The sequence below is a fragment of the Mus caroli genome, chromosome 7 (genome assembly GCF_900094665.2).
Source record: "Mus caroli chromosome 7, CAROLI_EIJ_v1.1, whole genome shotgun sequence".
Lineage (NCBI taxonomy): Eukaryota > Metazoa > Chordata > Mammalia > Rodentia > Muridae > Mus > Mus caroli.
Genome location: NC_034576.1, coordinates 92,615,047 through 92,668,541, shown reverse-complemented (window position 1 = coordinate 92,668,541; position 53,495 = coordinate 92,615,047). Strand labels below are relative to the sequence as shown.

General features: G+C 42.0%; 1 protein-coding gene across 4 annotated transcripts; it reads left to right on the top strand.

Annotated features, from left to right (window-relative positions):
• The first annotated feature begins 18,081 nt into the window (after positions 1 to 18,081).
• Positions 18,082 to 27,371, top strand: Prss23 (serine protease 23). Of its 4 annotated transcripts, none has more exons than XM_029479083.1 (2): positions 18,082 to 18,223; positions 25,604 to 27,371. In XM_029479083.1, the coding sequence occupies exons 1-2, from the start codon at positions 18,214 to 18,216 to the stop codon at positions 26,758 to 26,760; spliced, it is 1,167 nt and encodes a 388-aa protein (XP_029334943.1). In that variant the 5' UTR covers positions 18,082 to 18,213; the 3' UTR covers positions 26,761 to 27,371. The 4 variants fall into 4 exon arrangements, with proteins under 4 accessions (XP_029334943.1, XP_029334942.1, XP_021023692.1 ...); XM_029479082.1 differs by having other exon boundaries at positions 25,601 to 27,371; XM_021168033.2 differs by lacking the exon at positions 18,082 to 18,223 and adding an exon at positions 18,686 to 18,799 and having other exon boundaries at positions 25,601 to 27,371.
• Positions 27,372 to 53,495: the final 26,124 nt, after the last annotated feature.

The window sequence follows — 53,495 nt, the reverse complement described above, 5'->3', positions numbered from 1 at the left end:
TAGGGAAGTGGGGGGCGCTATGGGGGACTTTTGGGATAGCATTGGAAATGTAATTGAGGAAAATATGTAATAAAAATATTAAAAATTAAAAAAAAAGAACTTCAATGCCTAATGTTTATTACAGGATGTTAAAAATCCTTCCTGAAAATGCAAGTAATGCTTACAAGTACACACTCAACCAACATGTTAAATAAATGGATTCTAAAAATAAATGTTGTTCTTCAAATGCATTATCACAATCACTAGGACTATCTTACAAAGCATTACTATAATTATTTGCTTTTGGAAAATGAAGTTGAGAAGGGATATTTCATCAAGAGACATATAACTGGCATAGATGACATTTATCTTTTCAGGTGTCAATAAAAATGCTGTGGCCTGGGTGTCTGAAAAAATTAATATTTTACTTTTTATAGTGATATTTAGAAGGTCAAGATAAAGTCTAATCCATTTCCAGTACAGACCCTTCTACTGGCTTGAGAAGGCTAACTTCTCACTGTGTTCTCACATGGCCTTGTGTGTGTATGTGTGTGGGCGTGTGTGTGTGTGTGTGTGTGTGTGTGTGTGTGTGTGTGTGTGTGCAAAGGGAGAGACAGGAATAATCTGTCTATTGTCTCTTACTGAAAGAACACTAGGATATGAATCATGTAACTTATTCATGCCCTCATCCTTAACACTTAATTTAACATTAGTTACATCCTTAGAGGAGCCATTTCCAAATATAGCACAACGGAAGTTAGAGTGTCAATCATAAATTATTGAAGATGAGGGACACTTTTATAGTCCATATCACCCACAGAGCCAGGATGCAAATTCAGGTGTGTCTAAATCTATAGCTAGTGCTAACTCACATGGTTTTATGAGATTCCATGTCCCTAGCACTGCCCCCAGCCTCAAGGTCTCAGTAGTGACAGAGTTCCCTATTTGCTTCTCTCCTAGTGCATCTTTCAGTGCAGTGAGGAGTTAAGGTACAAAGCCTGCCTTACTTTTCTGTACCTTTGTGATCCAATAACTTAACTACAAATGTACCTCAGCTTCCCCAGCAATAATATATAAGCAATAGCACAAGGTACTTCTAGAACCCTTTCAGGCTGTGACAGAGCAATGTTGGGTAACTGCACAGAATGCTTTGGAGCGAAATTCCAATTCCATTGCACAATTCCAATTTTTGTTGGCATGAATATTTTCCCATGGAGCATTAGCAGCTGTGTGGAGAGAGGTGAGGAATGCTACCTCAACACCAGCCTGAAAGAAAGGCCCCAACATGGCCATATTCGATGTTATTCTCATCTTGCCCCAGTTGAAGCATTAGGTTTTTTTCTGACTGAATGAAATCTTTTGTTCTTTGTTTTTGATCATTTGTGCTATCTGTGAGCAGGGAGACATCTCCCTAAAAGGATTGTCCCAGCACTACAGCCTAACCCCACAGAGCTGGACACCACTCTGTCTGGACATTCTCAGGAATGGAATTTGTCTACTTCTGATCAATCAATGGACAGCTGAAAATACAAATAGCAACAACTAAACATTGTTGTAACCACCACCTAGATATTGATACCTTCATGTGCTATGGTAACTGTGCTTCTCCTGGATGCAAGACAAATGGCCATCCTTCCATATCTGTACATTCCAAATCCAACCCACCTAAGTGGGCATAGGAAAATTTAAAAACTCACATTTGTCCTGAATAATGTCAAGATGTTTTCTTTATGTTTTTAAAATGTATTTGCGTATTTATTATGTATTTTATTATCAGATGTTCTCAAATAACATTTGAGGAATGTTATTTCCTCAAAACCAGTATAGCAACTATTTACCTAGCATTTTTATTATATTAACTCTCACGAATAGTTGAGTGAGTGAGAGAGAGTTTTAAAGATTCAGGAGGATGTGCATAGACTATAGGGAAATCTGCCATTTTATATAAAGGACTTAAGTGTCTGTGATTTTGGCATCCCCGAGGGAATTGCAGCCAATGCCTCACAGATAATGGAGGATGAGTGTAATCATTCTTGAAGTTAATAAGTAGCCATGCTGGAATTAGAACCATGGAGTTTTGTTATCCAGTCTGTATTCTGAACCATGAATGGCACCATAGCCCTCTCCTGATTCCTGCATCTTTGTCTTGTTTGTCCTACAGTCTCTAGTGTCTTGAGTGCTGAAAGAGGAGGCCATGCTAGAGTTCAGAGAAAGGAAGCTTGGTGCTTGTGAGAGGATGGGGAGTCAGGGAGTACCATTCTGGGAATACAGGCAACAGCAAGAACATGGGATCTCCAATTACCACTGAAGAAGTTTGGGGATAGCTCTGTGGTCAAGGCTCCCCATCAGCCTATGCTTTTCTTCCCTCTTATGATACCCATGGCTGCATGGGAACTATGAATTCAGCAATCTCCTCCAGGCTCAATGAGTTCTTCTAGGGCAGGGCTATTGTCAGGTCAGCTGGCCATCCCAGTGCTAATTCAGCTGTCCATTAGTAAAACAAATACTTGTGAAAGTCAACTTAAAGGAGGAAGGTTCATGGCTTCAGTCACATTCCGCCCATGATTTAACTCTATTGATTGTGGGCTTTATGGTAAGGCAGAACATAAACGAAATGAGTGTGCAGTAAAGCAAGACAGCACCTGCAAGGCAGAGTAGGTGGCATTGTGTTGCGGTGAGGGTATAGAAGTACCACAGGTGACAGGGAAGAAGAGTTTGTTAATTCTCATCACCAATGGGAGAAGGTTTATGGTGGTCTGGACAGGCCTGTGAATATTTAAACTACTAAAGCAAATGAACTGTCAGAGCAAAAATGGGGGACCATGGTCAAAGATGGGAGACCATTGTCTCAGTCATTGAGTCACCTGTCCTCTAAAGGATAAATCTCATCTTACAGTTGCCATCTGACTGAGACTGGATCAAAGCCTTCAGAGACCCTCCTCCTCTTTCCTTCCTTCCCTCTTTCACACACTCCCCTGCAACATTTCCCTTGGAATGTTCTTTCTCACGCTCGGATTAAGGTCAACGGGTCAAACTTGCTTTGATGCTTGAAATACCTTTGTCCTTCCCTCCTGTTTTCTTTTGTAATGAGTCTTGGTATTCAGAGTTAAGGGGGAAAACAAATAGAAATTATGAACTTGAGCCTATATAGAAATTAAACTATTGAATGTTGGGAAAGAAGAAACTGCATTATCCTGATTATCTCTCAGTCAACACAACCACCAACTCAGTAGAGTGTTGGCCTTGGGGTTCCAAGCCACCTCTATCTGTCCCCTTATGCCTCAGTCCTCTAGAACTGAAACTTCAGACAGGCACAGACATGGAACTGGGAAAGGGAGGTGCCGGTTTGGCACTGGACTGTAAGTGGTTTCTTGGATTTTTTAAATGTTAGCCATTATCTATCTATCCAATTTTTAATTTTTTGAGTGGAGCATATTCAACAGAGGATTGGAATTTTTTATTTACTGGGTTTGGCTCCTAAATTCTCTGCCCAGATTTATTTTTCCTGTGAAAGGAGAGTTGGAAATATTTCAAAGTATAGTTTAAAGGAATTCTCTGAGCTCTCTAAAGATCTGGGATGGGTAAAATGGCCATGCATTCTGCTGCATAGGTCCTCATCTCCCATTTTATCAGTAACCAAATGGGCAGTCTCCATCTGTGGTCCTACAGAGAGCTCACAGATAGCCCACTCCCAGGAAAGTCACTTCTGAGAGACTTTCTCATGCTCTACCACTCTCCCCTTCTGTCCCTCACTTCCTTCCTCCCTCCCTCCCTACCTCCCTTCCACTCTCATGTTGTCTTTTGCTCAAAAAATTAACTCGTTTCTGGGCCCATCTACATGTCAGGCATAATAGCGCTGTGGGTCATCAAATTCAATCTCCCTTCCTTGGTCTCTCCTTTTAAATTACTTGACAGAAACACTGTAATAAATGAAAGAAACATAGATCTCAGATCACCTATTTCTTCTGCATGTCCCCAGACTTTCTCAGTGCCTAATTAGGAAGCTCACAATTGAGGGAGAAGTGGTCCCCTCTCTACTGTTTATCAGGATGCTCATTGACATCCATGTTTTAGGACTCTTCTGAAAGCAATGAAGGTCATGATGCTTCTAGGCTTTGCCAACATTGTAATATATTGCAGCTACCTACAGCCTCTTAAGAGATGTGATTATAGGACCTGCTTACTGTATCAAGACACCCAGTCCTGGCTAGACCGGTGCCAATGAATGCACATCCAAGTAATCAAGAGCAAGAGATTCGCCTTACAGAACGATTGTACAACCAGAGAAAATGTCACAGTATTCTCTGCAACAGGTAAGCACCCCTGGTATACTTACATGCTTTGTAGAATGCCAACATAGCATTTAGGTATTGCGGGCACTGTTTGATCCAGCTGATGACTCTTGCTGTGACTTGAACCATTACCCCATTTCAAACAGAATCCATTTCAGAAATAATTTAAAGGGGGAAAGACTTATTTTGGCTCATGACTTCTGGCTTCAAAGGGACAGTCTAGGCAGGCATAGGGGAGTGGCACAGGTCAGGATGGTGGGGAACTGTGGCAGTGCCTATTCATACAGGAAACAAGAGGCAGGAGCAGGAACTCAGGGAGAGGTTAGCAAAACCAAAACAAGAGCAACATAAAACAAAACACCCACAATTCAAAGACCTGCTCCTCATGCAGAATGTGCATGCAGAAGTCGGAAGATAGATTTGGGTGCTTGTCTCCATGTGCCTTCCTACAGTCCTTTTTTGAGAAAGGGTCTCTCATTGGCCTGGAGCAATTCCATATAAGCCAGTCCAGTTGGCCCATTTGAATTACAGGCCTGGGCCTCCCTTTCCACATGGGTTCTGGACTCTGAAATCAGGTTCCCATGCTTTGAGAGTTGAGTGTTTTACCAACTGAACTATGTCCCCAGGTCTAAGAATTCCAAGTCTTTAATATGTTGATTGAATCCTGGCATCTGACAGTTCTGAGGTTATTGTGAAATTATATGAACAAATAAAGTTACCTCTTTTGAGGGGCAAATTTGGATTGAGTTTTTACCAATTCCACAACAAGATCTCTAACTTCCTCTCTCTACCAAAAGCTGTAGTTTCTCCCTCCAAGACATCTCAAACCCAACTTGTCATCTCAATCTAATCAAGGTTCCATAAAGCAGGTTCTAAGAAAGCATAGGTGTAATAATCAAGGTACTTCTACTTCATTACAGTGTCTCACGGACAGAATCAAGTTCAGCATCTTTGGTCTGACCCTCCATGCCCTCTGTAGTCTAACTGTGGCCTCTACCTTTTCCACTTCTGGTTTCTGCTACCTCACATGGCTTATACTCAAGGATTAAGGATTCTTATCAGGCATTCAAATCCTTGGAGCAAGTGTGATGTAAATCTCAAGTAAACTTGCTCTCACCCAACTTGGATCTTCCAGTCTCCAGGTCAAGTGACATCTTGCACGTTTGAAGTTGAAGTCTGCCTTGACACAAGACCAGAAGCAGCATCTGCAGTCTCTGAACACGTCCATTGCTGTGTTGCTTCAGCCAGATGACTTAACACTTCCTCTTCTTTCTACATGTTGTCATAGCTTTAGCTGTATACACATGCCTTCTAGAAATCTTCCCCACTAGATAGTCACTCTTCTGCCACAGCTCTATTTGAGACTCCCATTGTATATATTCCCTCTCTTCCTAGCTAACATTTTATACAAGTTTATCTAATTGGTATAAATGAAAGACTGAGTAGGTTTTTTAATGATTTTTTTTTTAGTCAAGGTCATTTTATAAAACCCGGACTGGTCTTAAGTTTGTCCTTTTATTTTAGACTCCTAAGTGCTGAGATTATAGGCATGTGTCACTGTGCCTAGTTTATTGTTCTTTAAACTTAATTTTTGAAGACCACCAATAAATATATAGCTAAATAAATAAGTAAATAATCAAACCTTCCCTATTCATCTACGCTAACTTGAAATGGACCTACTGAAGTTCATGAGGATGCCAGAAAATTGGCATTCTTAGGTACTACTATAAATGTCATGTTTCCCATATTTTGCACTATAAGCTTCCCTTCATAAGACTAAAAGTTAGGCAACTTTTTTGACAAATCTCTTACAAGCTCTAAATTATTGTGGCTGAGCTCAGGAAGCACATAGAAGTGTAATTTAGAAAGCTGGTTAAGTCCTGCCAACAGGAGGAAGAACATGCACTCATGTAGTGAGCTACATATCACCAACTGTTACCACAGAGATGACTTCACTGCTGGCTCAGACAACCCTGGTAGATCAAGAGTAGGCCTCATCAGTACTGTTCAACCAGTGTGGAAAAGATAACACGTAAGAGGGCCTAAGCAGTTAGCAAGATTCCATATGGAGATGCTGGACAAGACTAGTCCTAAAACTCAGTATTTCTGGCCCTTCCAGCTGTCCCTGACACTTGCTACCTTGGGCTAACACAGGTGACTTCATTCCTCACCAGTTATTGGCCATATAAACACTGGGCTCCAGGCTTTGTGGTGTAAGGAGTGGAATAGAGAATAGTATGATTTTTCTTATTTCCAACTAGCCTTCTTTTCTACTTCTCCTAGATGTAATTGTATAAAGTCTTTGTTTCTCTTTCTTCCCTCAAGACTGTGGGTAGAGACAAGGCAGATGAGAGACCAGTCCAGGTAAGCAAAAACAAAGACTAGAGTTCCCTTCACCTGGACCACCCTGTTCTTAAATTTCTTGATATGAAAGATAATTTATTTCTACATTACTGTTAGGTCTTCAAGTCTCTTTTGTGTAGAGGCATCACAACATGGAACTGTGATCCTTGAGTCCCAGTCTCCTCTCTAACACTCCAAATTGGGGATCCTATTGTTTGGGGTTTGGGATTCTTCACAATAAAAAGAAGCGCATGAGTTTGATTGTGCTTAGTGTATCTGGCAAATGCAGCAAGGAGTAAAGATCTCTTGGTGCATGGTGGGTTATTATAAACACCCTTTATTGGTATTCCAACTATATAGACGCTACACTTTTGCAAAGTACTCTTTAGACCATAACTGGACACAAAACATTTTTTATTGGCTCTCTTACCCTTTCTCCTCTTGTCAGAGAGGAATTGGCTAAATCAAAGACAAATTCTTAGATCAAAAATACAAACCTCTGAATGAACTTCGTTTCCCTAAAGCTCAGAGATCATTGGGCAGGGCTGGGCAGCAGATAAAAGGCTTTGATAATAAAACTCTGCATTGGAGGTGGGATTGGAGGGCTGCTACGAAGATGAGAATTTGCCTCGAAGTCAGCAATGAATTCTTCAAAGAATAGCCTAGCAAATCAAAGGCTTGTCATTTATTTGTTTTTAATTTTCTTGCAGAAAGGTTTTTAAGGATTTAGCAGTGTAATTTTACTGCCTTATAAAGAAGATGGAGGGGGGTGGGGGGAAGAGCTGCCCTCTCTTGTCTTGAAAAGCAGGCTAGCTTAGATCATCTGACTTCACCAGTCATCCATTTAGAACAGTCGGAGCTCCTTATCCTTTCAGGATAAGTTCCAAGACACCCAGTAAATGCCAGGAAACCAAGATACTACCAATTCCCTTATATACACACACACTCTCTCTTTCTTTTACTGTATGCATATGCCTACAATAAACTTTATTTTATGAATTAGACACAGAAAGAGACTAATAAAAGTTAATAATCAAATAGTTCAGTTATAGCAATAATCTATATGAATAGGGCTTGCACTTTCTCTCAAGTAATCTTTCTGTATGTTCTCCTTTTCATTTAAGGAGAGTGCTTTATAGCTTCTCTTGGTTGTATCTATATTACCAGTTTACTCTTCTTGCATATTGGTACCAGACCATTATTGTTCATTTGTTGCAGACTATTATTAATTAAATAAGGTCTATTTGAATGCAACTGCTAGGATCCTGAAACCATTATCCTGATAACTGGGGTGATATTCAGTGATTTGGGGATCGGGAGCGCATATGGTATGTACACTGATGAAGAAATGATCCATGTTCCACGGTGGAATGGCCCAGCACAAGATTTCATCAGATTATGCTAAAATAGTGAGCCATTTAAAATGTGGATGTTGCTTATTTCTATGATTTCCATGTAATATTTTCAGACTTTAGCGAACTACAAATAACTTAAACTGCAGAGAATGATAGCTTGGCTAAAAGAAGCCATTTTACACAGTGATGCTACCAAAGTAGCTTGCGAACTTTAGACTTCATAGTATTTCTGTACTGAAGCCAAGTACATTTCATTTTTACATAAAACAACAATAACAAAAAATCATATCTCAAGGGTGGTGCCACATTAATAGAATCATATATGTACACACACACACACATATTATCTTTTTACATCCTGACCACAGTCTCCCCTCTCCTCCTTCTATCCCTCTGCCCACCTCCCCTCTCCACCCTCCATCCATTTCTCCTTTCTGATAAGAAAGGAACAGGCCTCCCAAGAACATCACCAGCCCTGCTATGTCCAGTTGCAGTAAAACTAGGCACCTCCTCTCCTATAAAGGTAAGATGAAGCAACCCAGCATGAGGAAAGGGTTCCAAAGGCTGACAACAGAGTCAGAGACAACTTCGGCTCCCACTGTTAGGAGTCCCACATGAAGACCAAGCTATACAGCTGTAACATGGGTCTAGGTCAGTCCCATGCAGGATCCCTGGTTGGCAGTTCAGTCTCTGTGAGCTCCTATCAGCCAGATTAGTTTATTCTTCGGGTTTTCTCGTGGTGTCCTTGACTCTTCTGTCTCCTATAATCCTTCCCCAAGAACCCATTTCTATGATCAGCATAAGCCAGAAAACCGCAGCTGCCTGCTATCCCTCTCTGGTAGAGGAACCTACCGCTCCTCTGTAGAGGATCCCTCACTCTGAGCACTCGTCGTTGTTGGAACAGAGCTCCAGGCAGCCTTAAGGAAAGAAACAAAATGCTTGACTATTGAAGGAAAAGCAAGAGAACCCAGGATCCAGGCCACCAGGGAAGCACGAGGCTTGTGCCCACAGTGACCATGGAGTTACATGTTAACAGTTGTGGTTTAGGTCGTGATTTCCCGGCGGGCCAGGACAGTAATGTGAGTAACTACTTCCAGATCTCACTGATTCTAGGAGATAAATGCCCTCACTAATTTTAGTATACTGGAAACCCGGATAAGAGAGTCACCCCTCCTTGAAGAAGGTTCCTACCGCCAGCTGCTGGTGTCAGTACTAGACTCTTCTGGCAGAGTGACCTTCAATGACTCTGCCTTATGAGAGGATTCTCAGAACTGACACCCTCCCGGAGCCCAGGGACAGAGCTGCAGGAGTGGCCGGCCTGCCTGCCTGCCTGCCTGCCTTCCTATGGTAAGTTCAGGGCTCCCAGGATGGAGCTTCTCCCTGAACCAGGGCAGCCGCCCCAGAGGGGCCTCTCACCGGCCCGCCCACCAGCCCGTTAGCCTGGAGAACAGCTCTTCCAGTGTTCTTCATGACTTTGACAGGAAAATAACACTACTGATTACTCCTGCAATTTTCCTGATCCAAGTGCCCAGGGCAACAGGAACCAGGTGCCGGCAGTTTGAAATAAAGCAGCTTACTTCTCCGAGCAAGAAGCACGTTGCTTCTGGAGATAGAAACTCTCCTCTTAGCCTCTGGTGGGCCGACTTTAACACACTTTCAAAATGGGACCTAGCTACACCACTCGTGGGCGTGCACCAGAAAGACTCTAAGTTTAGAGATGCTAGCAACATGCTTGTTACTTGTCTATTCGCCAGTCCAGTTGTCCATCAGCAGATAGTGAATTGATAATGAATGTATGATACGTGTAAACAATGAAATTTTACATATCCATGGAGAAAAAAATGAAATTATAAAAATTTCGGGTAAATGGATGGTTCTGGAAATGATTAAGAGAGGGGACTCAGAAAAATAATGCATATTATCTCTTATATGTGACTCCAGCTATTAATGCTTTTCATAGATGTATGACATTAGATTTTATATAAGCATATAAATATAAATATGTATGAGAATAGTTGTGGTTATTGGCCCTGAAAGTAGGAAAAGGACTGCAAAGGCGGAGAGTGAGGTTTCCAAGGATATGCTGGTTAAAGGAAAGCAGAAAGGCAGCTGAGGGGTAGGGAGGGGCAGAGGATACTGAGAAGCAGCAGGACGAAGATCAGCAATCAACAGCAATCTTCAAAAATGCTGTAGAGGAGCCTAATACCTGTGTGTAAATGTACACAGCAAGTTCCACATAGGATGAAACAGTGACGTTCATAGGACTGGTGTGGAAGATTAAACGTGTAACTGATGGCCACTACTTCCTGTCCTGGCTCTGGGTGTTCAGAGGGAGCTGACTGCTCAGCAATCCTTACCTCCACAGACACAAAGGAAAACCCAGAGGCCTCGGATTGTCTAAGAAGAGCAGGGACAGTCCCAAGTTCAGTTTGTTGCTTAAACACTCCCTGCTCCCTCTCTTTAAAATATCTCCCTGTCCCTTGCTCTATGGCCTCCATTACCAGTGACACCAATCACTTGTCTCTGTGCTTAGCATACAAGGGTGGACAGTATGACTTGATGTCTCCCTCTGTTAGCTTTTAGATAACACTTATTCATAGAAATTTTTATAACAGTAAAAATAATGAATAGCTAAAATGGAGAATCAGTCATTATTCAATATGTTAATGTTTTATGTGGTTGCTAATTTAATTAATATTGACCTATGAGGTAGATACTGGTCATAACCTGGTTTGGCTCTTAATGTGATGGGTACTCAGGTGGTGTCTCTCCCACGTGTTATCTTCCCTTCAGTGTCCCTGGCTCCATACCTTAGAGGCAGCTGGATTGACTGACTTGCAAGCTCATGTTGGTAGATCCAGGATATCAGAGGGTGAAGGGGCTTTGTTGGGGCACTTCTATGTCCGTCCCTTCTTTCTTGAGGAACAGTTTCTCTCAGTAGCTGCACCTCTCTGTGGACTTGGCAGTAATTTCAGGCAGGCTTCCCTCTCTAGTAAACATGCTCACCTGACATTTTGTCCCTTCTCCCAACCCCCAGCCTAATGATGGCATAGAATTCTGGATGGCTCTTATTTCACTCCTCAATCTTCTTCTTATGTCTACTAGATGGCATTTTGTTAGAGTCTCTTCATTTGAGCCCTTCTAGGATGAACTGTGTTCCTGCAGAGTTCCTGACTGATATGCCCAATTAAAATAATGTGCAGCAGAGATGCAAATTCTAGATGCAAGCCCAATATTTAACAGCAGACAAATAGGAATGTAAAATGATAATAAAAAAATTAAAAAGCCATGAGAAAGTTGTAGACAATCACTATAGGAAATCATAAGCTGATAAGCAATATTTTTTTAGAGAATGGACATTGTGCCAGGCCTTCAAAAACTGGTTAGAACATAGACACAGGATTTGGAATAGTGTTTCAAATATGGCCAGGAACAGAGGGGTCAAAAGTTCTGGCCACATCTTAGAACAGAAGTAGCTCAGTCTCATAAGTAGAGTACACTTAGAAACGGTGTTTCCCAAATGTCCTTCTTTAGAACCTTACTAGCCTATAAAACATTACTATCATATTGAAAAACATTAAAAATTTCCCAATCAAGTAAGATTGAGTACCATCTAATAAATGAACTGAACAAGATTTATTTATTCAGAACTTCACAGAGCATTTAGGATGCTAATAAGCACATCAAATTAACCTTTAGTTTCAAAGATGATCTGCTAATACCTATAAGAAATATCGGAGTGTGATATTTTAAAAAATACACATTTTCTCAATAGGATTCTATGTAGGTCTTCCTGGTAGAACACTTCAGAACAGAATGGGGCACCCAAATCCAGAGGTTCCCTGAAAATATTCTCAAGACTTCATTGGGATGCTTCAAGTCATGGACAAATGACATTTAGAATGCAACCCTATAGAAAAGGAAGTTGAATTTATCGCTTGGGTATGACTTGGAAGAAAGCAGTGCTGATCAGAAAATTGAAACAGAGGTTTGGACTTATTTGTATATTGGACAATATTAGAACTCAGCAGTAAAACGTCACACAAGTCCTGTCCTGCTCATCATGGTTAGCCATTCAAATTACATCAGATCTACTACTTTTAGCTAATTAAAATGTTATGTTTTAATCTATCTAATAGCTGTTTATATACAAATTGGTTGAGCCTTTACAAGGAGCTCTTGGCTCTGCTGTAGAGGAAGAGGCTATAGACTACAGAGGAAATCAAGATGGATTTCCTGCTCAGGGGGCGCAGGGGTGCTCTGAGCCACTTCAACTTCAACATGCAAATACACACAACCAGAAGATTCTATTTTCATATAGTTCCCTGAGAGCAAAGAACGATCTGAAACACCCAGTGCCTGAGGGTTTGGAAGCCTTCAGAGATGAGTCGATGTCTGAGCTTGAAGGGTGCAGAGGATTTGCCAGACAGAAAAGCTGTCTCATGAAAGACATTGAATTCAAGCATCCAGACTCCATACTTAACCACATAAAAGCTTCTTGTAAGAGAGAAAAGAGACCCCAGTATTTGTGGATAAATATAACCAGAAATTGAAAACAAAACAATTTTCTAAAAAAAAAAAAAGTTTTCTAATTTGAGAGAATTTTTTGTAATGTCAAAAATCTTTGATTTCTTTTTTGTTCTTGATGATTCAATTCTTTATAGAGTTAGGGAACACCAGAGAAACCCAGTGTTAGCCTCTGGAGACTTTTCAAATTTAACCAAAGAAAATGAGAAACACATAGTTATTTTGAAGTGTTTCTAATTTTTCAGTTTAGAAGAATGCCCTCAGTATACAGGAAATCGCCAGCACCAGAGTTTGTTCTCCCTCCTGGCAGTTGTAGCTCAATCTGGTCTTCACAATAGGGTGAGAGTAAGGCTCTCCCTTGCTGTGCAGCTTCTGTCTGTCACTGAGTCCCACGAGTGCCACTGTGAGGTTCTAATAATATCTAATATTAGGCATCTGCTACATTTATATTTTATACCTTCTCTTATTTGTATCAGTGGGATGATGGCATTCAGTTTTAAATGCTTATCATGCATAATCTCCAGCAAATCTAGGATTTTTTTTTAAATTTTGATATACTTCCTTTGCTTGGTTAGATGCTTGGAAGATTTCATATTTTTAATGTTTCACCTTGTCAGGTTTTTTTTTTAAATTATGGAATCTGTTGTGCACTTTTGCTTTTTTAACAACATAAGGTTTTAAACATAACATTATAAGAAAAAAGAAACTTCTGCCCTTAAGACACTAATAAATGTAAGTACAAAGGCCTGTCAGTGGTTTAACAGCTATTTGTTGATTAAATAAATTGGTGATGACTTAGAGAAGATTAAAGGAAGAGGCATGAAGCTTAAATCTATAATTTTTCCTAAATTCAATACTAAAAGAAGCCTTTTTACTTATAGAGAACAGTAATAAAACATCTGAGGGCTGAGTGGCAACTTGAACTAATTTATTCTTAGAGTTTTTGGGTTAAATATGTAGCATTGATAGCATTTGATTCATTCATTCAATAACTTTTAGAAATGTTTAATGAACACTCATAACAGCAATAATAATGATTATTAATAACCATAGCTGATAGAAATATAGAGCATATTTAATGCTGAGTGCTGAATATTGATGACATCCTTAAACAGCCCTCAGTTAGCCCGGAGCACAGATTTGAGAAGTGAAGCACAGAGAGTCACATCCTCTACCAATGTCACCCAGCAAGCAAATGAACTCTAACTCATCAGCCGGTAGAGCTCCACATTCTTCTACAACTTAGGTTCCCACAGTAAACCCTGTGGAGGCCTAAAAAATTTAAAAAGAAGTGCTGGGCTTCCCCTTCCCCCAAAATGTCACAAACTCAGACTCTAAGAAGGCAACACCAGGAGTTCTGACTGCAGGTGAGAAAGCAAGGACAGTGAGCAAGCAAAGTCCAAGCAAGGTGTTTTACCGGAGGGCACACCTCCTTTATGGCTCAGAGAGGTTTCATCGCCCCCCCCCATCTGCTTCCTTATCTCTCATTCCAGCCTTCTTCTCATTCACTATGAAGAGCTGACAACGCCCACTCAGTGAGCAAACTACTAGCTCCATATAACGCTTTGTGAGAGTCACCGAAATAGTAAGAAAGCACCTGGAAATGCTTATTTCAATTATGTTTAAATTTTGCATCAAAGCATAAACATCGCCGGTGTTTGTCAGTAGCTGTGATATTTCAATATACACGTATACTGTGGAGTGCTTTAGCCAGGAAACAGATCTCCTCTGAAGTAGTCTGACTGATAGCTTCCAAATTGACTAGCTCAGCTCCTTATCAGAAGCACTAGAACAGGAGAGTCCCGGGGGCAGTTCGGACTCTCAGCTAAGGTATGAGACAGGCAAGTAGGAGCCTCAGCCATACGGTCTACTAGAGCAGAGCTTGGGATCCTGACTGAACACTCGAAAATTGTAGTCCCTGAATTCTCAGTATAATTAGTGGGACCATTACGAGATAGACACCTCATGAAGTAAATTAATATTAGGGAGGGAAAAGAATTTGTATTGTGAGGCTGCATTTGGTATAGAAGTGAGCCAGCCATGTTTGTTCTTGTATCAACACATGATGCCCGGTGACCTATTTTATTAGCACAGGCACTTCCATCTTAGATTTCTCAGCCACTAGTCTCATGAGCCAAATAAGTTTCTGTTCATTATAAATTATCCAGTGCATGGTGCTCTTTTTCAGCAGCATATGACAGACTAACATATCTCTCTTTTTCTCTTTATCTTGAAGGTTACATGCAATAAAATATACCCCACGCCACCAAGCATAGTGTGTTCATTAAAGGACACACCCATAATCTTTACAGCCCAGCCCTAGCTCTGCTCCCTCAATCCTTGCAGATTTCTCATTTATACAGTGGAAATGCTCTTCTCATCGTATGGCAGTGTGATTCTACAGACTCAGTAAGATGATGTATATTAAAACCTTGCCTAGAATCTGGGGATACATCCCAGTGGTAGAGCTTTAAGCCGGTGTGAGCAAGGTGCTGTATCCAATCTCTAGCAATTCAAAGTGACAAAAGGCAGTAAAATGAAACTCCCAGGCCTTTACCTTTTGAGTTCAATTCAAACCCCATTGCCTCAGGGAAGTCTTCAGACCTGGTATAATAAGAAGCAATGATTCTCTTCCATTTTCTAGCTCATGTTTGTTCCTTGACCTAGACTATAATTCCCTTTACCTTGTGTCAGATTTTGTTTTATGTCCATAGCTTTTAATGACCTGCACCAAAAGGGTTAGGGGCATTTGCACAACCCAGAAATTTTCAACAGAGTAGACAGACAGTAATCTCCCAGGCCTCACCCTGAGCCCACTTTTAACTCATCAACTGCACTACACATAAAAAGGTTTGTGAAGGCAGTGAGGGGGCCAGGGGGTCCTTTTCCCCCTGGGGGAAGACAGACAAGTACAGAAAAAGAAAACAGCAGACATCTATGTGCAGCATGGGAACACCTGCTGTTTACACAGCACTCGTCTCTCAAAGGTCAAAGTACCTTACAGATCCATCATGTTGCTGTCCGTATGGCTGCCGTACAGATGACCTAAGGGCCAAATTATTTTTCTATAATGAATCTAGGAAACATCTAAAGCCAGAGTCCTGTTTAAGCCCTGGACCCTCTATACATCTGTTTGTGCTGTTGTTTGTTTGTTAGCTCTTTGGGGAGAAGACAGTAGCACCTAGAACTGGCCGAGAGAGGGAAGTGTTCTGAGGCCCGTCTGTACCCTAGTTTTTCTTTATGATTGATGGAAGTAATATTTGTTCTTCCTGGCTCTACTTTGAAAACTACAACTGATAAGAAAAATAAGCAATAAATTTCAAAAAATGGGCTGAGATCTTGCTATAAGAAAAGGCTTCAAAACACTGTCTCTTTGCACAGTGGATTAGCCACAGCTCATGTTTATTACCTGTTACCTGCACATAAAGAACTATTCTCGAGCACATTCTGTGTATTTATCTATTCAACCTTTAAAACAACCCCAGCAGCCCTGGTTGTATAGAAGGGGCTACTGAGGCAGAGAAAGGTTAGGACAAAAGCCACAATGCTAGTCAGGAGATCCTGGCAGGGTACCACACAGAACTGTGGGATCTTATGACATAGAAACAGTAGCGCTGACACTGTATTATAGTCTTGGACAAAATAGTTCTCAATGCTCAATGTGTTTATATGTAATGGTGAGAAGCCTACAAGGTCAAGATTGAGGATAGACATGACGTCAAAACAGAGGGACCAAGTCTTTCATCCCATTTTAGCCATTCCTGTAAAGTAATGAAGCCAATAGTTTAGTTAGTCCACATATCAAGGAGCTCTGGTATTAACGCTGATAGGCAGCTAACAACACATCACATGGCCGTGTGGCCTCTAAAGCAAGCAGTTATTTACTTAACTAAGAGCAGATGAAGCTGGAGGGTTTATCTGGGTTTTTCTTTGGTAATAATTCTTGTGCCTTTGTCATTTCTGTGACCTCTTGAACTGCACTAGGTTTTAGTTGGTGTAGTCATAAAGAGTTCCAAGTCCATAAATATAGCTCCACTGGGAGCTATAAACCCTGGGAGACCCGTAATTTAATTTGTTTTACTTGTGTGATCTCAAAGAATCACACTAAGCATGTTCTGGATCATTGAGATAACCGTCAGCACTACTTTTCTATTGCTGTGATAATACCACATGGCCAAGGCAACATAGAGAAGAGTTTATTCCAGCTTACAGTGTGAGAGGGTCAGAGTCCATGGAGGCAAGACATGGCAAGCAGGAGGCTTAAATCCCAAGCACAAAACAGAGAAGGTGAACCAGGAATGGTGCCAGACTCTGAAACCTCAGAGCCCACCCCCCTACCCCCCCACCCCCCCACCCNCCCCCCCCGGTGACACACTTCCTGAGTCGAGGCCACACCTCCCAAGGCTACCTAAACACCACCACCAACTGGGGACCAAGTATTTTAAATGCCAGAGACTATGGGAAACATCTCATTCAAATCACCATATGACTCCAAGAGTTAATCTGGGTTTTATGTGCTAAGCTTTGGCCCTAGGAGGTTACCACTTTCACAGTTATGTTAACAAGAAAGAGAGCTGGGAAGAACAAGAAGTGAGAGAACAGAGTCTTTTAGGGCCTTGCACATACCATAGGAGTGGAAGCACCGTGGAGAACTGACTGAAGAGAAACCCTCTGGCAGTCAGTAGCCAAATTCCATCAATAGTTGAGGAAGAAGTATTAATCTAAATTTTACTGATCAGAAAGATAATTTTTTTATTCGATCAGTTTGAGTTTTATTCTTGAGTTGTTCAAACGTTTAAGTTTTTACCTAGCTTTATGTATACACTCACATTAATGGATTGTTTAAAAAGAAAATGTAAGCTAAGACAGGAGAGGTCTAAGAAGGTTTTGCCTTTAACGTGGTGGACAATACTAGTTTCCTTTATGTTTGAGAAACACTACTCAACAATGTGTTTAGGGCTTTCCTATTTAAAAGCAAGGCAAACACTAGCTCACTGGACATGTCACTAACATCCTGGTGTGGAATAGGATGTCAGGTCCTCCCTTCTGAGGGCAGGCTTTGACAGGAAAAAAGGAAGGCTACTCTGGGATTGACAGGAGAAAAAAGAAGGAGGAGGAGGAAGAGGAGGAGGAGAAGGAGGAGGAGGAGGAAGAGGAGGAGGAGAAAAAGAAAACGACCTTTCTGCAAAATCTTGTCCTATTGTTCAGGAGCTGTCTGACTGCTAGCAAGATTAGGTCTCTCCAGTCCTCCAATCCTTAGGGGAAATCCACAGCTCCACCCTTTTCATCTCCATGACCTGCATGAAGGGTTGGTTCACAGAAATGGATGTGTGGATAGTCTTAAGAGACTACTAAGACTATAGCAATAGATATTTAAATAGTGAGGTCACCAGGCTGACTCAGAGAAGTCCCCCAGGTGTGGACTTCTTCAGTGATTTAGGGAAACAGGCACCATAAGCTAGGAGGTGGCTCCACCAGCTGGTGCCCTGGTGCCCCAGTAAAGACCAGGCCAGGGGCGTCACCAGCCAACCCCTGGGAAGCTGCCAAGTCCGCGATCCCTTGCTGTGCTCTGGGACCCAGTATGCTAGCGGCTGAACTGCAGGGCCTGCAACCTCGGTAGCCTGCCTCTGGATTACAAACTGAGGTACACTCTAGAAGCGCTGGAGGAGGAACTAAGGTGGAAAGGAGCTCGGTCGTCACTATTCAAGGCACACAGAATGCGCACGGGTGAGGAGCTCTCAAGTTTGAATTCTGCTTTGCAAACCTGCCTAGGGGCGCTCCACGCACCCAGGGTGCTGGAGGACTGGAAGGTTGGAAGGGACCGCCCACGCTGGAGCATTGCTTTAGCAGACTCTGGGCAATGTAGACCCCTAGAACTTGGTGTGAGTTGTCTAGAGCGGGAGAGTGCAAGAGTCACTGGTAGGAGCCGTTTATCGGACACGGAGCAGGGGCATCGAGTCCGGGGACCCGCTGGTGGTGACGCGCCGCAGAGACCCACCTGCGCGGGGCCCGAGGGTCCTGGACCTCTGAATAGCAGGGTGACGCTGGCTGGAGGCTTGCGGCTAGGGGAAGGGGAGGCGACGGCCGGCGGGCTGCGCGGCTCGCGGCTGGGGGCGGGGCGGGAGGGCCCGGGAGGCGAAGGGGAGGGGATGGGGGGCGGACCGGGTGCTGCAGGCTCTGCCGGACCTCAGGCTCGCACTCGGCCACTCTGCGGAGCAGGCATGGGAGCCGCGCGCGTCCTCCGGGCGCCCACACCTGTCTGAGCGGCGCACGGCCGCGGCCCCGACGGGCTGCTCCACGCGGGTGAGTGCGGGGCGGGGACCCGGCGTCTCCCGCGGGGTCCGAAGGACCAGGCGTGTGCGGGAGCCGGACAAAGAGTCGGGTGCGCGCGGGGTGGGGTGGCTGCGGGCTGCGGGGAACACCGGAGAGTTTGCCGTGGCTTCCGCACAGACTCTGGGCTTAGGACAAGAGCCTGAAAGAGCCTCCTTTCCGGGACACCGGCTCTGTAGGGCATTTGGATTCACTCAGTGTCTCTCCTAAAGTGGATGGGGAAAGAAGGTTTTGAAAGCGCTGTCTTGGATGCAAGGTGCTGTCTAGGGGTCAAGTGGAGCTGTGTATGGCAAGGTGTCCCTGGAGAGGTCAAGGTAGGCTCTTCCCCACGAACACACAGCGTAACCTCTACCATTTTCTTTCTTTGAGTTTTGCGCCTACTGTATCTGACTTCATTGTGCTCTGAGCATTAATTTTTAACCTGGCACGTGATTATGAACACACCTTAACAAGCAAGAAAAAGTCAGCAAACACAAGTTGGGAACAGGCTCTGTGCTGGGTGCCGACTTTGCTCTGCGTGCTAAATCTAGAAAATGCTGCCTGGGCTATCACCAGTTGTTGGAAGCAAATATTTCTTCATCATGTAGCCATTTATCACAAATTGCTAACTGAAAGAAAAGATTTGTCCTCCCCTAGAACTTTTAAGAGAGGAAGACGTGTTTAGATGGAGCAATACCACCCCCTCCTGAAATGGAGCTGGCTCTCCCTCCCACCTTCCTCAGAGCATCCCTTGAGAAAAGCCTCTGATTAAAATCCTGTTTGTTTTTATTGTCCATTGGGTGACATCCATGAGAATTTAGAAACAGCCCGTAGCATGTGGAAAGTTCCAGATGATTCAGGATCTCGGTTAGTATAGAAATTGCTGCTCCCAAGTCTTGTAAGTGAACTTGAGAGGTCCTAGCGAAGCTGGGTGTGGTGGCGCACGCCTTTAATCCCAGCACTCGGGAAGCAGAGGCAGGCGGATTTCTGAGTTCGAGGCCAGCCTGGTCTAGAAAGTGAGCTCCAGGACAGCCAGGGTTATACAGAGAAACCCTGTCTCGAAAAACCAAAAAAAAAAAAAAAAAAAAGAGAGAGAGAGGTCCTAGCGAATGCCTTAGCGACAGATAGGCCAATACTACTGATAGCCTTATCAGGCTCTGTGGGAAGAGTTTGATTTATAGTTGAAGTTAGGTTTTTCCAAAATCCCTATTGCAAATTAGTATCAGGATACTGTTAGACATTGTTCCGGGGGGCGGGGGGCGGGTAGTGTTTAAAAGAAGATCTGTCTTTCTAGGAGTCTCCTAGGAGTGAGGTACAGTAGTGCATGCCTGTGAATCCCAACACTTCGAAGGCTGGGGAAGGCCAGTGAACTTGAGGCTAGCCTGTGTTATTCAGTGAACATTTTTACAGAGTCTCTTAGAACTGGATTGGGGATGGGATAAAGAGACCGAGGATTCTGTTGAAGGCACTACATTCATTTTTTCTTTCTGAGTGTGCCATAAACATATGAATAAATCTTCACTTGTATTTTCCATTGTTATAAACAGGCAATAGTCAGCTTGTCATGCTTTTTCTGACCTTGGAAGGAAGCAGTCTTCCAAGGTAATTAATATGGATTTCATTTCTGTCTCACTGATGACTATTCAGGTAGACAGTGGATGTAGGTGTATTTTTCTGCCTGTGGCCTAAGTGCCAAAGTGCCCATTAGTGTGTCTGAGAACATTGTTGGCCTAGGTCTGCTGTGTTAATCGTCTCAGGTTCTCCTGAGCATCCCTCCCATGGATGTTTTAGGAGTAAATGCACCGGGCATTATTCATGCATAATTCCAAATAACTCCAGGGATTTCGTTTCTCATGGTGTCACCATTGACAGCACTCTGTAATTGCCCTGCTGCTAGGTTGTCTTGGGATTACTAGGATGGCTCATTTTGCCTAAAACCTGATAGTGAAGTTAAGCTCTGTGTGACCATGAGATTGTACTTGATTTGCTGGGCTTCTTACGTCCCCTCCCGTTTCCTTACAAGACCATCATTCTTAAGCTATACTGTGACTGGGTCTGTCTTGCTTTAAGGGGTTATGTGATTCTGGAAAATGAGAGCAAGCTTGGCTTCAGTGTATTCACCGAGCTTTGTTCATTCGTAGGCATTTGCTTGGGGAATTAGCAAAGCCTCATTGTTCAGTGTCCCTGGCTACAGATTTCATGGAGGACCCTTTGTCTCTCTTCCAACTGGTGTCTAGCACGAGCACCACCTTCATGCACTTTCTTACATTTTATTGTGGTCACAGGAAACTGTACTTTGTAGAATAGATAATAGATGTCTGAAAAACTAGATGTTCTCTTGTAGCATTTGCTGGCTTCTAGGAGTTAAGTCATTCCTTCAAACATTGTCCCCCATAAGGAGAACTGAGTTGTTAGCAGTTTTGAAGACTGTCCTATAGAGAATCACAAAAGTTAATCTCAGTCTCCAGTCCCTAGTCCCTAGTCCTCAGTCCCTAGGAAGGTTATTGTCATTGGCACATCTGATAATGTGCAAATTCCCTCTACCATAAAACTATTATTGGGCTTATGAAATATGTTTGTAAAGTGTAAATATTTTGATGCACTAGATAGCTAGACAGTGGCTAATATTTGCAACCTGGGCAGGGAGTGTGTAGTCTTCTTGTGAGTCAGATAGTCAAAGCTGGAAAAGAAATGCAGTTTCTCTATTACTAAGTATAATGAGAAAAATCACTGTTCACCTTGCTTCTCCATTTTGCTTTGCCATTGGGTGAAGTAATTCATAAGAAACCATTTAGTTGGAAAGCTCAGAAGATAGTTTATGTGAATGAGGAGCCTGTATCCTGCAAAGGTTTGTTCCTAGAAATGGAATGTGACGGAAGTAACATTTTTTTCATCCAGATTTAGCTATAAGAAAGATAAGGTTTGGCAATCTTCATTCCTTTCAAAAGATGTTGGCTTTCCAAACAGCTCTACAAGAACAAGATGATCCACTTTTAAATATTACAGGATTTAAAGTTAAGTAGCTCATGCATCATGTTTCTAGCTGAGAGATTAAAATTATGTATGTTACATCCCTGAATGTCTATGTATAAATCACTTTAAATAGGATGACAGAGCAAATTACTTTGGATGCTTATAACTTTAATAGCCAAATGCCAGTTTAAGTCCACATGAGGACTTCACATTTAGTTTTATGTCTCAATTGCTCAGCCGATATTCCCAATCCATTTGGAAAAATGTTCTGCACTAATTTCTCGAAGTCTATATCCCTTTCTATGTTTGGATTAAAGTTTTAACTTTCAGAGGCTCATAGAAACCTTAAGGAAAATGAAGAATGAAGATAGTCTTATCACATCAATGAATGCAGTTCAACACCACTGGGAACTTCTAAGCCTTGTTTCTAGCTAAGAGAAAATAGTGCTTCCAAAGTACCCCCAAATTTGATCTTACACAAAGAAAGCTGTGTTTTTCCTTAAGTGGATAACAGTCTTTGCCATAGATGGCCAACTTCTCCCTGACTCTTGGCTACGTGATCAGAACTTAAGTTGTTAGCAATCTGAATTGGTAATAGCCTATCATTTAGTAGACCCTTTAAGCGTTCTTTCATTTGTAAGTGATCTCTGAAGTTCTTGGCATGTAGTCATCTACCATGTTGCCAAGGAGTAAATTTGACCATCTATACTGAGAGGCTATCAGGACAAGAGCCAAGCTGACTGACTACCCAGTACCCACAATCCAAGGAAAGCTGGGTACCCATCCATGCAGTACCGCTCACTGGACTGGTTTCTAAAGACGTTACTTCTTTTTTAAACACAGACTAGGGGGGGGGGATGGCATGTTGGCACTTGTGAAATGGGGTGTACTTTGGAACCTTAGAAAGTATTCTTTAAATAAATAGGGATTTGCTGTATAGGCAAAGCATTTGGAAAAAGGGTTTAATTTTGCCTGAGAAGAGGGTTGGTTCATTAAAGCGAAGTTCCTAGTTGGATTTTTAAAAATGTGTGTGCAGTGGTTTCAGAGTTTTCCTGACATTCGCTTTCCTGACACCCTTGTCAACAAACTGTTTCATTTTTAAATAGATGGATAAAGCTATAGATAGCAGGACAAGTTTGGTACAGTTGATAACTCAGACTCTATCCAGTTATGAACTTGTTTCAGATTTGGAATTCATAGTTTCATGTTCTGATATTAGTATATCTTAGCACTCCAGTTTTTCCTTGTCTACTAAAAGTATTATATGTGTCTTACGATAAGTGTAGCATGGTCCTCTCTTAGATCCTATGCTCACCCACACAAATTTTAAAAACAGGAACACTTGACAGCTTAGGCCTCTGGATTCTGTGTCTCCTTAAGATGAAATAAAACTTGATGCATTGTGCATAACAGAATTAACGTTTTCCACATTAGTCAAGCAAAGAGAGGATGGTTATGTTGCAGTCTTCAAGGGAGACATCTGATTTCTTTAATAGATCCCATTTGACAGGGATTCTGGTGTGAGTGGAGTGGCTAGTCAAAGTGGGAATTATTATAGAGCAAAGGCTGTTCACACCAAAGATGAGCTCAAGAGCTGGGTCCTCAGTATAGCTGGGTCCTGGTATAGTCTGAGACCATGCTCTACACATCTCCCAAAGTGTTATCATCACTACCTGTCTTAACTCTCCATTGTAAGGTGGACTCTTTTAGCATCACCACACCCTCCCTGGTCACTTTGAAGCATTAGTCCTGACATTATTGTACCCAACAAGCACATACAAATACGCATGTGCACACACAAATACGCATGTGCACACATCCATTTACTCCATGATTTCACAGATGTAAGGAAACAACATAATGTTTTTCCACTCCCAAGTACCCAAGTACTCCCCAAATACCCAAGATCTTTTCTATTTAGAAAGATGGAGAGAAGTAGAATTTTGAGGACTTGGGAAATACTGAGGAGATGACTTTTTTAAGGATCTCATTCCTTCATTTCTCCATTTTTATTATCCTTAGCAGAAGTAGAGTTCAAGGCAATGGGGCAAAAGAGATAGCAGAGGGGACAGAACACACATTTGAGTGTGTGGATATTAGGGATGTGGCTCGGCTTGCTCAGGTAAGTTAGGTAAGATCATTAGAGTTTTCGACCTTATATAAAGCAAGCACAAGGCACTCAGAAGTTGCCAGTATATCTGCACCTTACAAGAGAAAGGGAGTAAAAAGAGAAAGAAATCACTGTTTCCTCTTGTGGAGGCTTTGTTCCCTTAGCTGGACTCTTGAGAAATACCCCTCCCATTCCTCTCTGGGATGCCTGATTGTGAATGAATTACCCTACCCACTGAGTCAGCTGAACCAGAAGATTTGGAGCCAGCCGGAGCCCACTGATGCTTAAGCAATGATGAAAGCACTTCCAACCCTCTTTGTAATTGCTTTTCTCCAGAGATGACTGATCAGGGCTTTCAATACATCTTTCAGGATACAGTTTGCATTTAGTACACACAGTGCTCTACAACGGGCTCGTTACCTGCTGCCTCTACCATCTCTGTCCACCCCTGCTGAGCGGAATGTAATTCCTGAGCTGACTCACACTCATGCCCACCCCCATGCTCTTTCATGCTGTTCCTTCTGAGTGTCTCCTTCTCTATCTCCTAATGTATCTAATGCTTTTTCAACTTCACACCTCCCCTCAGTGGAACACCTCTCCTGCCCCTCTTACTTTCTGCATCTAACTTTATACCCTTTGTCTGAGCCACCTCACCATCTATGCATATCTGTCCCTGGAAATCACCATGCAGCATCAAGAACTCTGTTTCCTGAATTGCAATATTAATTTATTCTTTCAGCAACGTGAGCATCCATCCCATGACTCTTTCACATGTTAGCATAGGTCCAAGGTAAAGGTATTAGACAAGCTGAAAACACAGATACAGACATCTGAATAACTAACAGCAATAATCATAAAGTTATTAGATACAGTGTTTAAAGCTTTATATCTTGAACAATGACCCTTCATTTTGCAGCATAATTCAAATATCTACAATTATTTACTTATATGGAAGTGTGAAGATGGTTATTCCGGATCCACCAGCTGTCTCAGCCACGCCCTAAAATATAAAATTTCAATGTATTTGGGGTGAAATGCACCCAGATTGCTGAAGGTTGGATCAAAGGCAATGCCTAATTTATTTTTTTCCAAATTCAAAGCAAAAATCTGCAAAATTCTCACGTCATCTTCCAAGTGCATGCATGCATCATGTAGGAATGATAAGATTTCTAGTATGACTCCACCCCTCCCAGATGCCTTTGCGACCAGTAAAGTGTCTGCTTTAGATTTATTATCTAAGTGAGCATGTTGCCCAGAATATTATGTAAGAACTTACTGTAATAGAATAAGATAACAAGGAAGGAAAGGGGCCAAGGGTGGGTGGGTAGCTAGACAGGAGAGGCCAAGGTATATAGAATCAAGTTAAAAGAACATTCAAAAATCTCATAAAAAATGAGAGCTGACCATATGTTCACAGAATAGTGGTAAATTTTCTAGATGTGGCCCTGTAATGTCCCATGGTCTTTACTTCTTCATCATGAAGGGGGGCGGGGGGAGCAGCTTCATTTGGATTTGAGGTGTGGAAATGATTCTAAGGTCAAGCAAGTCCTTGCATGTAAGTGAGACCATTACCTGAGGGAGTCTCTCGCTGGGAACCTGAGGAATGTTCCCAGTCTTAGAAACACGACCAGCGAGCGGCTGTGCCCTGCCAGGCTGCAGTAAATGAACTGTATAGCTTTCGTCCTCCTGACTTCTTGTCTTTGTTTCTACAGTAGCACTCAGCATGGCTGGAATCCCAGGGCTCTTCACCCTTCTTGTCCTGCTCTGTGTGTTCATGCAGGTGAGTCCTTACACCGTTCCATGGAAACCCACATGGCCAGCTTACCGCCTCCCTGTAGTCTTGCCTCAGTCTACCCTCAACTTAGCTAAGGCAGACTTCGACGCCAAAGCGAAATTGGAGGTGTCTTCCTCATGTGGACCTCAGTGTCACAAGGGAACACCACTGCCCACCTACGAAGAGGCCAAGCAATACCTTTCCTATGAAACCCTTTACGCCAATGGCAGCCGCACAGAGACTCGGGTGGGCATCTACATCCTCAGCAATGGTGAAGGCAGGGCACGAGGCAGAGACTCGGAGGCCACAGGGAGATCTCGCAGGAAGAGGCAGATTTATGGCTACGATGGCAGGTTTAGCATTTTTGGGAAGGACTTCCTGCTTAACTATCCTTTCTCAACATCGGTGAAGTTGTCTACTGGCTGCACTGGCACCCTGGTGGCAGAGAAGCACGTCCTCACTGCTGCCCACTGCATACACGATGGGAAAACCTATGTGAAAGGGACACAGAAACTCCGAGTGGGCTTCCTGAAGCCCAAGTATAAAGATGGTGCCGGAGGGGACAACAGCTCGAGCTCAGCCATGCCAGACAAGATGAAGTTTCAGTGGATCCGTGTGAAACGCACCCATGTGCCCAAGGGGTGGATCAAGGGCAATGCCAATGACATCGGCATGGATTATGACTATGCCCTGCTGGAACTCAAGAAACCCCACAAAAGACAGTTCATGAAGATTGGTGTGAGTCCTCCAGCGAAGCAGCTCCCAGGGGGCAGGATCCACTTCTCTGGTTATGACAATGACCGGCCCGGCAATTTGGTGTACCGCTTCTGTGATGTCAAAGATGAGACCTACGACCTTCTCTATCAGCAGTGTGACGCCCAGCCCGGGGCCAGTGGTTCAGGGGTCTATGTGAGGATGTGGAAGAGACCACAGCAGAAATGGGAAAGAAAAATTATTGGCATCTTTTCAGGGCACCAGTGGGTGGACATGAATGGGTCTCCACAGGATTTCAATGTGGCAGTTAGAATCACGCCTCTTAAATATGCCCAGATTTGCTATTGGATTAAAGGAAACTACCTAGATTGCAGGGAGGGGTGACATGCATCTTCTTGCCAGCACCGATGGTCTTTTTGCACTCATTGTAGGAGAAGCTAGCTTTTTATCATTGACTCTTGTGGTGTGTGTCACATAGTATCTTTTACCTAGTATTCTTCAAATGGCAAAATTATTGGCTATATTATTTTAAAACTGTTGTGTGCGTTATAGCATTTAAGCAGTCTGAAAGCATACTTTTGCATAGAGACTTTAAAATATTGATGTTTGGGGTAAAAGGGCCTATTTGGCAAGTAAGTTAAACTTTCAGTTTTTGGAGAATTCTAATTTTTGTCTGATCCAAACTTGCTTCAGAGATTTATATCAAATACGTGACACACAGGGAATATGAATTCTTATGTTTGTATATGTATATGTTTTCTTCTGAGAGTCATATATTGATATTTTTGTAATGTATGGTTATTATGCTTCCAGATGATGATAGCAAAGCCTTCAATGGGCAATTTATGTTTTGGATTCAAACATTTACGTAGTAGTCCTTGAAGAGAAACAATAATTTATTGGCTATATTGATACCCACATAAAACTGTATCTTACAGTGCACAGAATTCCCACGCTGCTTTTAGTTTTGAAAATAAAACTTTCCCTTGTAAAAACTGCTGTTCTGCTTTTGTGGGACGTCTGTATACAGTTCTGCAAAGCTTGCTATCACACCAGAGTGGGCAAGACCATTAATCCCAATCCTCCTCTTGGCAAGGTTTTATTCGCATGTCTGAAGCTAACAGTTTCTCGAAAGACAGTAAGTGGAGCCTAATTAGAACAGGCTGAAAAGCTTCCCAGCTAGCACTTGTGGCTACAATAAAAACAATTCTTGGATTTTCTCCCCACAGTGAGGCACATCTCACTGTTTATCATTTGGATGAGTAATTTAAAATGAATTAAATTCCAGAGAACAATGGATGCACTGCTCCATAGATGTCACAGCAGAGTAACCACTTGTTTGAAGCCTAGCATAATCGCACAGCCTAATCCAGATTTATTCTGCTTAGTTTTTCAACGTTTCCAGAGAGCTTTACATTTGTTTAGTTGGTAAACTTTTCTCTCTCATTGCACTTATTTTATAGTTAAAAAAAAATGTTTGAAAGTAGCTTTAGGAAAACCAGTATAGCTTTATTTTCCTGGCTTCAAAGTGGCATCTCGTGCTGGAATGGTCTAGGCTATAGGCACATAAAACCAGACACAGCAGTCAGAAAAACAATTGAAGGTGGTGGGTGTGATGGCCCAGCAGGCAAGGGTATTTGCTGCCAACCCTTTTAGCCTGAGTGCAATTCCTGGGACCCAAATGTGGAAGAGGAGAACTGACTCCCACAGGTTGACCTCTGACCTCCACTGGCACACCAGTGCAATCCCATAAATAAACAAATGTAATTTCAAAATCAGAGGGCTGGAGAATGGCTAAGTAGTGAAGAATGTTTGCTGAGGAAACATGTGGACCGAGATTCAATTCCTCCTGGAACATAAGATGAACATACATGTAATCCCAGTACTATCAGGGACAAAGGAGGATTGATGGTCCTTGCTGGCTTCTGGCCCATCTCCAAGTTCAGAGAGAGACTTTGCTGCAGAGGAATAAGGCAGAGAATAATAGAGCAGAACACTGGATGTCCTCCTCTGGCAATACACACACACACACACACACACACACACACACTCACACATACAGACAGACACACACACACATACCCAGACACACTACATAAAATAATTCAAACAATGGGGGAGAATACAAAAACTAACAAGAATCATACATTCTAGTAAATGTTTTATGAACAGAATCACAGCATAGGGAGAAATTACTGACTTATTTTGTAGTTTCATCTTGTGACTCTTAGTCTAATTCTATCAGTGAGGAGACAAGCAACATGAGGTCGATGTTTGAGGGGTTGCAATGCTGGGTAATTTTAGCTTACATTGCAGCTCTGAGAACATGCAAATATAACACTGTCAAGTAAGCATTCTCCCGGTGGCTTGTGTTTCTTGAGCTTTTTTTTTTTTTAATTTTTATTATTAGATACTTTCTTTATTTACATTTCAAATGCTATCCCGAAAGTTCCCTATACCCTTCCCCGGCCCTGCTCCCCTACCCACCCACTCCCACTTCTTGGCCCGGGCATTCCCCTGTACTAGGGCATATAAAGATTGCAAGACCAAGGGGCCTCTCTTCCCAATGATGGCCGACTAGGCCATCTTCTGCTACATATGCAGCTAGAGACACGAGCTCTGGAGGTACTGGTTAGTTCATATTGTTGTTCCACCTATAGGGTTACAGACCTCTTCAGCCCCTTGGGTACTTTCTCTAGCTCCTCCATTGGGGGTCCTGTGTTCCATCCAATAGCTGACTGTGAGCATCCACTTCTGTGTTTGCCAGGCACTGGCATAGCCTCACAAGAGACAGCTATATCAGGGTCCGTTTCTTGAGCTTTATGAAGGATAATCTTGGTAAGGCCCTGGAGTCTGTGCCGCAGGCATTCCTCATATCATGTAAGTGCGTAAGGCATAGCAAAGGGACTCAGCAGGGCTGGGGGGAATCTGCTGAGTTCCAGTACATTGCTTTGCAATCAGGCAGAAATCTCATCCAACTTAAGGAAGAAGAGGCATGTCCATTACAATGTCTGGTCTGTGGGAGTTTTGTTTGCTTTTGCATATGCGTGCAAGAGGTGCAGTGTGTGTGGGGGGGAGACTTTGAAAATAGACAATTCTTTTATGAATCTCCTTGAGTTTTAGATGTGGGTTTTTTAAAATAAAGTTAGAGAGTGGTACAAGTCAAAATAATAACAGTTCTTAACTTACTAGTCGATGCAGTGTACTAGAGAATAGTACCCATGTGCATGGAATGGTTAAAGAAAACAATGGACTATTTTAATATGTTCATCTTTTCATTAGTGATAAATTGTGGTATTCAAGTGTCATAGTAGGGCTAGGGAGATGGCTCAGTGTACAAAGTACTTTTTCTGCAAGTGTAAAGACTAGTGTTCAGATTCCCAGGACTCACAAAAGAGCTGGGAAGACTGCAATCCCAGATATAGGAAAACAGAGACAGTAGATCCTTGGAGCAGGCTAGCTAGACTATCCAAAAGCAACAAGGTCCAGGTCCAGCAAAGGTCTTATCTCAATAAATACAGTGTGGAACATGGAGGAAAATACCTGACACTGATTTTTTTTTTTACCTACTTATGCACATGCACTGGCACATACACATGCACACACATGCACACACATGCACACACACATGAACACATCATACACATACGCAACAAAGAAAAACATGTCACAGCAATTGAAAGAGTGACTTTCTGGTAGCAATGCAACGAATACTATACCTGTATTAGTTGTGAACACTGAAACAGTGTATTTCTCCCAAGGCTAGTAGAACCATAGATCCTAAACCATGCCCCTTAAATTCATGTCATTCCAAGTTTTCTGCCAGAACTGAAAAGGGTGCTGTCATCAACTGAGAGGGAGATGCCTCTTAATGCCCCCTCTCCTGTTTGCACACAAAAAGCTAGAAAAGCATCTTATAGGAAAGAGACCTGTGACTATTTTTAAATCTACATGTCAGCAGACGTGTCTGGTCACAGAGCCTTTGCCTTCACCCTTACCGCTTCCAACAATTTCGCTCTTGCAATATATTTTAGGTGTTGTTGTTGTACAATCTCTTAGTCCATGAGACAGAGTAGAATATGTGAGGAGCTACAAATTGGGCTGGGTATCTGTGCCTTTGGGGCTTACTTAGACCTTGTAAATAGGATTTGGAGATGTCCAGCACATAAAACGGAAGAATAAATCTAAAAGCCATTTGTCTGTGAGAATCAGAAGGTGGTGACAGAGTTTAGGACATACTTGCTAGCATGATTCCAAACTTTAGGAAGAAACTAGTTTAAAAAGCTGTAGAAATAACATTCAGAAGATACAAACTATGAACCATTATGCATCAGAGCTGTGTATGAATTCCTGCCTTACCTGTTCGGGATGACAAAGAGGTTAGAATGTTGAGACCATACTCCTGTTTCCCTGTTCTTTATGGATCTTATGCTACCTCCTCCCTGGAAAAAGTTCCAAGGACACCTGAGCCACATACTTCCATGAAGATCTTTCCTAATCCTTACAAGATTTTTCAACCCAGAATGTGTGAGAAGGATGGAGCTCACTGGTTGACTTGAGAATCTACCACCCGTCAATTGGAAACTGATGACATGCATACAGTCTCGCAGAGGAATTCAGACTGCTCTCCTCAGCACCTCCTCATCCAGGGTTAGTGAAGGCCCTGGGCCAGGGATGCCAGCGGACAATCCCTGCACTAGATTTGATTCTTCATTTACCTGGCATATGCTACTGCTCATGTCTGCTCTTTTCCTTCATTCTTGTCATGAAGTGGTGTCCATCCAAGTGTGGATGGTCATAAGATATTCCCTTATTTATCATCCAGGACAGGGTCATTCTGAGGCTGACTGAAAGGGGGTATAGTATAAAGATGCTGAGGCACATTTCATATGTGGCAAACTAGCATGTTTGTTCATCGCTCTAGTTTAATTCTGGTGCCAAAACACTATATCCAACTGCAGCTTAGGGGAAGAAAGGACTTATTTGGCTTACACACCAAAGTCTCAGTCCATCATTGGAAGTCAGAGCAGGAACTCGAGGCAGGAAGGCAGGACTGCTTACCCTTCCACACAGCACTACCTTCAACAGGGAACTAGCGTGTAGCCAAGAAGGTGCTGCATAGAGGAACCCTGCCTCTGGCTTTCTCTGACGCTTATTTGGCTGTTTTCCTTATAGAGCTCAAGACCACCTGCAAGGACGCAGTGCTGCCCATAGTGGGCTGGGCCTTCCACATTCATTATTAAAGACAACTGCAGACATGCCCACAGACCAATCTGAAATAGGTAAATTCTTGACTGAGACATCTCCTCTCCTTAGACTCTCGGCTGTGCATCAAATTGAAAATGAAGGTTTACCAGGACAGTCAGTCTGGCTGCTAAATCCTTGAGGCACTAGACAGAATGTGAACCATGAGCCTTGTAACAACTTGGGGTGCATGCCCCTGAAGTTCTCAGCTCAGGCTTTCCTGTGGCTCTAGCTACATTCCTTCATCAGAATTCTGAGGTCTTCCCATGGGGGGGCACATTTCAAAGACCTTTTGGTAGGTGCCTAGGTGCTGGGGAGATAACTCAGTAAAAGCCTGTGACAGTGCACACATGCAATCAGAGTGCTGATAAAGCAGAGATAGGCAGGCAGTCCCTGACTGCCCAGCCAGCCTAGCTGTCTCAAAAAAGCAGAGTGAGTAGTGTCTTCAGAAATGATTGATACCCAAGGTTGACCTCTGGCCTCCACAAGCATGCACACACAGGCTCACTCAAATGAACACACACAGAGGGGGGGCATATATACCAACCCTTCTGATGGAGCTAGAATGCATTTCTAGCAAATGTGCTACACTTGTTTTTTTACTCTGGTATTTCCCTAGAGGAAGGAATAAACCCCAAGATAGGTATAAACAAAGTAAAGGACTGAGGCAGAAAACTGGAATGGGGACAGGATGGCTTTGCAGTTAGACAGATTGGTTTCATAGTTATCTGGTTTGCTTTAGCAAATAAGTCTCAGTGCACTTTAATCTAGAGCCTCAACTCTTCTATATGGTTTCAAGATTTCACTCTTTAAGTCTCTGGCTCCTTCAGAGGCCTGGGATGAAGCAGATGAAAGGGGAAAGTCTCAATCTAGTTCACTGCGAGTGCATCCCCAGTAGCTGCTGCCTCCCTTTAGTTCCCACCTCTGGTGATTTAATCATTCCCTTCTTGCTGGTGGGTCACAGCCATCTTAGAACACTTAAAGCCTCTCCAACAGTGAACCAGCAAGGGTTCCAAGCCCTGTCATTGCCTTCCAAGTCTAAATCATCTAGGGCCAACAGGCTTTCCATACTTGAGAACTGCCAACAGCAAATCTGGAGAGGAGTGGTGTTCCAGACGCAGTGAATTGGAGTGGAAAACCGCCTGTCGGGATCAGAGTCGTACTATTAAAGAAATAGCCAGAGGCCATTGTGGCCAGAGCAGATGAAACAAAAAGATGGCTGTTGGGAGAGAACAACCTGACCAGCTCATGTAGGAAAGAGGAGTTAAGACACAGTTATAAATCATGGTACTTGCTGTGAGCCATGAACAAAGGGCTTCCAGCAGGGCTGCTGAGAGGATCTACCCAGGACCAAGGTATGGATGGATGGCAGTGTACTAAAGGGAAAGGAAGGGAGGCTGTGTTGTCCTCCAGGGACCAGAGATGAACAGAGTCTCCTTTTGCGACTCTCCATCCTCTTTATTAAAGAGCTAACCCTGTTGGCTGCAAGTACTCAGTCATCACCTACAAATAAGTGGTTGATTTGCCAGATCTTCTTATGGAGACTCGGGACAGTTTTGCCCACAACAAACACAAAGTCCCAGGGCCAAACTCACCCAGGGAAGCACAGGTTTTAGTGAGCCATAAAAAAAAATGGTGGGTTCATACATGGACACCAAGCAAGAATCACCTGGGAAGATTATGTTGACTTGACGACATATTTGAACGAGATTGTCCTAAGTGTTAATTGATGTGGAAAATAAAAAACCCAGTCATCTATGGCTACACCATTCCCTACACAGTGAGTCCTGAATTGTAGAGAGCAGATCCAAGCAACCATGCCTGTTCTTCTCAGCTCTTAGAGTCCCTGTAACTCCCGTGCTAGGGTGGACTGAAACCTGGGGTTGTAAGCTGAATAAACCGTTTCCCCCTCCCAAAAGCTGCTTTTTGTCAGTGTTTATTTTTGTAATCAGCAATAGAAATGGAACTTAGACACTGCCATCTGCGCTGTCAAGCTTGATGCAAGAGTGTAAGTTGGCTGCACAGACCGCTTTCTCTCTCTGTGTATCAAGAGTATAAGTGTCAAATGCTCTCTTGGTTTTGATTTGTCACTTCCCTTGTCCTTAGACTTCTAAAAGGACCTCAAATGTGCTTTTTCATAAAGAAAAATGACAGGTTTGAGAAACAATTGTCCCAATTCAATGAAACAGGATTGAAGTGTTTGGCGTTGTGGAGAATGAGGGAAACGAATGGCTGGCTTGGGCTCCTCGGTATGGGAAGCACAGTGAGGCGGTGCCAGCACTAGAATGTCTCTATAGGAACACACATATATCCTCCCCATTGTCTCCCTCCTGGACAATTCTCACTGCTTTCTCTGCCAGTTTTCTCTACATCCCACTTGTGTACTACATTGCTGATGATCTCTGCTGCTAGAGTACAATTTCAAGAGGACAGTGCCCATGGTATGTCCTAATAAGTGTATTCCAAGGCAATCATTGAGTAAATTGTCTTATTAGGTTTAGATAATCTATAATGCTATGGTTGGGATTACTTGAAGTCAGAATAAGACTCTTGCGGCGTCTTGGACCCATCCTATCTCACTTAATTACCCTAGCCTACCCTTTCTTATCCTCTCCCTCCATACCCTACCCACCCAATCTTATTTATACATCATATCCTGTCCTGTCTTGTCTTAGCAGGTATTACACCATCACTGTCATTTATATCTGTCTTCCCTGTGAGTGTAGGAGCCTTGTAAGAGCAAGAGCTGAATTCTGTTCTATCTCCCACTGGTGTCCTGTGGCCCAGCATAGGAAACAGATCTTTGTCATGACTTGAACAGTAATCCAGTGTCTGCTTCCTCAGCACATCTCACATGTGATCCTGCGATTGGTTGCTTAGTGGTCTGTGCTGTCTGTCTCCTCTGTGGCTCCTTACCACTAGTCTCATTCCATTCACTCCTTTTTGAGATGATGACAGCAACCTCTAGACTAGAGTGTGAGCCTCCCAGCTAATCTTGGCTGCCTCAGACATGTCTGAAGCAGAGACTTGATCCCATTTTGTTTCCCCTTGATTGGAACTCGGTCACTAGAACCCCAAATTTCATTTTCTAACCTTTGAATCATATATATATATAATATATGTATATATTATATATATATATACATACATATATATGATATATATGTATGATCAATATATTGATCAAATTTCTTCTCCATTGCTCTCCAGGCTCATACGGTCTGGCTTTCAGCCAAGCCCTACTGAACATACCTGTGTTTTTTATCTTTGGTCATTGGCCAAGCTTTCCTCCTCTTAGCTTGCCATTTCCAGGCATAATTACTTACCCAGCAAATAATCCACAATGGGTACTAGTCCCACCCCCACACTCACCCAAGAATTTCAGAGAGAACGTTGCACATCTGTGTGTTCAAGATGCTTGCACGTCACTATAGTCAAGACACTGGTCCTATTTCCCAGTGCCCAGGAATCACCCTCTCTACAGAAATATCTTAGCATCAATGACATGTAATTACCACTCTGTGAGTTAAACTAGCTGAGATCTCCCGTACACTTTAATAAATCTCCCAGTTAGTGTCCAGCCTCACCGCTGGATTTCCTTTCTTGGATTTATTAATACTGGTTCTACATCCAGTTCCCCGATGGGGAAAAAATGCCATGTTTGGCAAAGCAATGTGACCCAAGCGTGACTAATGTCCTCTGTGGATAAGCCATTCTGGGACACAGAACATTTTCCTTTTAAAATGGCATGCTTTACTACTTCCAGATAATTGCCAGAGCAGTCCAACGCAAAGATAGGAAACTCCACAAAATATCTCATCTTGCTTTCCCACTGTAGCAAAGATGTTTGCTGGCCAGCTACAACAGGAATGACTCAGGAAGAATCGTTCTTTACTGATCACCTTAATTGTGACTTTTCTTCTGTTCTATAAAGTCTCTAATGCCCCCTGCTCTGTTCTTTTGGAGTTCTTAAATATAGAAAAAATGTCATCAAGACTTATTGGAAGAAAGGGGAGTTTGACTCGAAAAAAAATCTAATTTTTCATGAGAGTTGTGGAAAAGGATAAAACATTGTGATCACACTTGAATCTATAAACCTGGGCATTAACACGTGTAATCAGATTCCTTTCAGTTTATTGTTTACCAAACAGCCAGTGCTGGGTAATAAACACTCGCTAAGTGTACTCAGATTTTCTTTACTGTCTGTCACGTTATATGTACCATTAATTAAATTTCCTTCCCATTTGCGAGCATTTCAAAGTTTCCCACTGCCCTGGAGAAGGAATTTAAAACCGTTAGGTGCACTCCTCTAGCGCTGCAGTTTCTCCTGATAGCACAATTCTGTTTAGAGAGTTGTTGCTTACTGTTTCTGAACAGTTAGGAGGAATTCCCAAGTCAAGAGTAACCTTGGGTAAAAATCAACATGTTGAAATATCACCTTGTTCTGCTTACTGCGTGATCTCAGCTTTCCTCGAATATTATAGAAAGCACCTTTTCTCGGCCGCTGCTGCTTTTCCCCCATTCTTCGGTTGCCCCCTAGTGGTTTCCTTGACTTATAAACTATGCTGATCTCCAATTCTCGGAACCCAAAAGGGACTTTCTGGTGGCTCTATTATTTGATTTAACTTTGTCTTTTCCACATCTTCTCCCATTTACAAAGGGAACATCCAAACACAGTCTCTCCCTTTTCCCTTGAAGGGAAAAGTAAGCAATGTGCAAAGTAGTCCAGGCACTTTGTGACGATCGATGCATTCTACTGACCGCGGTGAAGTCCTTCCTAGAAGTTTCCATTGTGGCTTTGCTTCAGCGCTGTTTTCCACTTGCCTGGCGTTCACTTTCTCTGTCAACATTGGCGTGATGCCAGGTAATCTAGGGGTGTAGGGATGACTTAAAGGCTGTGTTGCACTTTGAAAATGCCAATTATATATGCTGAATGCAACTGGGCGCGAGTCCCATACTCGCATCCATAATAAACAAGTTAGCACTCTGGGGGCTCCCCCGCAGTTGGTCCCAGACTTCTTGGCTCCATCTGGATAGTTGGAACTGTGACTTGTTCACGCCCAACCATTTGAGCTTCGTCCAAATGCCTTGGAAAGCCTTTGAGATCCTGTAGAAAATGAAGGAGAGGCCTGATCAGTGAGTGTCAATGCCTGGCTCTCTGCTGGATGTTAGATCCCAGACATCTGTACCAGGAAACTCAGTGCAACAAACATTTCTAACTTAAAGCCTTATTGGCTCATTAAAGAGAACCAAGAAGTTCTCAGAATTCAAAATGGCTTTATTAAAAGATTTTTCAAGAAAAAAATCTTACTTTTGTTCAAATCTAAATTGTAAGAGGACAGTCGATAACACAAGCTGGTGATCTTTCCTCTCCAGCAACACAGGGTCTGCAGAATTGGATTAGAGACTTCTCCCAGCAAGGTTGGAGTACTGGGGATGGAGAGATGATTAGGACACCTGCTGCTCTTGACAAGGACATTGGTCCAGTTCCTAATACTCACATCAGCCAGTTCTCAATGGCTCACAATCACCGGTAACTCCAATTCCTTGGGATTCAACACCCTCTTTCTGTCCTCTGTGGGCATCTATATGGACATGGCGCATATACATACACTCTGATAAGCACATACACTCAAAATTTAAGAGTAGAGTGAGTATAAAGCAGTTGATGGGGTAACAGTACATGGTAGGAAGGTATTTACTTCTTTGTATTTATAGAACCTGCTGTGTGCAAGGCACTCATTTAGGTAAAACTGAAATGGCATATGCCCTTGTGAACGTCACATAACCACTTCCAAAGAGATAACATATCAAAAATGACCTCATCTTTCAGAGATGTGCACTGTCCAGTAAAATAAGGGATCTTGTGTTCTACATGACTGTGGAAAGGAGAGCCAGGATCAATGCATGGACCCTAAGGGACACCTGTTTGTCTTCAATGAAAGAAAGACTCGGTTACAATCAGCACTGGCCACAAACAGAGTGACCAGCTGCTATAGGGAACAAAGGGGCATGGCCTGCATGGTTCCTCTCGGTGGAAACAGTTTGTAAGATATTTGGAACTTAGTACAGAGAATTTCTGCGGTATTATCAAGGAGGGAATAGGTGGAATCCATGGTTCCTTCTGCTACTCAGTTTCAACACACTGGGAATGTGATGGAAACTGGGTCATTGCCATGGCTGGGTGTCTTGTTAACAAGGGATCGAGAGAGCATAGTTATAGGATCTGTTCTCTCTAACAACGACCAAGAGCCACAGATTGCTGACATCTTCTGCCTCTAGCAATTAAGTGCCTGAGTCTGGATCTGCCCAGGCTCAGGCAGGGGCCAGGGTAGGGGAGATCCTGTCAGGCTTCTAAAAACTAGGAGTCTGCATCTAAGCAACCAGTCACAAACATGAGGTGGTGTGGGTAATAGTATACATATGATTCATTTAGCTCTTTTCTTACTTTAATATTTCCAATCATAAAAAATATGGAAAAAATAGACATCCTTAATTCTGTCTTATAGATGAGCATACTGAGGAGCTGAGAAATTAACCCAGTGCTGTACAGCCTATTTAGTAGTAAAGATAGGACTTGAATGTGCTGTCGCTGTGCTTCCATTATTCCAGGCACCTCTGGCCCACACACAGTGGGGAAACTGGAAACTGGACTGAGACAGGTGAGCTATGTGTGCCTCTCTTGCCCAGGACCTGTGCCGTAATCTGTGAAGGTAAAGAGGAGTGAGCATAGCAATTTCTATCCCATTTCAAAGCTTCTAGTCCCGGAAACTCTGTGTTCCAATGGCTGATTAGAAATACTAGGATAAATGAGACCATGGTTTGCCCAGGCAGAGTTCATGGAAGTGGAAAAGACATGTGTTCATAAATAGGCTGCAAAGCAAGATCCTACTGCTACTAAGAACTACCTCGTGCTTCCAAACCCCACTTCTTTCAAAGGAGCCAAGCAAATCCTCATTACTTCCCATCAAGCATTGAGAACAGGAGGCGTGGATAAGAGAAGTTAAAGAAAGCCAGAACACCCAGGAGTAGAGGGGATTGAAGAGAATGTGCTATGTAGCCTAAGGATCTGAAATTGTGGTGAAATCCACTTGTCCTTTGGAATTTTTAGGTGCACAAGACCTGGTGAGTGGTAGTAGAAAGGGCACCTGTTAGCTCTCTGAGCTCCTTTGAGGACTAGCTAGAATATTGTATCTATTTCTATGTCTCTTTTTAAAAGAAAACTTTACTAAATCCTGGCCCAGAGTCTGTGTTACGTATGGTCAATGGACTGAGGTGGAAACTTGGGTACCAGCCCTGGAAGGGTAGGAATTTGATTGAGTATGGTGTGTAGACTGTATCTGCAATACAAAAGACTATTGCTAAGCCAGTGGGCCCAACTTTCTGAGCCTTCATAGAGTAGGATGATGGGAAGCTGTCACTCCTCCTGTTGGCCTCAGTAGATGTAGCTGAGATTAAGGTTAGATGTCTATATCAACAGAACAACTCAGAAGACAGGTTGACATACCTAATGACTTCCTAAAACAGGTGCAAGAGCAAGTCTACCTTTCAGCTTTGTGGACTGTGACTCAGAGTCTTCTATAAAGCAACAACTCCATGGTATCATGGAACCTTGGCTCTCAGTGTTAGTTTTGAAAGATTGTAGGAATAATGTTCTGATTGATTGATCATTGGCATTTATCGAGAGATGAGGCATTGTGCCTCTTGGCCCTTTAAAATGTTTCACTCATGTGAGTTGGTGTCACCACTAAGATGAGCAGTGTGGAAATTCTGAAGAAAGATAAAAATAGATTTTTTTGAGGGGAGAGGGCTTAATTGGTAAAATGCTTGCTCCAAAAGCATGGGATCCAGGTTTGATCCAAGAATCCACATAAATAAGCTGAGCATGGTAGTGTGTACTTGTAACTCCATGCGTTGTAAAGATGGGAACAGGCAGAATCCTGGAATTCACTGGCCAGCCAACCTAGCCTAACCTGCGATTTCAAGGCCAATGAGAGACCTTGCCTCAAATAAACAAACACAAAATGAGCAGCTCCTGGGAAACACACATGTATGTGCATATGTACACGCATACCCACTTGAGTGTGCAGGGATACCTACATGAAAAACATCCATGAATGTGTGTAGATACTTCAACATCTATGAATGTACACACACACACACACACACACACACACACACACACACACACAATCCATCTACCTCTACAGAGACCTGTGTATTTAGTCTGGGCATAATTGGGAAGTATTGAAATCTTTAGGCAGTAAGGTCTAGAGGAAAGAGGTTGGAGGAGTTTGCCCTTCAGTGGAATATTGTGACCCTCTCAGCTTCTTCCTCTATCTTGCTGCTTCCTGACTGCTGTGAAGTGAGCAGTGTCAGACCAAGAGGCTCAGCCTACATTGATGTTCTGCCTCACCGCAGATCAATGCTGTAGATGAGTGTAGAATGGAGCTACTAAAACTGTAAGCCACAGTAAGTATCCCTCATAATTGTTTATCTTGTATTTTTCACACAGTGGTGTTAAGCTACCAAGTGGGTATATACCCAAAGGAATTGAATACCAAAGAGATACTTCACCATCTATGTTTATTGTAGTTTATTCACAATAACTAAGACAGGGAAACGACGTAGATAGCCAAGCATGAATGAATGGATAAAGCAAACATTCTCTTATAAATGATAAATGATAGGTAGGTAGGTAGGTAGGTAGGTAGGTAGGTAGGTAGGTAGGTAGATAGATTGATAGATAGATAGATAGATAGATAGATAGATAGATAGATAGATAGATAGATAGATAGATAGATAATAGAATGCTATTCAGTCTTGAAGACTCTGCGGTCCTGTCATTGGCAGCAAAATAGTTGGAACTGGAAGACACATGTCAAGTGAAATAAACCCGATACAGAAGGGCACAACATCCTCCGTGTTCTCTCTTATACATGGGAGGTAAGTGATAGACCTGGAAAGGAGGATGAAGAGAGGCTAGACTAAATCAATGTCATATGGAACTATCACATGGAATCATACTGATATATATGACTAATAAATGTTTATGAAAATTTTTCCTTTGTTTGTATCTGGGGTTGACAAGATGGCTCAGTAAGTAAAAATTCTTGCTCTGTAAGCCAATGACCTCAGTTTTATTCTTTGAATTCATACAAAGGTGGACAGAGAAAACTGACCCCATAAGACTGCCTCTGACCCCAATGTGTGTGGCAAGGCATGTGCATGCCCAGCCCCTACACCATTGCACATAATGATAATGAGTAAAGTCTAAAAATAGTTGTTAAAGAATCTTTACTGAGCCACAAACAAAACACGTTACTTTCATTTTTCACTTTCCTGGTGTTCTTTTTATAGTTTTTTTTTTTTTTTTAACATTGTAACTGAATTTCATGGAACATCTTACAATTAAACATCTCTTTTGCTCTCTTTCCTTAATAATCTTTTTAAAAATCACATTTTCTCAATAGTATGTGCTGCTCTTCACAGTTCATAAAACACTAATTCATGATCTCATGAATCCGGTCGAAGCCCATGAGACCACAAAGCAATCATTATACACATTTCAAAGGTGAGAGAGCTGCAGGGTAAAGAATTAAGTCATTTTCTCCAGGATGCTCTGCTCTGTAGGTGAGCTTGGACTTGAACTCCACCTGTGCCATGCTGGACCCGGGGCCTGAGCTACTGTCCCATGTCACCAAGGTTGCACATCTGAGATCTGACAGACCTGGATAGGGCATGGATTCTCCTTTTATATGGTTTTACAAGGCCAAAGACTGAAGAATCTGGTGTCCTAAAACATGATCAAATCAGTGATGAAATACAGAAAGCCAGATTTGTGAATCAAAAGAAAGGTACATGTTTGGATGCTAAATAAACTTTCTATGATACAAAACAAGCCCTCCCTAACACCTCTAAGACTCATCGCTAGATGACATTCAGTCTACATGGAGAATACACATATATATATTGTTGGGTAAATAACTGGATAAGTGAATGACTGCAATATTCTGGGCCCTTGAGATACAGCAATGAACAGGACCCTAATCTTGAGGCCAAGGTGTCTCTCTGTGAGGAAATATTGTTTACTTTGAGACTAAAGGCTGAGAAGGATTTGTGCAGTGGAAGGAAGTGGTGAGGCAGATGGAGAATGTTTCAGCATAGACAATACCATAAGCACTAACCACGAAGTTCCAGGGTTGAGCTTTTAGGAATGTAGAGAATTTTGATATATAAGCACAGGGTAGCAGGGATGCCAGATGGACCCAGGAGGCAGACAGGACCTGATAGATAAAGGTCTGCACCCATATACCAACAAGTCTAAGACAGAGAACTGTTTGTGCTTTGAAATAAACATCATAGAAAGCAGATCCCACATGGACATGAAATGTTGGGAAACTACAAGAACCAGTTATAACTACGAAAGCAGGGACTTTGTAAAAAGGGAGACATAGAATATGGTATATGGCGGAGGGTACCCAGGGCTGAAAGAGAAGCATGAACAAAGGCCTAGGGGTCTTCCAGGATCAGGTATCAGTTTATATTGTTCAAAAGAAAGGGACTGGGACTGGGGTGATGGCTCAATAGTTAAGAACACTTATTTATTTATTTATTTATTTATTTATTTATTTATTTATTTATTTGAGCACGCCTTTAATCCCAGCACTTGGGAGGCAGAGGCAGATGGATTTCTGAGTTCGAGGCCAGTCTGGTCTACAAAGTGAGTTCCAGGACAGCCATGGCTATACAGAGAAACCCTGTCTCGAAAAAACAAACAAACAAACAAAAACCAAAAATAAAAACCAAACAAAAAAACAAAAAAGAACACTTATTTAATGTGCAAGCATGAGAACCTGAGTTCAAATCCCCAGCGCCCATTGAAAAGCTGCATGAGGCCATGCATGCCTGTAACCCCAGATCTATGAGTGGGGCAGAGCTGGGCAGTTCCCAAGGGCCCAATGGCTAAATAGTCATCTATTCAATAAGCTTCTGATTCTCTGCCTTACAGGAATAAAGTGAATAGAGGAAGACACTCATTGTCATCCTCTGACCTCCACACACGCATCCACAGGGGTGTACACCTGAATGACTGCATGCATATGCCATGTACACAAAGCTCAGATAGATGGATAAAGCAGCAAGCATGAGGTTGTAAAGTTCAAGCATGTTACATCAGGAAAGAAAGAGGACCTGGAGAGGTTGCCCAGTGGTTAAGAGCACATACTGACAATGCAGAGGTCCCAAATTCAGTTCCCAGCACTTACAATAACTCCAAGCCAGGGGATCCAACACCCTCTTCTTGACTTCTGTGGCCATTTGCATTCATGTGCACATACCCATAAACAAGCCACATATGAGTAAACAAAAATTTAAAGTAAAAATAAAATCAAAAATAAGGTAGGAAAGGAAGAAATCAAATCATCTCTGTTTTCAGATCCTATGATCCTATACTTCAAAGGTTTTAAAGAACATCTTCAAAGGCTACCAGAAAGCTCTGTTATCCGATAAATAGTTGCAGCAAATTAGTAGGGTAAGCTATCAGCATAAAAAAATCAGTAACTTTATTATATATCAATAACAAAGAAATTAAGACCTATTTTATTCATAATTTCCTCTAAAACATCTAAGCCTAAGCTTAACCAATGTGAAAAAGTTCTAAAATGAAAAATTTAAACCACCAAAAAGGCTGGAAAGATGGCTCAGTAATTAAGAACACTGGCTACTATTTCCGAGGCCCTGGGTTTGAGTCTTAGCACTTTCATGCTTGTTCACAATCATCTGTGACTCTAATCCCAGGGGAACTAATGCCTTCTTCTGGCCTCCAAAGGCACTGCATGCACATGCTACATTGACATATATGTAGGCAGAATGTTCAATCACATAGAACAAAAATGAAAATTTAAAAGAATTTTAAATAAATAAAAGAAATCCCCCCAAAAAGGAATTGAAGAAGATACTAGTAGATTGAAATATCTCTCATACTCATGGATTGGAGAATGAATGAATATTGTGAATGTTGATCAAAAGATTCAATATAAATTCTGTTAAGTTCCACTTACTCTAGTCACAAACAGAAAAAAATAAAATAAAATTTATATAGTTTTACAGAAGGTCCCAAGCACCCAGGACAGTCCTAAGAAGAAAGAATACTGAAGAAAGATGCTAGAGACATCAAAATATCTTATCTCAAATTATATTACAGAATTAAAATTATATTAAAATTATATTATACCAGGGGGACAAAAACAGAGTGGTTCTGCAACACAGAATGATACCTGGACCACAGAATGGAGAACAGAGAACACAGAAGCAAACCTACATATTACAGACACTAGATTTTCAACAAAGGTGTCGAAACATACACTGAGAAAAGACAAATACCCCTCCCCAAAAAAGACTCCAACAAATTGTACTAAGAAAACAGGATTCTCATGTGTAGAATGGAATAGGAAAAGTATAGGGAATCCCACCCTATACAACATCAAATAAAATCAAAGACCTTTACACATAATCTGAAACTTTGAAACAACTAGAGAAAAACATTTGGAAATATAAGTATAGAGGAGTTTCTGAAAGGAACCCTTAAAGCTCAGGAAATAATAGAAAACGTGAATAACTGAGCTAGCACACACACAACCACCCTAATCAAAATAACAGGAAGTAACATTGGTCATTAATATCTCTCAACATTAATGGATTAAATTCCCCAGTAAAAAGACACATGCTAATGGAACAGATGCATTAACAGAATCCATCATTTTGGTATATACAAGAAACACATCTCAGTAATAAAGATAGCCATTATCTCAGTATAAAGGGTTTTTCAAGCAAACAGACCAAAGAAACAAGCTAGAGTAGCCATTCTAATATTTAATAAAAGAGACCTTCAACCAAAAGTTATCAAAAGAAACAGGGAAGGACACTTCATACTCACTAAAGGAAAAATTTACTAAGAGGACATCTCAATTCTGAACATTTATGTCCCAAATGCAAGGGCACCCACATTCATAAAAGAAACATTATTAAAGCTTAAATCACATATTGAACCACATACATTAATAGTAGAACACATCCACACCCCACTCTCACCAATGGACAGGTCATCAAGACAGAAACTAACAGAGGTTATGATTCAAATAGACCTAACAGATATCTATGCATTTCAACCAAATACAAAAGAATATTCTCACCACCTAACAGAACCTTCTCTAAAGTTGACCATATAATCAGTCACAAAGCAAACCTCAACTGATATCAGAAGATTGAAATAACCCCATGCATCTTACCAGATCACCAAGGATTAAGGCTGAACTTCAACAACAACAACAGAAATAACAGAAAGCCTACATACTCATGGAAACTGAACAACTCTCTACTCATTGATTATTTGGACAGGGAAGAAATAAAGAAAGAAATTAAAGATTTTCTAGAATTCAATGAAAATGAGGGCACAGCATACCCAAACTTATGGGATGCTATGCAAGCAGTGCTAAGAGGAAAGTTCACAACACTAAATGCCCTCATAAAGGAATTAATAAGTTCTCATACTAACAAATTAAAAGCATATCTGAATGCTCTAGAAAAAAAGGCAAACAGACACAGGAGGAGTACACAGCAGGAAATAATTAAACTCGGGGCGGAAATAAATCAATTAAAAACAAAGAAAACAATACAAAGAATCAATGAAATCAAGAGCTGGTTCTTTCAGAAAATCAACAAGATAGACAAATTTTTAGCCAAACTAACTAAAGGGCAGAGAGACAGAATCAAATTAACAAAATTAGAAATTAAAATGAAGATATAACAACAGATACTGAGGAAATTCAAAGAATCTTTGGATCTTACTTCAAAAGCCTTACTCCATAAAACTAGAAAATCTAAACAAAATAGATGATTTTTTAGATAGATACCACTTACCAAAGTTAAATCTAGGTCAAGTAAACAATCTGAATAGTCCTATAGCTCCTAAGGAAATAGAAGCAGTCATTAAAAGTCTCCAAAACAAAACAAAACAAAAGCCCAGGGCCAGATGGTTTTAGTGTAGAATTCTAACAGACCTTCAAAGAAGAGCTAATGCCCATACTCTTCAAACTATTCCACAAAATAGAAACAGAAAGAACATGGCCAAACTCATGCTCTGAGGCCATAGTTACCCTGATACCTAAACCACAAAAAGACAAAGAAAGAGAACATCAGACCAATTTCCCTTAAGAACAGTGATGCAAAAATACTCAATAAAATACTCACTAGCCGAATCCAAGAACACATCAAATACATCATCCACCATGATCAGGTAGGCTTTATGCCAGGTATGCAGGGGTGGTTCAGTATATAAAAATCCATCAATGTAATTTATCATATAAACAAACTAAAAGAAAAAACACATGACCATCTCACTAGATGCCAGAAAAGAATTTGACAAAATCCAATATCCTTCCATGTTAAAAATCTTAGGGAGAGCAGGGATACAGGAACATACCTAAAGACAATAAAGACAATATATGGCAAACAAATCATCAACATCAACTTAAAACAATACCACTAAAATCAGGGGCAAGGCAAGGCTGTCCATTTTCCTCAATATAGTACTTGAAGTTCTAGTTAGAGCAATAATACATCTAAAGAAAATCAAGGGGATTTTAAATCGGAAAGGATTGCAAATCTAAGTATTGCTATTCACAGATAAAATAGTATACCTAAGTGACTACAAAAATTCTACCAGAGAATTCCTACAGCTGATAAACTTCAGCACAGTGGCTAGATATAAATTAACTCCAAAAAATCAGTAGCTCTCATTTACATAAGCCATAAATGGGCTGAACAAAAGGTTAGGGAAACAGTACCCTTCAGAATAGCCACAAATAACATAGAATACCTTGGTGTAACTCTAACCAAGTAAAGGAAAGACCTGTATGCAAGTAAAGGAAAGACTTGTATGACAAGAACTTCAGTCTCTGAAGAAAGGAATTATGGAAGATATCAGAAGGTGGAAAGATCTCCCTTGTTCATGGATCAGTAGGATTAACATAGTGAAAATGGCCATCTTACCAAAAGTAATCTACAGATTCAATGAAATTCCCATAAAAAATTCTAACACAATTCTTCATAGATCTAGAAAGAACAATTCTCCATTTCATATGGAAAAACAAAAGACTCAGGATAGCTAAAACAATCCTGAACCATAAAAGAACTTCTGGAGCAATCACCATCCCTGACTTCAAGCTGTACTATAGAGAAATAGTGATAAAAACCACATGGTGTTGGTACAGAAACGGGCAGGTTGATCTACGGAATCAAATTAAAGACCCAGAAATAAACCCACACACCTATGAACATTTGATTTTTGACAAAGAAACAAAAAACTATACAATAGGAAAAAAGAAAGCATGTTCAACAAATGGTGCTGGTCTAACTGGATGTAGTAGAATGCAACTAGTTCCATATTTATCACCCTGCAGAAAACTCAAGTCAAAGTATATCAATGACCTCAACATCAAACTGGACGCACTTACTTAATAGAACAGAAAATGGGAAATAGCCTTGAATGCATTGGTATAGGAGATCACTTTCTGAACAGAACACTAGTGGCTCAGGCTCTAAGATCAGCAATTAATAAATGGAACCTCATGTAACTGAAAAGCTTCTGTAAGGCAAAGGGCACTGTCAATAGGGAAAAATGACAACCTATATTTTGTATTTTTGCTCCTTGGGAAAAGATCTTCACTGACCCTACATCTGACAGAGGGATAATATCCAAAATATATAGAGAACTCAAGAATTTAGACTTCAACAAACCAAATAACCCAATTTAAAAAGGGGAGGGGGGAGTATGGAGATAAACAGCATTCTCAACAGAGGTACCTTGAATTGCCAAGAAGCACTTAAAGAAATATTCACTATTCTTAGTCATCAGGAAAATGCAAATCAAAACAACCCTGAGATTGCACCTTATACAAATCAGAATGGCTAAGATCAAAAGCTCAAGCAACAGCATATGCTGGCAAGGATGTAGAGAAAGTAGAACACTCCTCCATTGCTGGTGGGATTGCAAACTTGTACAACCACTCTGGAAATCAATCTGGTGGTTTCTCACAAAACTGGACATAGTTCTACCTGAAGACCCAGCTATACTGCTCCTGGGCATATACCCAAAAGGTATTCCACCATACCACAAAGACACATGCATGTTCATAGCAGCCTTATTCGTAATATCCAGAAACTGAAAACAACCTGTATGTCCCTCAACTGAAGAATGGACACAGAAAATATGATTCATTTATGTAATGGAATACGATTCAGCTATTTAAAAACAAGAGCATCATGAGTTTTGTAGGCAAATGAATGGAATCAGAAAAGGATCATCCTGGGTGAAGTAACCCAGACCCAAAAGGACATATATGTTATGTTCTCACTAACAAGTGGATATTAGTCATAAAGTACGGGCTATACATGATACACCTCACAGACCCAAAGTTAAAGAAGAAGAGCGGCCCAAGAAAGGATGCTTGAATCTCACTCAGAAGGGGGAACAAAATAGTCATAGGAAGCAGAGGAAAGGAGAGAAGTGGGTAGAAGAGGAAATGGGAGCGGAATGGATGGGGTGGTCAGGATCAGGTGTGAGACAGGAGAGAGAGAGAGAGAGCCAGAAGGCCAGGAGAATGAATGGAAAGCTACAGATGCCAGGGGTAGGGAGTGGTGGAAACTCTAGAACTCCCAGAGACTTGGGATAGGAAAGGCTCTCAGGAGTCAATGCAAGCGACCTTAGCTGAAATGCCTAACAATGGGGACATGGAACCTAAAGAGGCCACCTGACTAGCTAGTCAGAACCCCAAGTGGAAGAGGACACCAGCACACCCACAAAACTTTTGACCCAAGACTTGTCCTGTCTAAAAGAAATGCAGGCACGAAGGTGGGGCAGAGACTGAGGGGATGGCCAACCAATAACTAGCACAACTTGAAACCCATCTCATGGGCAAGCACCAATCCCTGACACTATTAATGATACTCTGTTATGCATGCAGACAGGAGCCTAGCATAACTATCCTCTGAGAGGTTCTATTCAGTAGCTGACAGATACAGACGCAGATATCTGCTGCCAAACATTGGACAGAGGTTGGAGGCTCTTATGGAAGAGTTGGGGTGAAGGATTGAAAGCCCTGAAGGGGATAGGAACTCTACTGGAACTCTACCAACAGAGTCAACTAACCTGGACACCTGAGAGCTCTCAGAGACCACCAACCCAAGAACATACACTGACTGTACTGAGACCCCTGGCACATATGTAGCAGATGTCCAGCTCAGTCTCCTTGTGAGTTCTCCAACAACTGGAGCAGGGGATATGCCTAGAGCTGTAACCTGACTGTGGAATATTTTCCTCAAAAGGACTGCCTTGTTTGGCCTCAGTGGGGGAAAATGCACCTAATCTTGCAGAGACTTGATGTGCCTAGGTTGGGGGTGGGGGATACATAGTTTTATACACACACACATATTCAGATTCTGAAGTATTAATGGCTGACTTGTTGCTATGGTGATCGTAATAGTCCATATAGAAAGTCAGACTCCTTCTGGTTGGAGGCTGGGGACACAGTGCATGCTGTGGTGATGATCCCACATTCTTATTCTCCTACCTTCAGAGCTTTCCATAGCCACATTTGTGAAGGAACAAATACTCAGCAAGTCCCCATTCCTGTCATGATCTGACACACTGATGAGTTCAGTGTGTGGAGGTGTTCCAGGGTTTAAGATGTGAGAGCCAGAAATTTAGACATTTGGGTCAGTAAAATTAGGTCACTTGGCTCTAGTGGGAGGATTTGTCAGCAGCAGGACTTTCCTGAGAGCAGAGGACCAAGTGGGTTTAGGGAGCATCTTCTGTAAGGAGGCAATGGTTTAGCATCATCCACACTTATAGTTAAAACATGTCCTGCCTAAAGGACCCATGGCAACTGACACTGAACACTATCTTGGTGGGACACAGTGTCTACTACTCCACGCAGATGAGGAAACTGGAATCAACCAGTGCTCTTAAGTCACTCCCCCGAGTTCATACAGAAAGTGGGTGACAGAAGAGTGTCTCAGTCCAGTTGTGTCACTCCAGATCCTACCTCCAGACTTTGTTTTTAGTGAAAAGGAAGCAGTCAGATGTGTATTTGAGAATCACCCTTCAAGTATTGTGGCAGGGACCCAGAACATTGACAAAAGATCACCCTAACTAGGAATTCTGTAGTTTTGAAGACTTCCTAGAACTGAAGCCAGTCAGCTGAGTTCAGAGATACTGTGCTCCAAGGGGAAGAAACAAACTCCAAATGCTGGCTGGGACTCCTCTGTACTCAAGATAACTTTCAAGCCAATGGATAAACAAGAGCTTTGGGCGGGTCCTTGATCTGTGAAAATAAATATGTGCTTTGTCAAAGGCCTGAGGGTACAGCCTCCACCCACCTATTCTCTGGGGCTGGGGCTAGGACTGGGGAGGCTGAGTCTTCTGCCTTCCCCCACAGAGTGTCAAGGATGTCAGTTTAGAGGAGGCTCTCTGCTGCCAGCACTGTGGCAGGATTCAACTCTCACATCTTCATATCCCCCAGTGTGTCAACCAATACTAATGATGTACCCACTATGTCCCAAACAATTAGATAGATGTGGACATAAATGTCCAAATTCCCCAAATGGGGCATCTATGCATATTTAGGGAAGGGAGATTCTAATTACAAATCCCTAAGTAAAAGATTTATTCTATGGTGCAGCTGCAATGGCCAGTCTTCATAAAAGCACACCATTGTTAAACACTTTTCTAAGCCCCTCCATCTAAGTTAAATCATCCCTAACTTAATAGATGTGAAACTTGACATGTAAAAAGTAAACCTAAGTTATTGTCCAAGGTCAGCTTGACTGCTGGAGGAAAACTCACTTGAACAAATGTCAACGTTGCTCTAGCATCTGTGTGGTCAGAGGCAAATTGCCAACCTCCCTGCCTCTCCATTTCCTCATCTATAAAATGAGACAGCGGTGTTTAATTTGAAGCGTCTCACCAGGTTGAGGATGCCTACAGGCATAGGGTGAAACTTTGCTTCTGGGTGTGTCTGTGTTTGCAGAACATTTTGTTATATAAGCCAGGCAGTGGAGCATAGGACACCCATCTCAGTGTGAGCTGCACCATTCTATTATCTAGTGGGATGGAAAAAGGAAGGCAGAAGAGAGTGGGTGCCTTGCTTGGTCTTCAGTGAGAGTACACCTTTTTGTGACTGCTCTCAGGCCTCAGGCTCCAGCTTCTTCTGTCTTCGCATTCAAGAACTTGTGGTCCTCAGAGCCCTGGAGACTCTAAGCCTGAGGCCTTAAATCGGGAGGTACATCACTGGTCCCCCCATTTGGAAGCACTAGGCTTTTTCTAATGAGACAGCCACACTACTCATTTATAAGTAGCCTTTATACGCTATTTCAGCAACTGAGATCGCATGAGCTCATCTTCATATGCTTGTAAGGTGTGTGTGTGTGTGTGTGTGTGTGTGTGTGTGTGTGTGTGTATTTCCTGAGGACCCTGACTTATATTCGATATAATACTTTTATCTACCACTGATATAAGATTGAAATGACTAAGTAAATGTAAGGTGCTTAAAAGTACGACATAAATGTATGCATATTACATGTAAACAACAAAACATCTGAATAGGTCACACAAACCAAGCAGGACAAGAAACAGGATTAAAAGAGATACCCTGGCCAGAAGAGCCAGGCAGACATCAAGGAAGGGGGACATTCTGGGCAGTTTAGCTTCACATCAGGAGGGCAAGGAAAGTAGGTGCTAGGAGTCTGGGCTAAGTCTGCACTTGAAGGGATGGGCCACATTAAAACCAGAGAAAGCTAGTGCTGATTAATTCTTCCCAGTATTTTATAAGTATGAGATGTGTGAGTCCATTCAGAAGAAGAACCCCATTTTGCTAAGCAAAATTAACTCATCCTGTTCCGTATTGAGAATTTCTTCCTGGGTGCATCCTCATGACACTGGATTAACACCATCGAAACTTGCCCTTTCATCACAAACAACTGAAAACAAACAAACAAAAAGCTGCAAACTATACATGTGCAAATGATTCCAAATAGTACATTATGGGCCTTATTAAAATGTGACTCCTGCTCAGCTAGTGTGCTGCATAGAAGAACTGCCGGGGGCTGGTGAGATGGCTCAGTGGGTAAGAGCACCCGACTGCTCATCCAAAGGTCCGAAGTTCAAATCCCAGCAACCACATGGTGGCTCACAACCACCCGTAATGAGATCTGATGCCCTCTTCTGGTGCGTCCGAAGACAGACAGCTACAGTGTACTTACATATAATAAATAAATAAATCTTTAAAAAAAAAAAAATGAAGAACTGCCGGACATGGGGCCATTCTCCTGACTCGAAGAAATAGATTCCTGGAAGCTGAAGCAATTGCATAGTTTAAAGTAAAAGAACCATGGAAGTTTTGCATAAGCTGGCAAGGCTCTAGTTCTAGGGTGTATTAACTTTAAAAAGCAATGGCAGAATGGCATGTTATTCCTGTATAAGAAGAAGGGGAAGTTCAATGTACCAATATAATTTGGAGGGGAAAAAATCACAAGGAAAAGCATCAGAAATCTCTGTGAATCTGTGACTGAGAAATTAGGAAGGCACATGTAGAGAGAGACTCCGCGTGCCAGGAAAAAAACCCAAAGAACTGCAAAGTAAGCAAGCCTCAGAGCTGGCAAAGCTGCAGCTGGCTTCCATTTGGCCAGAGTGGGAATGTCCACATGAGGACATTCAGCAGGGCTCATGGAAGGGTGTGGTCCAGTGGGAGGGCTAAATTGGCCCTAGACTAACACTCAGGCAGTGTTTTCATAACAAGTACCAAAGGAGAGAAGTTAACAGCAGTTAGATTACCTGCCCTCTTAGGGGTGGAGGCTAGGGGGTGGGGAGATGTTTAGAAAAAGAAGTAGGGTCCACAATGCAGCATCGCAAAAGAAGTAGGGTCCACAATGCAACATCACAAAACACAGCATTACAAATCAACAGGTATGCCAGGGAGTTGATGTGACTCTCAGAAATCAATTAAAGTGACTTACAAGAGGCTGAGGGTAGGGTTGCAAAAGGGGTCAGCTAAAATTTTGTATCGCTTTGACTTTTGGAAGCCTGTCAATGCTTTACATACTAAAACTGAAAGTCAATCTTCATGATCATTAAGAACAGAAAAAAATACTAAGACAAAATTCCAGCAAGCTGTATTAAAGTTTCATACGGCCTCAGTGGGAGAGGGTGTGCTTAATCCTGTGGAAACTTGATGCCCCAGGAAAGAAGGATGCTGGTGGGGGTGAGGTGGGAGTGGATGGGCAGGTGGGGGAGCACTCTCTCAGAGGTGGGGGATATGTGGTGAAGAACTCAGGGAGGAGGGACCAGGAAGGGGGCAACTTTGGGAATGTAAATAGATAGATAGATAGATAGATAGATAGATAGATAGATAGATAGATAGATAGATAGATAAAATAATGTAATAATAGTAATAAACAACCTTTCTCATACTGAAAAATGGAAAGCCAATCAAAATCATGTTTGATACAGAACTTTGGCCATGTCATCCAGATTTAGGGGAAACATTGAAGTTTTCTACATTTGTGTTTTCTTAGCAGGATTCAGACCTAGAATCATGTGTGCATTGAGAGTCTAAGCAATTGTCTGAACACCTAACACTGTTGGGATTTTCTCTGCACGAGAGGGAATATATAAACACAGGGTGGGGAGGTCATAAAGAGCTCCCTTGAGGTTTAATTGAAAATGAAGGTTTCAAGAGAGATTCTCTCTTCTCTTCTCTTCTCTTCTCTTCTCTTCTCTTCTCTTCTCTTCTCTTCTCTTCTCTTCTCTTCTCTTCTCT